General features: G+C 33.5%; 3 protein-coding genes and 2 long non-coding RNA genes across 7 annotated transcripts; 2 read left to right on the plus strand and 3 right to left on the minus strand.

The window, feature by feature from the left end:
* Positions 1-10,754: 10,754 nt before the first annotated feature.
* On the minus strand, positions 10,755-21,511 carry LOC130053158 (hemagglutinin/amebocyte aggregation factor-like). The gene is made up of 5 exons (XM_056159819.1): positions 21,438-21,511; positions 20,960-21,203; positions 19,825-19,962; positions 11,816-11,939; positions 10,755-10,874 (listed from the first exon to the last, which is right to left on the minus strand). Exons 2-5 carry the CDS (start codon positions 21,201-21,203, stop codon positions 10,829-10,831), a joined length of 552 nt encoding a protein of 183 aa, XP_056015794.1. The 5' UTR covers positions 21,438-21,511; the 3' UTR covers positions 10,755-10,828.
* LOC130053159 (hemagglutinin/amebocyte aggregation factor-like) lies at positions 21,122-28,974 on the plus strand. 3 transcript variants are annotated; one of them, XM_056159820.1, is made up of 7 exons: positions 21,122-21,276; positions 23,639-23,708; positions 25,749-25,839; positions 26,224-26,453; positions 27,725-27,859; positions 28,026-28,149; positions 28,863-28,974. In XM_056159820.1, the coding sequence occupies exons 4-7, from the start codon at positions 26,234-26,236 to the stop codon at positions 28,906-28,908; spliced, it is 525 nt and encodes a 174-aa protein (XP_056015795.1). In that variant the 5' UTR covers positions 21,122-21,276; positions 23,639-23,708; positions 25,749-25,839; positions 26,224-26,233; the 3' UTR covers positions 28,909-28,974. The 3 variants fall into 3 exon arrangements, with proteins under 3 accessions (XP_056015795.1, XP_056015796.1, XP_056015797.1); XM_056159821.1 differs by lacking the exon at positions 21,122-21,276 and adding an exon at positions 22,579-22,686; XM_056159822.1 differs by lacking the exons at positions 21,122-21,276; positions 23,639-23,708 and having other exon boundaries at positions 25,731-25,839.
* A 5,361-nt stretch (positions 28,975-34,335) lies between these two features.
* Positions 34,336-36,384, minus strand: LOC130053160 (uncharacterized). Its single transcript, XR_008801651.1, has 2 exons — positions 35,973-36,384; positions 34,336-34,499 (listed from the first exon to the last, which is right to left on the minus strand). It is a non-coding gene; the product is annotated as an uncharacterized LOC130053160 (long non-coding RNA).
* Positions 36,385-42,940: 6,556 nt separating this feature from the next.
* On the minus strand, positions 42,941-45,894 carry LOC125677379 (uncharacterized). Its single transcript, XR_007371096.2, has 2 exons — positions 44,911-45,894; positions 42,941-43,212 (listed from the first exon to the last, which is right to left on the minus strand). It is a non-coding gene; the product is annotated as an uncharacterized LOC125677379 (long non-coding RNA).
* Positions 45,895-50,394: 4,500 nt separating this feature from the next.
* LOC125673351 (hemagglutinin/amebocyte aggregation factor-like) lies at positions 50,395-57,265 on the plus strand. Its single transcript, XM_048909904.2, has 5 exons — positions 50,395-50,597; positions 51,003-51,235; positions 52,970-53,104; positions 53,255-53,378; positions 57,121-57,265. The coding sequence occupies exons 2-5, from the start codon at positions 51,013-51,015 to the stop codon at positions 57,164-57,166; spliced, it is 528 nt and encodes a 175-aa protein (XP_048765861.2). The 5' UTR covers positions 50,395-50,597; positions 51,003-51,012; the 3' UTR covers positions 57,167-57,265.
* The last annotated feature ends 2,608 nt before the right edge of the window (positions 57,266-59,873 follow it).

A 59,873-nucleotide genomic window follows, 5' to 3' on the forward strand; every position in this document is an offset into this window, starting at 1 on the left:
ATTAACATTGTCATCGATACCTACAGGTAATCCTCACAGGTAATGCTCACAGATAATACTAATTATCATGGTCATCAATACCTACAGGTAATACTAATTATCATGGTCATCAATATCTACAGGTAATACTAATTATCATTGTCATCAATATCTACAGGTAATACTAATTATCATTGTCATCAATATCTACAGGTAATACTAATTATCATTGTCATCAATATATACAGGTAATACTAATTATCATTGTCATCAATATCTACAGGTAATACTAATTATCATTGTCATCAATATCTACAGGTAATACTAATTATCATTGTCATCAATATCTACAGGTAATACTAATTATCATTGTCATCAATATCTACAGGTAATACTAATTATCATTGTCATCAATACCTACAGGTAATACTAATTATCATTGTCATCAATATCTACAGGTAATACTAATTATCATTGTCATCAATATCTACAGGTAATACTAATTATCATTGTCATCAATATCTACAGGTAATATTAATTATCATTGTCATCAATATCTACAGGTAATACTAATTATCATTGTCATCAATATCTACAGGTAATACTAATTATCATTGTCATCAATATCTACAGGTAATACTCATTAACAGTAACATTAATACTGTATACAGGTAATACTCGTTATCATTATCATTAATACTGTATACAGGTAATACTCATTATCATTAATACTGTATACAGGTAATACTCATTATCATCAATACTGTATACAGGTAATACTCATTATCATTAATACTGTATACAGGTAATACTCATTATCATTGTCATTAATACTGTATACAGGTAATACTCATTATCATTAATACTGTATACAGGTAATACTCATTATCATTAATACTGTATACAGGTAATACTCATTATCATTGTCATTAATACTGTATACAGGTAATACTAATTATCATTAATACTGTATACAGGTAATACTCATTATCATTAATACTGTATACAGGTAATACTCATTATCATTAATACTTTATACAGGTAATACTCATTATCATTAACATTAATACTGTATACAGGTAATACTCATTATCATTAATACTGTATGCAGGTAATACTCATTATCATTATCATTAATACTGTATACAGGTAATACTTATTAAAAGAATTCAACTCTGCTATTTCTTTATTTACCCTCGACTCGAGATCGAAGACTGTCGGAAGGGCATATTGATTTTGGCCTACGTGTATATGTTGCTTTTTTAAACTACACACTGTCAAGAAGGAAATATCAGTCTTCGAGAACTCAAAGGTCAAGGTCATGATTGTTATATGATTACTAAAGATTATGATCAAGGTTGGATTTGGAAAAAAATTAAAAGTGACAACGCTCGGGGTAAATGTGTTTCACAAACATACCATGCTCATATCATAAAATTTAATAACTAAGCCCACACCGTGGTATCATGATGACGTATATCGCTTTGTTTGTCTTAGGGAGTGCCGATATATGTAGTCCATCGAACATTATGCCTATACCCCACCTTCAGAGCAGGAGACCAAACAACAAATACGGTTCAGCTGGTACTGTATGTGACCTGTATCTGACCCCCGGGTGGTACTCTACACCTAATTATACAATACCAACGGAGGCACAGACTCCCTCCTCATGCGGGGCACTCTTTCCTGTTTGGATGAAGGGTAATTTACACATGTACCTTAATTTGCAATAAAACCAAACGTATGTATATATATATATATATATATATATATATATATATATATATATATATATATATATATTACAGGCGTTTTTAGTATTGGACGCCACCCCCTCCTTTTCAAGGGTTGTTCGACTTTTTGGGGGTTGATTTTTCTATAGTGTCTTTGTAAGGAGTTTGTCTAAAACGCATTGAACAATGAGATGTAAATTTAATGTGGGTATGAGAATAATGGTCTAATAATTAATATAATGTAGACTCAGATTTGTCAAACATGCAGTACAGGTTCAATGTACAGTCTAACGTTCAATGTACAATCTAAAGTTCAATGTACAGTCTAACGTTGTCTAACGTTCAATGTACAGTCTAACGTTCAATGTACAGTCTAACGTTCAATGTACAGTCTAACGTTCAATGTACAGTCTTACGTTCAATGTACAGTCTAACGTTCAATGTACAGTCTAACGTTCAATGTACAGTCTAACGTTCAATGTACAGTCTAACGTTCAATGTACTACCTAAAGTTCAATGTACAGTCTAACGTTGTCTAACGTTCAATGTACAGTCTAACATTCAATGTACAGTCTAACGTTCAATGTACAATCTAAAGTTCAATGTACAGTCTAACGTTGTCTTACGTTCAATGTACAGTCTAACGTTGTATGTACAGTCTAACATTCAATGTACAGTCTAACGTTCAATGTACAGTCTAACATTCAATGTACAGTCTAACGTTCAATGTACAGTCTAACGTTGTATGTACAGTCTAACATTCAATGTACAGTCTTACGTTCAATGTACAGTCTTACGTTCAATGTACAGTCTAACGTTGTATGTATAGTCTAACATTCAATGTACAGTCTAACGTTCAATGTACAGTCTTACGTTCAATGTACAGTCTTACGTTCAATGTACAGTCTTACGTTCAATGTACAGTCTAACGTTGTATGTACAGTCTAACATTCAATGTACAGTCTAACGTTCAATGTACAGTCTAACGTTCAATGCACAGTCTAACGTTCAATGTACAGTCTAACGTTGTATGTACAGTCTAACATTCAATGTACAGTCTAACATTCAATGTACAGTCTAACGTTGTATGTACAGTCTAACATTCAATGTACAGTCTAACGTTCAATGTACAGTCTAACTTTCAATGTACAGTCTAACGTTCAATGTACAGTCTAACGTTCAATGTACAGTCTAACGTTCAATGTACAGTCTAACGTTCAATGCACAGTCTAACGTTCAATGCACGTTACTACCTTCTACAGTGAAGCTTTTGAGATAACGACTTGTAAGATACTGATACATATATTAGTACATTGTATATGTATCTCACAAGTGGTCATCTCAAAAGCTTACACAAGGTAGAAACTGACTATTCAGAACGACGTATGAGGGTAATCGGAGGGGAAATAACGTAGTTTAGATACATTATTGGTTCTGTATAAAAATAATTTCATTCCAGAAGGAGGGGTATGTACATAAGACATATACAAGCTATCCATAATTCAGGTGCCCGTGACTTAGTGTTGTACTTAGAATACACAACATGCAAGTATTGTGACGTCATTTTCATTGTTTGGTACCTGGGTGGGGGTCAAAATAGGTATTTACATTCGCTCTTAATATAACACTTCTTATAAAGTTTGATGAATATAATGCATGTCTCATCGTGTAGTGTCAATTCTACATACATGTACGCACGCGTAATATAGCGGTTCCTGGAAACACTTCATTTTCATGTCATGCAGATCCTATTCCCATCGTCGGTGAGGAGACTGACGCTTTGATGTGCACGGTTGGATTTGCAAGCAGTTGTTCTGAAAGCTTTCATGTTCGTGTGAAGAATTGTGGAACGCAGATTGTCTACTTTTTGAAGACGCTTACCAAATGTCACGCAGCGTATTGCTTTGGTAAGTTGAAATTTGTTAGATTGATTGTATATTGTTTAACATCCTTCTCGAGAATTTTTCACTCATATGGAGACGTCATTAATTGAAGAAAAAACTCTGAAAAGTTACATACAAATATATCATAAAAATCAATATTGCAGTAGATATTTATCAACAAAAAAAAAAAAAAAGATGAAAAAGTGACAGGGAGCACAATATGAAAATCTGATCAATAGGCAAACAAGCAGATTTAGACATGCGAAGGGGTTTTATAGATTATGTTTTAAATCGAGTTTATATATATGATCCATGCAATACGACAGCCGTTGTTTCAAAATAGTTGCAATAAACGTGGCATGGTCCTCCAAGCCAGTATACTCACATTTATTGACAGTATGATTAAAAGATATGTGTATAACATCTTGTATATGAACTGCAACACTTCACGCCGGTGTAGCCGGCAAATTGTTCACGAAGCGTCGCACCACGTGCAATGACTAAAACGACCCTAATTAATCCAGTGTCATCATATCGCAACGGATTTTCATTCTGTTTCAAACAAAATGGACGTTGTAGACTCTGATTGACTAAAACATTGATTTTATAAACCAGGATGCATGTGACTGCATACCAAATCATGTATGGAGAGCTAAATGAACGTAAACTAAAATAAATGAAGACATTTTCAATTATTTGCAATTGAAGATGCCACCAATCATCTAATGCTTGTACTAATCCAATTAAAGAGTTCTTCAGATAATCAATGATATAATTTAATTCTGAAGTTTTGCGTGTATTAATTGAATTGTTGATAACATTAATTATTCTCCTGAATTGATGCGTAAAATAATTAAACTGTTCCTCTCTTTGTATGAATCAATGATATCAATTGAATTGATATGCACTATATGATTCAATTAAAAAGAGTTCAATTAATGCGCGCAGTTATTGCTCTCTTCAATTGATATAATGTTGAAATTAATTCAATTGATGCGCGCAATATTCCTTTTGGAGAAATCAACTCTTAATTAGAGATATGGTAATCTTCGATTCAACATATCCACAACTGAATCAAATATCTCCTTACTTAAATTATTGCCTCTCCCAAAGAATTGGTGCGCGCATTAATTCCTTACACAAAACTGTTGTAAATAATCAAAGATATATTCAATTGAATCTAAGAGATCGTCAAATTATTTATATCGAACTTTAAAGTAATTTTTGCAGGCAATAAATCCTCCACATTGAATTAACGAGAGAATAATTGATTACATGCACGCATGAATTCGTTCAATTTCTCACCATAATCCCTAGGGCTAAATTGGACTGGATGGTTGGGGAATCCTTAATTTTAAAGTTTTAAATCTTTTCAAATAGCGACAAAGTAATCTCTCTCTCTCTCTCTCTCTCTCTCTCTCTCTCTCTCTCTCTCTCTCTCTCTGTGTGTGTGTGTGTGTGTGTGTGTGTTTGTGCGCGCTCACGAAGATGGTTGTTTTTTGTCTGATGCTTGACAACTAATTCAGTAATCTGAGCTGTATTTGTCGTTCGCTGGGTTTCAGAGCACTATGTCAGACATATTTGTGTTGTGTGAGGTGTGTAAACCGTTCATTTGGAATATAGTAACACATGTACGTTAACATATTCCTTCTAAGTCACTGTAAACTGTTACTCGGTAAAATAGAGGTCGCATTCGGCCAATCTTTTTTTTTTTTTTTTCGCGAATATTGATTTGTTTCTATGTAAAATACATGTACATTGTACGAAACAACACACATTTCAGCTAGTACATGTATATGTAAATACATGTATTATTCATTCAACGCATGGGTGGTTCTATTATCAAATTTGAAAATATCTTTTTATTGAAAATAACTCTAATTATTTGAAAAATTTCCAACATATTTTAAAAATATATGTTAATCTGGAGTCAAGTTACTGGAACAGTGTTTTATCAACCATATTATAAGCTAATCGTGTTGAATTATATAAATACAGACTGTGAAATGGGTTATCACGAAGAGAAGGAGGTTGATACGAATTTGACCGCTGAGGAACAGAGGACATTGCAGTACTTAAAGGATCTCATAGGACCAGGAACCAGACAAAATCACCTGATGAGTGATAGTTAGTTTTACACCTACTCAAAACAGTATAGGATCTCATAGGACGGGAACCAGACAAAATCACCTGATGAGTGATAGTTAGTTTTACACCTACTCAAAACAGTATAGGATCTCATAGGACGGGAACCAGATAAAATCACCTGATGAGTGATAATATGTTAGTTCTACACATATTTCATTGGTGTACTTGTAATCTGAGGATGACCTAAATTTCAAAACGCAGATATTTGATTAGTAAGTGCATATATATGGTAAAATCTCTGTATTCGATGATATATTAGATTGACGGGTTAACCAGACTATGAGATATTACAGTGACGAGGTACCCATACTATGAGATATTAGAGTGACGAGGTAACCAGACTATGAGATATTATAGTGATGAGGTAACCAGACTATGAGATATTAGAGTGACGAGGTACCCATACTATGAGATATTAGAGTGACAAGGTAACCAGACTATGAGATATTAGAGTGATGAGGTAACCGGACTATGAGATATTAGAGTGACGAGGTACCCATACTATGAGATATTAGAGTGACAAGGTAACCAGACTATGAGATATTATAGTGATGAGGTAACCGGACTATGAGATATTAGAGTGACGAGGTAACCAGACTATGAGATATTAGAGTGACGAGGTAACCAGACTATGAGATATTAGAGTGATGAGGTAACCAGACTATGAGATATTAGAGTGACGAGGTAACCAGACTATGAGATATTAGAGTGATGAGGTAACCAGACTATGAGATATTAGACTATGAGATATTAGAGTGACGGGGTAACAAGACTATGAGATATTAGAGTGACGAGGTAACCAGACTATGAGATATTACAGTGACGAGGTACCCATACTATGAGATATTAGAGTGACGAGGTAACCAGACTATGAGATATTAGAGTGACGGGGTACCCATACTATGAGATATTAGAGTGACGAGGTAACCAGACTATGAGATATTAGAGTGATGAGTTAACCAGACTATGAGATATTAGAGTGACGAGGTAACCAGACTATGATATATTAGAGTGACGAGGTAACCAGACTATGATATATTAGAGTGATGAGGTAACCAGACTATGATATATTAGATTATGAGATATTAGAGTGATGAGGTAACCAGACTATGAGATATTAGAGTGTGAGGTAACCAGACTATGAGATATTAGAGTGATGAGGTAACCAGACTATGAGATATTAGAGTGATGAGGTAACCAGACTATGAGATATTAGAGTGATGAGGTAACCAGACTATGAGATATTAGACTATGAGATATTAGAGTGACGGGGTAACAAGACTATGAGATATTAGAGTGACGAGGTAACCAGACTATGATATATATTAGAGTGACGAGGTAACCAGACTATGAGATATTAGAGTGATGAGGTAACCAGACTATGAGATATTAGAGTGATGAGGTAACCAGACTATGAGATATTAGATTATGAGATATTAGAGTGATGAGGTAACCAGACTATGATATATTAGAGTGACGAGGTGACCAGACTATGAGATATTAGAGTGATGAGGTAATCAGACTATGAGATATTAGAGTGACGAGGTAACCAGGCTATGAGATATTATAGTGATGGGGTAAACATACTATGAGATATTAGAGTGATGAGGTAACCAGACTATGAGATATTAGAGTGATGAGGTAACCAGACTATGAGATATTAGAGTGACGGGGTAACAAGACTATGAGATATTAGAGTGACGAGGTAACCAGACTATGAGATATTAGAGTGACGAGGTAACCAGACTATGAGATCAAACCTCAGTTTCCTATCACTGGTGTTCGGTTTTTGTATTACAGTATACAAGTATACATATGAGGGAACATTTACTCTTCCGATTCTGTTTTTGCAGACGATGATGAATATGAAGAGGAGATAAACGAGGACTATTTTGGCGAGTAAAACGTTGCTATATTCGATAATCTTGTGATGTCAAAGTCAGATCCAGGAATTTGTGAGGGGGGGGGGGGTCTATAGCACTTGATCTCTAAAATACTTTTCACAACCTTTGGTTGTATACTTAACATCTTAGGGGGATCAGGAGACAGTTTATACATGGAGATGTATATTGAGCATACATCACAAGATTATCGAATATAGCAACTATTTACACGTCATAGATTAGCGTGAAGATGGCCATAACAAACAGTGATGAAAATGTAACGGTCACCCAGCCAAGTGCTGATCACGCTCGCCGTTGCTTAACCTGTGTGATCAAGAGAGAGATTACCACATTACTAGAAACGCTAGCTCTCTAGCGAGGCAGTATGTTATTAAGTTCCCCTTTATACTGTCCGCTACACCCCCCCCCCCCTGCTCAAGGAAGCTTCGTCCCGAAGCTTAGCGTGAGTTCTCTCTGAATGGTCGGCTCTTCTTCACCAACTGCACCCGCTGTTACCAAAGATAACCACCCGCCGTCTCCGGACGAAACCATGTCCGTACATGGACACGAAGTCCCCGAGCTCCGAAGAGACTCTACCTGAAGAGGTCCACCAAACACCGGAGTCACTACGCTGCCACCAATTTGTAACGTGTAGCGATCACCCAGTCGAGTGCTGATCACGCTCGTCGTTGCTTAACTTGATCAAGAGAGAGACTCTACCACATCACTAGAAAATCTAGCTCTCCAGCGAGGCAGTATAAGTTCCCTCTTATACTGTCCGCCACAAAAATATATACGGGTAGTATGGCATGTCCACCGTTGCAATATATGGTGTTTTCCATTTGTTTTGATAATTTTGCATTTGTATTGTATAATTTCCATTTAAACTGTGTAGTTTTCCATTCGTATTGTATATTTTCCGTTTGTGTTGTATAGTGTTCCATTTGTATTGCATGTGTATATTTATATTTGTATAAATGTATAATTTTTCGTTTTTGTTGTATATTTTCCATTTGTATTGTAAAATATTTCATTTGTATTATATAATCTTCATTTTGTATTGTATCCGTGGGGTTGATTAATTATATTTGTTATCAAGGATTTCATTGGTCAAGTTTTAACCTGCATCGTGTTGAAAACGAGCGAGATATCTTCTTCTCCAAAATATAAATGGCTTCATCCGGAGCGGGGCACAATCGTACATGGGTAAAAGGTTAAAATCTTGCAGTGATTGGTTCACGAGATCAAAACTGGATAAAAACCATTTTTTTCAATTTATGGTGTCATTTGTTCGCCGATTCGGACTTTGAAGGTCTCAAGTGAATCGACATCCACGATGTACTGTAGCAAGGAGTGCTTACATGTAATCTCCAGATAAACTGCATGGTTTCCCATTTCCATGCAGGACTAGCTTAAAACAAGAGTTGATAAGCGAGAAATTTACAAGCTCAGTAGAATCTCTAGAAATATATTGAAAGATATAGTCTTGTCAAATTCATTGTGATAAAAAAGTGTTTTTTTTCACAGAGTGTGCATTAAGATATACGCGTACTCATTAATTTCAGCCTTAAGTCTGCGTCAAAGTGAGCGGACGTTCATTTCCTACAAATGGCATTTTTTTTTGGATACAATTTTTAATTATTCATCCTCGCTTTTACAATAGCATTTCACCGAGTATACCCCAACATGCGGAGCGTAGGCTAGGTTGTGACCGGGGTGAAGGCTACCGAAGCAGCAATGGGGATTGTCGAGTTTCGTTTTTGCGTAACATCTCAATTTATAGATACTTGTATATATCACAGGAAAGTATATGATTACGGAAGAAAGCATCAATTCAGGAATATATGGAAACAAATATATCCACTGTACACTTTCTAGTTTTATCAAACACCTCAACACAATTCCGACGGCCGGGGCAAGTTTGGCACTACGTGTCTATGATCAAATATCAGGGCAACACTTTGTTTTATCCTCACTTTTACATAACCAATAATTACGTATTAACTGTATAGGTTTATGCATATACTATCAGTGAATAAAACCAATTGTATTCAAAGATATCGACGAAAAATTGATGTGCACAGGAAGTATGTGCTATCGTATTTCTTTTACAGATAATTAGTGATTAATTCCCTTATTGTAGTGGTACTTCTGTTTGTTATTTTATATAAGAGTACATTATACATGCATAAGTACTACATGACGCCTAGTTCATTGAATAAAACTCTAAAAGCAAGGCTAACGTTACACACATGTATACAAGCCATATGTCCTAAATGTTATTTATATGTGTCACATTTTTATCCACTGTTGCTAAATGAATTGTCTAAAATTGTGAGAGAAACGCAAATTAAATGTTCATATGCAACTATAATTATAATCATGTTGTCTAACACCTCTTCATCCTAACTATAATTATAATCATGTTGTCTAACACCTCTTCATCCTAACTATAATTATAATCATGTTGTCTAACACCTCTTCATCCTAACTATAATTATAATCATGTTGTCTAACACCTCTTCATCCTAACTATAATTATAATCATGTTGTCTAACACCTCTTCATCCTAACTATAATTATAATCATGTTGTCTAACACCTCTTCATCCTAACTATAATTATAATCATGTTGTCTAACACCTCTTCATCCTAACTATAATTATAATCATGTTGTCTAACACCTCTTCATCCTAACTATAATTATAATCATGTTGTCTAACACCTCTTCATCCTAACTATAATGAAAATTTATTAAAGGCATATATATATAACAAAGGTGTGTTTATTATTATTATTTTTTTTTTTATGAAGGAGTCATAATTTATGCCAAACAGAGCACCACTTTATCAACCATACATACAGTATATTTTGTATACGATTTCTGCCATACTTTAGTGTGATGACAATCCGTGTTAAAGACGATCTCTGTATTTTTACAGTCCACGTAAAATTAATGAAAAAAAAACCTCCCATGTCTATTCAGGTTACATTGAGGAGGTACATTGTTTCGCAAAGTCGATACATAGAAGACCATAGAAAACAATACAAGAAGGCCGTTAAGGTCTTCGTAGACCCCCCCCCCCCCCCCCCGCCCCACTGCTTATATACACTATTTCATAATTCAGATACTGTTACTAGAACGATGGCGTTCTTCTTTATTGATAGTTTCCATCACATTCAGCATTTTCTCCTGTGGTGTATTACTTCTTAACCAATCGACATACTTCGAACTGGAATCGCCGATCCCTGGAAAAAAACACCACAGCATGGTGTGATAATGTAAATATTAATATTTTTATATACATTTCATGAAAAAAGCACTTTTATTTTTAGTTTTGAATCAAATAAAGAGCCAGTTCGTCTCTAAGTACTTTGAAATACTTAAGATATGAATAAAAACACAAACTTGAATGTTCTAGATTTTAAGAAATGATATGATAAATAATGACAATGGAAACTGATTAATAAACATTACCATTAAATTTTCAATTTTCTCTACAATCCTTTAAACGAATAAACAAAGTCTTCGAGCGTGATGGATTTTGAATTAATGAATATAGAAGCAGGGCGTGATTGCCAATAATTAAATGTAATCAGGGTCCCGCCATATGGATAGCGCCTTATAGTAAACACTCTGTCTGTCCGTCCGTCTGTCCGTCCATCCGTCAGAACTTTCTATGACATGCGATGAATTAAGTTTCCTTGGAAAGACTTTCATATTACGTGGATAAAGCAGAGGATCTTATGGAGCTTAGAATTTTCAGAATATTGATAAGATAATCACACCACTTTTTATAATCCTGGATGGCTCTAAAATACTGTATTCATGGCAGGACCCTTTCTGATTTGTCTAGTTGGCTACCGCATCATACAAAATACCCACGTTATAATCGATTCATATCTCAATGATATCAACAAACCAGACACATGGTCATTTCAAATGTGTCTATCTGGATTTCCAATGAGCTCACGACGGGTGTGACCGGTCGATATTGGATGCTTACTTCTGATAGGCAACTGACCCCACCTCTGGTACATGTATATACAGGGGTACGTGTTTGCCCAATTCTCTATTTTGTATTAATGATAGGAGTTATGATATTGATCACTGTGCGTTATCTTCACATTTCTTGAAAAACCTCCGATGGCTTATTGTATTGATACGATTACAATGATTGTGTGCTTACTCAAAACGATTGTTATGGATGCTGTTGACCCCTCGCAGGACATATCCTCTCGGTACGAAATATACGACGGGATGGTCATAGTGATTCAGCCATCCCGTCCAGCGACAGTTCTTGTAATGATAATCTGTAAATGTGTGATAAAAGAACAAACGTGAAGTTTTTCCAATACCGATACATTTCAGTTATATTGCATTGACAATTAATACGAAAAAAAAAAGACTGGTTACGAATTGTGACACCCCCCCTCCCCCTTAAAGTGGTCATCTTCCTCGAAACATTTTGTTTGGAATGGTGACTGGGTCTAACTTTGCCATTCAATCACTGTTTAGTACTCACTCAGTTTACTGAATGACAAAGAATCATCCTGTGCATTGGACTGTTTAATCTACGCTTGTTTATTATCAGCTTCGCGGAATTTGAAGCGTAAAATGACCTAAACCAGGTTAATCGCATTGATATGACCCCAAATTCAATTCATTACTTAAATATAAATCAGATATCCACTACATATGGCTACCTACGTCCTCCCCTACCCAGGATTAAACTCACGAATTGCAGAACCAAACCCCCTTAAATTGCAGCTTGTATTCAGCGCGCTAGACCGCTCAACCGTCTAGGCAAGCCACAAAACTTGTTTTCGAGGATGAGCGGAGCGAAATCCCGCCATGCTGTCACATACTACACTGTACGGAAATGAGATAAAGTTATTGAACGTGACTTGAAGAGGATCACAACATTTGAAATATATATGTTAGGCCGTTTCTGGTTCACTGATTTTGACCACGGATTACTCCGTTTACCTGATCAAGACATATGACTCACGGCGGGTGTGATCAGTCGACAGGGGATGCTTATCATCCTAGACACCGGATCCCACCTCTGGTATGTCCAGAGATCCGTGTTTGCCCAACTCTTTTTTTTAATATTCCTTATAGGAGTTATGAGATTGATTACTGTTCATTATCTTCACCTTTAACGATAATGGTTGTATGCATAATAAGATGTATAAGGATTTAATCAGCTAGCATTACTGTTGCATGTGTCTTCCTACATTCTCATAAAGTATGTTCATATAATTATTACATATTAAATTTATGCAATTTCTCTAAAAAATAAAATAAAATAGTGCATGTTTGTAGAGAGATATACATACTATATAATAAAATAAAATAGTGCATGTTTGTAGAGAGATATACGTACTATATAATAAAATAAAATAGTGCATGTTTGTAGAGAGATATACGTACTATATAATAAAATAAAATAGTGCATATTTGTAGAGATACGTACTATATAATAAAATAAAATAGTGCATGTTTGTAGAGATACGTACTATATAATAAAATAAAATAGTGCATGTTTGTAGAGAGATATACGTACTATATAATAAAATAAAATAGTGCATGTTTGTAGAGATACGTACTATATAATAAAATAAAATAGTGCATGTTTGTAGAGAGATATACGTACTATATAATAAAATAAAATAGTGCATGTTTGTAGAGAGATATACGTACTATATAATAAAATAAAATAGTGCATGTTTGTAGAGAGATATACGTACTATATAATAAAATAAAATAGTGCATGTTTGTAGAGAGATATACGTACTATATAATAAAATAAAATAGTGCATGTTTGTAGAGATACGTACTATATAATAAAATAAAATAGTGCATGTTTGTAGAGAGATATACGTACTATATAATAAAATAAAATAGTGCATGTTTGTAGAGAGATATACGTACTATATAATAAAATAAAATAGTGCATGTTTGTAGAGAGATATACGTACTATATAATAAAATAAAATAGTGCATGTTTGTAGAGATACGTACTATACAATAAAATAAAATAGTGCATGTTTGTAGAGAGATATACGTACTATATAATAAAATAAAATAGTGCATGTTTGTAGAGAGATATACCTACTATATAATAAAATAAAATAGTGCATGTTTGTAGAGATACGTACTATATAATAAAATAAAATAGTGCATGTTTGTAAAGAGATATACGTACTATATAATAAAATAAAATAGTGCATGTTTGTAGAGATACGTACTATATAATAAAATAAAATAGTGCATGTTTGTAGAGAGATATACGTACTATATAATAAAATAAAATAGTGCATGTTTGTAGAGAGATATGCGTACTATATAATAAAATAAAATAGTGCATGTTTGTAGAGATATACGTACTATATAATAAAATAAAATAGTGCATGTTTGTAGAGAGATATACGTACTATATAATAAAATAAAATAGTGCATGTTTGTAGAGATATACGTACTATATAATAAAATAAAATAGTGCATGTTTGTAGAGATACGTACTATATAATAAAATAAAATAGTGCATGTTTGTAGAGATACGTACTATATAATAAAATAAAATAGTGCATGTTTGTAGAGATACGTACTATATAATAAAATAAAATAGTGCATGTTTGTAGAGATACGTACTATATAATAAAATAAAATAGTGCATGTTTGTAGAGAGATATATGTACTATATAATAAAATAAAATAGTGCATGTTTGTAGAGATACGTACTATATAATAAAATAAAATAGTGCATGTTTGTAGAGATACGTACTATATAATAAAATAAAATAGTGCATGTTTGTAGAGAGATATACGTACTATATAATAAAATAAAATAGTGCATGTTTGTAGAGAGATATACGTACTATATAATAAAATAAAATAGTGCATGTTTGTAGAGAGATATACGTACTATATAATAAAATAAAATAGTGCATGTTTGTAGAGAGATATACGTACTATATAATAAAATAAAATAGTGCATGTTTGTAGAGAGATATACGTACTATATAATAAAATAAAATAGTGCATGTTTGTAGAGATACGTACTATATAATAAAATAAAATAGTGCATGTTTGTAGAGATACGTACTATATAATAAAATAGTGCATGTTTGTAGAGAGATATACGTACTATATAATAAAATAAAATAGTGCATGTTTGTAGAGAGATATACCTACTATATAATAAAATAAAATAGTGCATGTTTGTAGAGAGATATACGTACTATATAATAAAATAAAATAGTGCATGTTTGTAGAGAGATATACGTACTATATAATAAAATAAAATAGTGCATGTTTGTAGAGATACGTACTATATAATAAAATAAAATAGTGCATGTTTGTAGAGAGATATACGTACTATATAATAAAATAAAATAGTGCATGTTTGTAGAGAGATATACGTACTATATAATAAAATAAAATAGTGCATGTTTGTAGAGATATACGTACTATATAATAAAATAAAATAGTGCATGTTTGTAGAGAGATATACGTACTATATAATAAAATAAAATAGTGCATGTTTGTAGAGAGATATACGTACTATATAATAAAATAAAATAGTGCATGTTTGTAGAGAGAAATACGTACTATATAATAAAATAAAATAGTGCATGTTTGTAGAGAGATATACGTACTATATAATAAAATAAAATAGTGCATGTTTGTAGAGATACGTACTATATAATAAAATAAAATAGTGCATGTTTGTAGAGAGATATACGTACTATATAATAAAATAAAATAGTGCATGTTTGTAGAGATACGTACTATATAATAAAATAAAATAGTGCATGTTTGTAGAGAGATATACGTACTATATAATAAAATAAAATAGTGCATGTTTGTAGAGAGAAATACGTACTATATAATAAAATAAAATAGTGCATGTTTGTAGAGATATACGTACTATATAATAAAATAAAATAGTGCATGTTTGTAGAGAAATATACGTATTATATAATAAAATAAAATAGTGCATGTTTGTAGAGATATACGTACTATATAATAAAATAAAATAGTGCATGTTTGTAGAGATACGTACTATATAATAAAATAAAATAGTGCATGTTTGTAGAGATACGTACTATATAATAAAATAAAATAGTGCATGTTTGTAGAGATACGTACTATATAATAAAATAAAATAGTGCATGTTTGTAGAGATACGTACTATATAATAAAATAAAATAGTGCATGTTTGTAGAGAGATATACGTACTATATAATAAAATAAAATAGTGCATGTTTGTAGAGAGATATACGTACTATATAATAAAATAAAATAGTGCATGTTTGTAGAGATACGTACTATATAATAAAATAAAATAGTGCATGTTTGTAGAGATACGTACTATATAATAAAATAAAATAGTGCATGTTTGTAGAGACATACGTACTATATAATAAAATAAAATAGTGCATGTTTGTAGAGAGATATACGTACTATATAATAAAATAAAATAGTGCATGTTTGTAGAGATACGTACTATATAATAAAATAAAATAGTGCATGTTTGTAGAGATACGTACTATATAATAAAATAAAATAGTGCATGTTTGTAGAGAGATATACGTACTATATAATAAAATAAAATAGTGCATGTTTGTAGAGAGATATACGTACTATATAATAAAATAAAATAGTGCATGTTTGTAGATATACGTACTATATAATAAAATAAAATAGTGCATGTTGGTAGAGAGATATACGTACTATATAATAAAATAAAATAGTACATGTTTGTAGAGAGATATACGTACTATATAATAAAATAAAATAGTGCATGTTTGTAGAGATACGTACTATATAATAAAATAAAATAGTGCATGTTTGTAGAGATACGTACTATATAATAAAATAAAATAGTGCATGTTTGTAGAGAGATATACGTACTATATAATAAAATAAAATAGTGCATGTTTGTAGAGAGATATACGTACTATATAATAAAATAAAATAGTGCATGTTTGTAGAGATACGTACTATATAATAAAATAAAATAGTGCATGTTTGTAGAGAGATATACCTACTATATAATAAAATAAAATAGTGCATGTTTGTAGAGATACGTACTATATAATAAAATAAAATAGTGCATGTTTGTAGAGATACGTACTATATAATAAAATAAAATAGTGCATGTTTGTAGAGATACGTACTATATAATAAAATAAAATAGTGCATGTTTGTAGAGAGATATACGTACTATATAATAAAATAAAATAGTGCATGTTTGTAGAGATACGTACTATATAATAAAATAAAATAGTGCATGTTTGTAGAGATACGTACTATATAATAAAATAAAATAGTGCATGTTTGTAGAGAGATATACCTACTATATAATAAAATAAAATAGTGCATGTTTGTAGAGATACGTACTATATAATAAAATAAAATAGTGCATGTTTGTAGAGATACGTACTATATAATAAAATAAAATAGTGCATGTTTGTAGAGATACGTACTATATAATAAAATAAAATAGTGCATGTTTGTAGAGATACGTACTATATAATAAAATAAAATAGTGCATGTTTGTAGAGAGATATACCTACTATATAATAAAATAAAATAGTGCATGTTTGTAGAGATACGTACTATATAATAAAATAAAATAGTGCATGTTTGTAGAGAGATATACGTACTATATAATAAAATAAAATAGTGCATGTTTGTAGAGATACGTACTATATAATAAAATAAAATAGTGCATGTTTGTAGAGAGATATACGTACTATATAATAAAATAAAATAGTGCATGTTTGTAGAGATACGTACTATATAATAAAATAAAATAGTGCATGTTTGTAGAGATACGTACTATATAATAAAATAAAATAGTGCATGTTTGTAGAGAGATATACGTACTATATAATAAAATAAAATAGTGCATGTTTGTAGAGAGATATACGTACTATATAATAAAATAAAATAGTGCATGTTTGTAGAGAGATATACGTACTATATAATAAAATAAAATAGTGCATGTTTGTAGAGATATACGTACTATATAATAAAATAAAATAGTGCATGTTTGTAGAGAGATATACGTACTATATAATAAAATAAAATAGTGCATGTTTGTAGAGATACGTACTATATAATAAAATAAAATAGTGCATGTTTGTAGAGATACGTACTATATAATAAAATAAAATAGTGCATGTTTGTAGAGATACGTACTATATAATAAAATAAAATAGTGCATGTTTGTAGAGATATACGTACTATATAATAAAATAAAATAGTGCATGTTTGTAGAGAGATATACGTACTATATAATAAAATAAAATAGTGCATGTTTGTAGAGATACGTACTATATAATAAAATAAAATAGTGCATGTTTGTAGAGATACGTACTATATAATAAAATAAAATAGTGCATGTTTGTAGAGATACGTACTATATAATAAAATAAAATAGTGCATGTTTGTAGAGAGATATACGTACTATATAATAAAATAAAATAGTGCATGTTTGTAGAGAGATATACGTACTATATAATAAAATAAAATAGTGCATGTTTGTAGAGATACGTACTATATAATAAAATAAAATAGTGCATGTTTGTAGATATACGTACTATATAATAAAATAAAATAGTGCATGTTTGTAGAGATACGTACTATATAATAAAATAAAATAGTGCATGTTTGTAGAGATACGTGGTATAGGTGAGTTTACTACATTTGGAAGGTAAACTCTTTTAAGATCATGAATTGATATCTCACCAAACTTCTTGTGCATTTGCATAATCATTAGAACAAAAGAATTTTGTAAACAGTTCTAATTTGCGATTGAAATGTTTTATGACAGCTGAGACAACTTTTTGCAATTTATGTTAACTAAATTCTTATAAATTTTGAACATTCTAAAGATATCTGTCATATTCCATCATAATTCAAATGATTTCCACACTGTTCTGTCTCTAAGTATAACGGATTTTTAAAATGAGACCCTTGTTTTGTTGGGCTTACATGTAGTATTTGACTAAGTACAGCCATATCAAATTTCAAGTGCATAAAGTTTGAAAGAAAGTATTGATTTTGTTTTTCTTATAAATCCCTTTATTGCCAACAGATCAGTTGTTAACAATATGTTGTTCGATGCCAGAGTTGTTTTATACGTTTTTAGTTTTTCTCTTCAGCTTTATACTGAAATATTCCATTATCACCTGCATAAGATATTTATGTCTATCAACTGATTCGATACGGAAGAGCTTGTTCTGCGTATGACCAGTTTTTAAATCGAGGCAGCCTACTGGCAAATAGTTTAATTTTACAGGGGATTCAACAGTCTCGTTTAAAGTCAGTGTTTCGGTATATAAAGATCTAATTCACATATATTGCTTGCCATTAGGTTGGATGCCGTCCGGCATGTTTCATATATACATATTGTTAGTCCGTTCTTTACATATCAATTTTGATGACGGATCTAGAGGGTTTCGTTGATCATACAGCTAGCGTTTTAGGAAGGGTGGGAACTCCCGAACTCAGAAGTCTCGTTAGACTTAAGATTCAAAGCACAAGATTCGATTTTTGAGATTCGATTTTCAAAATTTGATATTTCAATTAGGCAAAAGGCAACACAATGAACTAATGTGCCCTTACTTCAAATCTGATAGTGTATTATAAAACATAGTATCCTACATTTTGCTTCCTTAATTTAAATATTGAATATTTAATCATTTCGAATCTCGAATGGATTTTCATATAATATTACTATAACGAACAGTGATCAATTGCATAACTCCTATAAGAAATACAGAATAGTGGGTTGGGCAAACACAGACAGCTGAATGTACATGTAAAACTGTACCAGAGACGGGGTCAGTTGCCTAGGAGGAGTAAGCATCCCCTGTCGACCGGTCACACCCGCCATGAACCCTATATCTTGATCAGGAACACGGAGTAATTCGTAATAGTCATAACTAGTGTGTCAATGATAGGTTGTATTGACTAGTGTGTCAATGATAGGTTGTATTGACTAGTGTGTCAATGATAGGTTGTATTGACTAGTGTGTCAATGATAGGTTGTATTGGCAACCTAGATCATTACATGTATAACGACCTGATAATTTGCGAAATGCTGACTTTGAATGAGACTGTTGAAACCCCTGTAACATCTATTTGTTTGTCATTAGCCTCTATTTTGATTACACTCACTTGAACGTCGCGGTCCACAGCAACGGAATCTGTGACGTCTGTCTTCTGCGCCGTTGTGGTGAACACTAGCCATGCCGTTTATATAACCCGCCCCAGGACACTGGTAATGAACGGCGTGGTCATATCCGTTGACATAACCTTAAACATTGATTTGATAGCAATGTCTTTTATCAAGAAGAAAGGCAGAATGACATGTTTATGATCACATATAGCTACTACAAAGAAAGCAATCCTTCATTTGTTTTTGGACTAAATTGTTGAAATGCATTGTAAAATCTGAAGATTTATTGTCGAGCATATATATTGCATTTTGTAAAATCTTATGTTCCCATCCTCCTACAAATACTATTGATGAGTGGGTTTACTGTGCGTACATTTAAGGCCCTGACTCTGCTACAATGCCTACGTGTATTTACGATATCAATAGAACTTGTAAGGGGGGAATTCGCACTAGAGAAATTTGATATGGATGGAGGGTAGAGAATATGTACAATAATATTTTGAAATTAAAAACTATAAAAAATTTAAAACGAAAATGCAGTTTTAGTAGAAATTAATCTAAAAATTAGAAAATGAAAGGCCCTGCTGGATGATCTACAGATCAACAGTCGACACGTTCACCTACTGAGCTACCCAATTAGATTTAACAGGAATATAAAAAAATATTGCTGATATTTATGTTTTCATTCAAGTTTTAAAAGGAAGTCAGCGTGGCCATATACATAAGGATTGTGGTACACAGTGATTTGATTGTGTTTTAGATTCATGGAGTTACTTTTGAGCTATCCTGTTCGTGTCTTGTGATTTGCGTATATTTGATGGTGTGGTTGTATTTGTGTTATCCCCTATAGAGCTTTGATATTACAATGAGTGTGAGAGTTCAGTGAGTTCACTGGTCAGTTAATTGTTACTTTATCAAGAGGTGTTGCCATTTAATCACAATTTAACTCATATCATTACTAGTTTTGTTTGTCATTTCCTATAATCAATAATGTAAATATCTATTGATGCAATTGTTTATTTCAGGGTTGCAATGCAATGCACGATTAACTGCAGAACCTCCAAAAGCCTTGTTTTTTTAATATCGCAACAATCAGAACCGTTACAGTATACACATCCCTAAATAAAGATTTACCTGTCCATTGACAACGAATATCCCTGCCTCGTCTACCGGTTTCACCACAGTGGAGTTCATATCGACGGTCTTCACGAGAATTGTCATGAAACGAAACAACTGCATCGATATACTGAGAGGGGGACCTGCAGTGGAAATTGAGCGGCCCATCCCACTTGTTTTTCCAGCTGATTACCCCATGACAGTTCAGGAGAATGCATAAAGCAAACAGAATCTTTCCCATGGCTATTCTGATCTCACTCATCTGATTGGTATTTGGATTGTGAAATGTTTTAAACAAACTGAATACATTTTAAAGGTTCGATATGTCGATCAAAGTAAGTGCTGATTTGAAACTCTACTTGTATTACACATTTACAAAATCATTTACGTAATGTATTGTCCATTGTATTTAAAAAAGAAAAACATGAACAAACCACTCGTCAATGCGTTTCCTAAGATTGACCTGAACATACAAGTACAATATGATAAAACTCACCTCAAATGGCCAGCAATACCAATGTTTTAGCTGTGTTCAATCAGGAACATCGGCATATATATATACATGTTTTGCGACACATATGTTGGAGATAATAAATAAAAAGGTTTAAGCAAATACACTTTTATGGTTACAAATTTGTCGTAATTACCACCTATTGTTTAACTAATTTAATGATTGAAGAACCAGTACACAATGAAGGGTAACAGGTGAAACTAAAGTGTGGTATGATATTGTAGTGACGGAGGTAATTTATGGTCCAATATTCCATCACCTGTTGTTCTACCTATTATAAAGTTTCAGTATTTCAACATTCAGTATTTACAAATGGAAATCAAAGTAATGGAAAATGTCTGAAGTGAATGGATTATGTACAGTGCACGTGAACCATCAAAGTACTTTATTAGAATTAAAATTACATTCCAAATTAAATCAAAGTCCCCCCCTCCTTTGGACACAAAATCACTTACAAATACTTCACAAAGGAAATTATGTCAATTATAAATTATACTGTTACATAGCCACGCGGCAAAGTTTCTCGTTAAGACTGCAGACGAAGTGAATAGATACAATGTGGCACTATAAGACAAAACTTCTAATCTGGCAAGAGAACCGACAGCAGATCTTCATTTGGAAATTTCTTATACTTCAAGATGCAATACCAAGGTTCAATGATACAAGATCGGAAAATGGAGTTTGAATTAACTTTTCTATTTGCAAATTTGTAAATCCCAGTAAAAACAAAATTGAAAAATAAATTAAAAGGCTGTCTATTTTCATTGTTTATTAACACATATGTTTCTAAACATGTATGTGTTAAATGATTAATTTAGTTTCATATTATAAGAAAGAAAGAAAAAATATGTAACTATCTACCAAAATGTTTGTATGGAAATATGATTTCTTTTACAAACATTTGAATACATTATGCTTTCCCATAGACTTGATCAATGTCAAATTCTAGGTGAATTAAATAAAGCAGTAAACAAAATTTTGAAAATTCTTCTAGAGGATTGTTTTATGAACTCTTCAATATGATACCACGATCACAAAACCCCCAATGCCTTAAGGAAAATTTGTTATTTTCTAAACACAGATGCATTTGTTGTTTACCCAGGAAGAACATATTATATGTTAAATCCTACATTGTGAAATGACTGGTGATCGCACGTCTGTTGTTAGGACGTTTGGTTTATGACCAATAGGACGTGGTGTTAGAACGTTTGATTTATGACCAGTAGGTGGTGCGGTAAGGACGTTTAATTTATGATCAGTAGGTGGTGCGATTGGAACGTTAGATTTATGACCAGTAGGTTGTGCGTACGAGTCCCGTTGTTAGGACGTTTGATTTATGGCCAATAAGTGGTGCGATTAGGACGTTTGATTTATTACCAGTAGGTGGTGCGGTTAGGATGTTTGATTGATGACCAGTAGGTGGTGCGGTTAGGATGTTTGATGACCAGTAGGTGGTGCAGTTAGGATTTTTTATTTATGACTAGTAGGTGGTGCGGTTAGGACGTTTGATTGATGACTAGTAGGTGGTGCGGTTAGGACGTTTAATTGATGAGTAGTAGGTCGTGGGGTTAGGATGTTTGATCTATGACCAGTAGGTAGTCCGAATATGACGTTTGATTTATGATCAGTAAGTGCTGCGTACGAGTTCCGTTGTTAGGACGTTTATGACCAGTAGGTAATGAGGGTAGAACTTTTGATTTGTGACCAATAGGTGGTGCGCACGAGTCCCAATGCTAGGATGTTTGATTGATGATATGTAGGTGGTGCAGTTAGGATGATTGGTTTATGACCAGTGGGTGGTGCGATTACGAATTGTTGTTTATGACCAGTAGGTGGTGCGTACGAATCCTATTGTTAGGACGTTTGATTTATGACCAGTAGGTAGTGCGATTAGGATGAATTGTTTATGACCAGTAGGTGGTGCGTACGAGTTCTATTGTTAGGACGTTTGATTTATGACCATTACAGGTGGTGCAATTAGGATGTTTGATTGATGACCAGTAGGTGGTGTGGTTAAGATGTTTGATTTATGACCAGTAGGTGGTGCGTTCGAGTCCCGATGTTAGGACATTTAATTTATGAGTAGTAGGTGGTGCGTTCAAGTCCCGCTTGCGTCATATTGCTGCGCCAAATCTGGTATGAAACACATCACTTTTTTGCTAAGCGTTCAACCCTTAAAATTTTAGGTATGGCTTTTAAAACGGAGATGAAGTGGCATGACCAGCGTTCTCATCTTAACGAACTACGGCCCTGAGAGTAAGTATTGTATTCCGGTACTTCACCTACTATCAAACACATTTCATTGTGAGTAAAGAGTTCTATGAGGAGGAAGAAGTGATTCAAGGGAAATAAAGCTTCGGTTTCGGAAAGTCAGGAAGTGAGAAACAAGTGTTGAGGTCACCATACTGCGATAAGAGAATGGTATTTTAGCTTCTTTGATGACTGTTTGCACTTGCCTATATGGTGTCATTTAACAACAGTTTGAAAGAATAACATTACAATCATTAGACTAATGCTGAAAGCTATCTCAACCTGTCGAGTCAAAATGCATTTCTAAATAGCTGTGATATATTGAATGCCTACTTAGTATACGATATTGTTTGGATCAATTGTTCAATCTCAAATCCTATCACTATATGTATTTAAGAATTGAGTATTGTTACATGTACATTTAATACACCCCTGCTAAATCTAAATTTCAGCGAAACGTAATCTAAATAATTCAAGTTTTACTCCAGATACCCAATTCAGGCAAAGACTTGACCCATTCTCCGTTTTCGATCGAAAGAGTTAATTTGAATATGTTAGAAAATATTTCTCAGTTTTTAAATGTCTATACAAATTTTTTCAGATTGACCGGTCAACAGAGGGTCCTTACCCTCCAGGCAAATGATCCAACCTCTGGTGTGTCCATGGGCCCGTGTTTCCTTATCTTTAAATCTGTATTCGTTATGGAATCTATGAGATTGATCACTGTTCGTTATCTTCACCTTTTCATTTTGAGGTATTCTTTGTATATCAAATTGATATTCATCCGATTCCCTATACTGCATATAATTACATGCAGTGTGCGTTCTGTGTCACTTCCTACCCTATTGACAATATATGGCTTGTGAACTAAGGGGTGAAAAATATCACGATTGATTATGATAAATATTAGTGATAAGTACATCTATGTAAATCCATGGAACATGATGTTAATAGGAAACCGATCCATATAACTATTTAATGAACTTGAACTTTAAACTAAATCTGGTGTACCTAAACTAAAATACACGTCAACAAAATATCAATATTGCAGGGTTATCATGGCCAAGTATGTAGAACAATTTTTGTATACAGTTTCATATAACATTGACGATCTCCCATTTCATTCAAATGAAAAGGTGAAGATAACGATCAGTGATCAGTCTCGTAACTCCGGTAAGGAATACAAATTTAATTAAGATTAAATGCACTTATCAAATTGATAAAATTATAATTGAAACAAGAGAGCCAACAATGGTAAATATATATGTGCTGATTTTACATGGGATTTGTTTAAATCACAGGACATTACTTTAGTTTAGTATTTCTATTCCAACAAATCATAACATTGCATTTATCATGTTTTGTACTGAACACATGGATTTTGTATTGCTTGTAGAAGTTATGAGATTGATCACTGTTCGTTATCTTCACCTTTCACGGATACATTTCATAATATAAAATCATAGCTTTTCTATCGTTAACGAAGACCGGAGTTTTATATTTTATATCCAACAATGTTAAGATACAAACACCCGTATGAGAAAAATTTGATATTCCGCAGCTCAGTTTTTGCTATTAAATATTGATTAAATGATCTAATAAAATAAAATAGGTCAGTGCCAGATGGCAAAAGGATACCTACTACATATATTTGCAAGGTACTAATGCATGCGCACATTAAAAATATGAAAATTCCTAAAGAAACCATTAAAAGGGGCGAGCAAGGGAATGTGAGTGTCAATGCTTCTTTTCAATAAAATGGCGAAATATTCCAGTGATGGTATGGCTGCTTTCTGATTGCCTGAAAAAATTAGAGCACCTCTGGGGAAAATGGTAACACAATTGATAGAAAGAAATGCTGATTATGGTACAAAATTCAATATACAAAGCAATCTAATGTTTCATTAAATATTCATTTTTCCAAACGCGATTTGAAGTATCCTTCTATATGGGTGATTCTACGGCGTTTACACTAAAAACTAAAACCAATCAAAGACTGGTATTACACACAATATGTTAATTACATACACCCACTTTTTCTTCAAGTATATAAGCCGATGTTTTGAGCTTGTGCAAGCATTCGTTACCGGAGGAAAAGAGGAATCCAAGTGCTTGTTTTGCGGAAAATATAATAAAAGTAAGTATCGAAATTGAAAATATATGAACAAAAAGTAGTCGTTGATTTTTTTATAACTGTACCTAATTTACATTGCAGAAAAAGTGTGTTTCACTATTACGATCTGATAATAGAAAAAAAATTCATTAAACTAGAGATTGAAATTACTAGATACAAAACTACTGTGTTTTAAAGAACAAGAAGTAAATAAATAAAATGATGAAATTATTGATATTATTAACCTTATGATATTCTAGATTTTAAAATATACATGTAAATACATTTAAATGATATTAAAGATATATCTGCTTAAGATATCACACCAGTTTGAATGAATAAAAGAATTATTAACTTTAAAACAAATCTAATTAACAATTGAGGACGTCATTAAATATTTCTGTTCAGAATCAAAACAATGAGGGCCCTGACATTTGCACTTTTTACACTGATGTATATGGAAGCATCAGCTCAGTGGCAAAACGACTGGGACAGGCCGCTTAACTTCCAATGCTCTTCCAATAACGCCATTTCATACATTACATCTGTGCATGACAACAGGAAGGAGGACAGACGATTTAACTTCCACTGTAGACCTGTTCACACAGGCTCTGGATCTGTTTCTTGCCACTTATCAGGTATTTTACTTCACATTTTCAAGATAGTTTGATTAAAGTATACATTGTTATTCCCCCTTATATAACAGTTATGAGTTATGAGATTCATCATTGTTCGTTATCTTCGTCTTTCATGTAACTCCATACGAAAACAAAAGTCCAAGGTTTTGACTGCTGTTCCAGCGACTTGTTGAAATCGACTGTTGAACGACGTGACGTTATATTGCGCTGAAACGAGTTATCCTTTATGTCGTTTGGTTAATAAATAATGTTGTTATACACTTTAATGTTTTTTCTATATAAACTAATACGATTTAGAACCAACATTTTAACTGTTGAGTCCACTCTCACTCTCGTGGACTCTTGACCGGTCAACTATTGACCCGGTAATAATCTGTCCAATTTCTATTGGCTACGCAAGTCACGTGATTCTTACTCTGTTGCGTTCTTTACTTACTTTGCGTAATGGCGAGGTTCACTAATTTCGATGATAATGCTATACAGAATGCATTAGATAGAAAGCAAACCAGTAATCTGAAAAATATAATTTTCAATTAGGATATAATGGGTAATGTTTTCTTTTAAACTAAAGTACATGGAGACAAACATACGCAACCACATTGTCCTGTTCAAAGTTCAAAATCAACAAACATGTGCATTGGGGAAAAAAAAACATAAAAGAAAGAAAGTGTATAACAAAACAGTTATAGACTGTCCTCGGACAACAGCTGTTTTGTTTGACCCGAGGACGGATCTCTTGCCAGAAGCCGTAGGCTGAGGACAACAGATCCGTCCTCGGGTCAAACAAAACAGCTGTTGTCCTCGAACAAAGTTGATAACTGTATACCGATACATGACACTTTGGCATTGCAGCTGAAGAGGGAATTCAGGCAATCCTCGAAAGCAGAGACAGCGAAAATACAAAACATGTGAAAACAGCAGAAACACCCTTAACGATTATTTTTTTAATTGCTTCCTTTATGGATATAACAAAGAAGTTGTTGAAAGGAGTCTTCGACAACAGTTGATCTGTCGGCCTTGGCCAACAGTTTGCAAACCGGCCTGACAGATCAACTGTTGCCCTCAACCCCAGTCGACAACTCTGTACTGTTTTCATAAAAGCATTATATATATATATATATATATATATATATATATATATATATGTATGTGGCAGGAACGATTGGTTTGTTTATTGGCGCGTGATGTACACGTTGATATAAAGAAATAATTCGTTTTTTTACAAACCTATTCATTGTTATATGAAATAATTTTAATAATTATATCCACAGGTTACGTGAACAATTATGATCAGCCAGTCCTTTATACGTGTCCAAATGGTGGTTATCTGAATGGTGTGTCTAGTATCCATAACAACAGGAAGGAAGACAGGCAGTATAGATTTAGATGCTGTGCTCCAAGTTCAGGTATGTATGACCACAAAACCTCGTGGTAGCGTAAATCATAATTGCATATAAAAACAAATAAGAGGTTAGACATTGGAAACTGTGTAAATGAAATATGTGATAATGATGGTGATAATACTAATGATAATACTGATAATAATAAAAATTACAATGAAACGATTTAAAGGCTATTACCATACGGACTGCACATGGACTGGTTGGGTTAACAACTGGGATGAATATTTTTCGTATTCCGTTCCTCGTAATTACGTCATCAGAGGAATCAACAGCATTCACAATAATAGGAAAGAGTGAGTATATAGTATTTACACCCTGTGATTAAGATTGTACTGTCATCAGTGGGTATTCACCTTACTATCACCACTGGTAGGTAAACACCTGATAAACATTTACATTAATATAAGTCGGTACACACGGTCTTGTATTACGATAATTAAGTTGACATTATACGTTGTCTGACATTATCATTACAAAGTAGGTATCATATGTATAATACGCGGTCCGACATCATTACAAAGTAGGTATTATACACGGTCTGACTTCACAATTAGTAAGTGCGGTTATTACATTCATATACAGTCTGACATTTTTTAAAGTTTATGATGTCTGATATTATCATTAGTGAGTGGACAGTAGCTACTGAAGAATGTTGAATTCGATATATGCAAGTAATTTAATATTCTGTTCATCATAAATAATTTCCTCATCTGTTCCATTCGTCATGCTGTGTATAAACATGCACCGTGAGATAGATTGGCATTGTCCGTGAGTATACACTATGAGATGTATGCGTATACTGTACTTATAAACAATATATGCTGTTATTATTCTTACAGAAGAATGCTCTTATTCATGTTTTGTTATTGAACATAATAATCAGTATTTGTTGTTGTATAAATCATCAATAGGAATCTATTTACAATATATTGATATCGCATTACTTTTATTATCATTATGCTAGCATCTGTTTAGTGTACATTTACGATTACTTGTTTATTGCCAGGGACAGAAGATTTCAATTTGAAATCTGCCGGATCACCTCACAATGAAGAGGACGTTCTTGATTTATAACATGTAGAATACTGAAGTAAATGATTAAAAAACGTGTAGACCAATGTTGTTTGTTTTCTCTAAATCTTGGTATATATTTCTTTTTTAAAGGTCATGTTAAACGGTGATTTGAACCTATTTTATTTTAGAAGTGAATATTATACAAACATTTTGAACGCAAGTTCTTTCAACTTACGGGGTTCTCACGTTACATGTTATCTACAGAGTTTGTGTTTTCTGGTTGGAATACTTCACAAACATAATGAAATGATATGTTGGGTCATAAATTGTATTTTTCAAACAATAGAATTGGCATCAACTTTCTACCTGTACTGTGCACAATTAAACTATTAACACGTACACTATCCCTCTTTGATAATCTTACGTTAACAGAGACAGTCGGAGAGACGCAGACAAAGGAAACGTGTTTTTGAGTTTGTTAATCTACGGTAATGGTGCAGTGTGCTGTTTTGAATAGCACTATGAAGTTGGGTTAAGGAATAAAGATGTATTCATACTTAAAGGACCTTAAGTTTTTGACAATTTTCAAATTAGACGGCTTTGAATCATCCAATGCATGACATGGTATTTTGATAAAGAACAGTTCGGTATTAATAGAAATCCGAAATGTGTTTTTGATATTGAATTAAATGATTTAAGTTGCTATAATTGAAAACAAGATATGAAACAGGAATGCAGCATTGTCTTTAAAACGTGTGGGGTGGGTGGGGTGGGGTGGCAATGTTCACAGTTAAGCATTTTAACTCGGAGTTCCACCGGACTATATGAAGATACCATACAAATTTACTGGTCTGTCCGTCTTCCTGGTGAAGCGCAGGAAGAGAAGACCAAGGTGCTGACAACACTAGAGTCTCGTCTGGACTGGGTTGCTCAAAACCTTGGTTAAGCTTAACCAGTGGTTAAATCCCTTGTCCACCTGTTAACTTTTAGCCATTGGTTAAATTATGTTGCTCAAAAGTTAACCAGTGGTTAAATTCCCTAACCAATGGTTAAATATTGACCAATGTTAACCAATCTGCAGAGGTGGGATAAGTCATTTAACCAGTGGTTAAACATGACTGCCTACTTAATTGTTTATGCAAACATGATAAAATAACACAAGAAACGGGGAGGAGTTTGTACACATTTTAATCATGATTTCACTGAAATAGAGTAAAATAGAAAGTTGAAAAGAACATGACCCACGAACCATGAAAAATGGCCTAGCCTAGGATATTGATAATTTCCGTATATAATAAGCTTCGGGATATAGGCTTTCTAGAAATGTTTTTCTTTTTTTCATATATTCTATACTTTTTTGTTAATATGACGTTGAATATTGTGGTATTTAATGTTAAAAAATTTACATTTCGGGATACACGTCACAACAATAAACCTCCAATGACCATGTACAATGTACATGAACCTATAAATCTCTGAATATATCAAGTTATATGCACTCAAATAGCTAGAATGGCTTATTCAATGATCATAATAAGCATTTTTGACCAAATTTGGGGAATAGAAATAAGAAATATTTTGAAAAGGATGTTCAAAGCCGTGATTGTTCAACTTTACTTTTAAATTATTTTTACTTGAATTTTAAAATACTGAAATAAGAAGAATAAATATAGTATGTAGTTTGTTTACATGGTGAAAGAAGTGAATCATTGGAACAATTCTGTTTCATATCATATTCCATAGTTTTGGGGTTTTTTTGTTTTCTTTCTTTCTTTTTTTTTTTTTTTAGTATTAAAACGACCGAGTATCGAAAGCAATGGTAACGAAATAAGTTGACACCGCGTCTCGTCAAAACATGTTCAATTCGAATTTACTCGGAATTACACGTTCAACGAGCATTTGCTGTGAAACCTGATTAAAGGAAAATTACTGTAGACACCTAATAGTAGGTATCAAATGATCTTTTTGTTACATGTACATGTAGATTTCATAGCGTGAATAATAACAACACCACACCGATATAGGGGATCAGAGTCAGTATATTATTGACTCTGAAAATACGATTTGAGAAATGATACTGTATAAATTTTACTGTATTTATCTTGATCAATAATTGTATATTCCTATACGTATTAATCATGTAAAGATACTGAGGTCTTTTAACCAACAATTTTTTTAAATGTTTGTGCAATACATTATTGACTGACAGAACGTAATTCATGAGCTGTGATCTAAAAATCTTCCAGGCATTAATATAGATTTGAATAGAATTACATCTAGATACATAATTGAAATAGAATATATCTTAAGGCACTGTAGTTTTAAATTGTTTGGATTATATTGCATTTAGTACATGTAATGTATACATGCTTGTAAATGCCACAGAATGAGAAATAATCTAAATTGGCCTATTTTCATAATGTTCCCAAAATAGAAGTATCATGTAGATCTATACAGGAAATAACATTTACAAATTATGTTTGTTGTTTGTTATTTGCCAGTTAAGTATCATAATGATAATACTACTTGTTCATAATAAGTAATTATTCTGCTAAAATCAAATACCCTTTTTATTGTCAACAAATACATCACTGGTAGAAAGGTTATAAAGCTTTTATCTAGCACAAGTTTCCATATTCTACAGGTTTACATATGTCAGCAAGTCCTCAAAAGCAGCTTTAGGGGTTCCCAGGAGATTCTGATGCTCACTGTTAGACTTTCACTGTTGTCAAAATCCAACCTTATTTTCTCTTTTCTCAAAACTTCAGCTCTCAAAAACTTGTTTGATTAATTATGTCACTCCTGTTTTGTTGAACATGGTGTTGTCAGCAATAGGTTCAAGTTCTTCTATGTCTTGTTGTAGGTGATTTGTACAGAAGCGAGCCCCGGCAGGAATGATGGCCTCTTTTGAAATGAAGATTTCATGCCTTACTCCTACTGGGACTACAACTAACTTTGGACCTGGTCACTCGCAGATACAACATGAAGTGTGCCCTCTTGATGTATATGGGGATGGGAGTGATACAGAAGGGGGACTAATTGGAAGAACTGCTGCTGCTGCTGGTGGTGCTGGACTGTCTTGAATCTGTTGCCTAACCGACTTGATATTCTTCTGTTTAATATGGGAGCAACACACACACTCTGGCATATATTGCACAGAAAATCATGATCAGATGGTGCCCTCCCTATCAGAGTGGTGATCACTGACCTATATTTCTTTGAAATCCTGGATCTGTGTTTTGGTTTTACTCTCCATGGACAGTTGAAACAGAGAAATAATTAGGGACCACTCCTTGGCATATCTGAAATATTTATGTCATATACATGTAATTAAAATATACAATTTGGGTTGGATGAAAATCTTATCTTCATGTTAAAACCCATTAGCCTAGGTTATTTTTCCTAAAATCTAATTATAAATCAATTAACTTGTTAATTAATGCTTGGTGAATCAATTAATAAATTGTATTCAAAAACTTGGAATTATTTTTTTTCCACTAATAAACTGAAAATGTGTATCTTCAAATGTTTTGTTGATTAATGTCAGTGTGACATATAGAGGGGGTATGGGGTTTACAACAATGTATATTACATGGTTAATTTATTTCTATTATGTAGTCCATGTAAATTTCTGTGGAAATGAGGAAGTTATTTATATTCGGTCTTTCCTATCCCGGGGTAGGAAAGACCGAATATAAATAACCCCCTCGTTTCCACGGAAATTAAGTCCATGAGAGCCTGAAATCTCCCAACCTGGGTCTGTTTAATGGACCCTTCCAAAGTCCTTTTTTAAGGAAAAAGTAAACCATTTTCCTAATCCAAAAAGAAAACTGGTGCAAAAACCATGCACATCTCCATACATGAAATGATATAAATAATAGAAAAATTATCAGTAGTATTGTAATACATTTTCGGGGGGTGGGGGTTTGCCGTTTCACCTTTATAGATTGTTTTTTTTTTTCTTTCTTCCTAACATTTAAAACATATCTTTTCAATATCAATTTTGTCTATAGCACAAAATAAATATTCTAAAATCAATTAAAGCGTTTGATTTTCGTGTGTATATATAAAACAAAACGAAAGAGAAAAAAACTAGGATCCTCCACTAGTAAACTATGTTTTCCATTTAGAGTTATTGCCCTTCAATCGAAAAAAAGTAAATATAATTAAGAGAATACTCTTATTACATTTCAACACAAGTTGTGTCAAATATTATTTAACAAGATATATTTTGATACGTATTTAAATTGACCTACTTCATTAACAACAAACTTTCTGTGTGTTTTTGTAGGTTTCTTTCCACGTATATACAAGGGACTTATGAATTTACGAACTTAAATAGTAGAAGTTGAAAACAAAACAACAATATTGTTTGATCTCCGTTTGAGCGTTCAAATTCTCAAGTACAAATGTAAAATAGATAGAGCTTACAGCCGTGTTTGACATTGCCGTAATATTCGGACATTTGTTAATGTAACATGTTGCTACAACTTTACAGTTATAATTGACAGACTTCATATTTTATAAGAAAATTTGAACTGTAGCCTATATTAATTAAACGTACATAATTTGTAAAAATTATGAGAACCAATGGACAAATTCATACGATAGATCATACTGTCTGAATATATATCGCACATCTCCATGCGTAATACATGCGTACATGCTGGGTCTGTATAATTGAAATGTTTACTGGGGTATTTCTAGAGAGAATGTTCTATCGTTAAAATGATAATGTCCTACGGCTATACGGCACCGATTGTGGTGAGGGCCTGTCCTTTTTGACGTTTGTCTAACTTTAGATTATTCTAACTAGGGTATTCCGTATGGCCGAGTAAGTTTGTACTGTACGTTTGATTCGAACATTCATTCTGTTTCGAACAATATCATTTTTAAAGTAACAAAAGGTAGGGAAATCGGTACTTTTAAAGCCATCGGAACGGACTTCGGAATCAAACATACACGATAGGTTACCCCCCCCCCCCCCTCCCCTGTACCTTTTTACCATAGGCCATGACTCTCATATTTACTCGTTTAGATATTGATTTTTTAGTTTAAAAAATATATAAGAACATAAAAACTCACCTCTTTGCTGTTTCTTTTTGAGTCGTATCAACTGTGTTAGGTGTATGTATTGACTTCCTTGGAATCTGACGTTTCCAGACGATACTTTTGTTATCATTATTTTTTTTTTCGACATGGCCGCATTGCTTACGAGTTAATTTTTTTGATGGAAAGTGTTAATCGAACTTTGCATTTTAATTTTAGTTTACAAAATTGAATCGTGAGTAATGCGGCCCATGTGAATTTATAGACTGAAGTTGGCAAATTTATGCGATTTTCCCGGAAAACGTGAAACTGCGGTAGGTTTGGGCATTTACTTGAGTGCTTTAAACATCTGGTGTGAGGAAACGATTGCGCAATACAACTTGGCTCATGTTATGGATAAAAAATATAATCTTAGATTTATTCTAAAGTGTTCTTTAATTTTTCCAAATTTGGTAGGCCAAAAATGGCATATTGTGGGTCATGTTCTTTGCTAAAGAATCAGTCAGGTACATCACAGATCTCGTAGAGCCCCAGCTGTGCCGTCTCACCATGTTTTCATTGTAAGATATCGTTTGGTTTCCTACAACATTAAGAAAACTTATAATTATCATGTAATTCAATGCATCTCTTTCTTTAACAACATGAATTAAATTTAAAGATTTGACAAATTCATAACCAGGATACATAGGTGCAGTCACCGGGGTAGGGGAGTAAGGGGGGTCATGGGGAAGGGGGGAATAAATTGAGCCCCTTTATCCCTAAGTTTACTGCCGTAGTAAACCAATTCCTAACCATGCCTTTATGTTTGCCCCCCCCCCCCCACCCCCTTACGCTAAAGTCAGCTGTTTATTTATATACCTATTTCATTCAGCTTATTGAACCAATCAAATCACAACATTATTTGTTTATTTTTAAACAAACAAATACAACTTTAAAAACTACACAATTTTTGCTAAATTGATCATTAAATTGATTTAAGCTAAATGGAGTTATTAATCATGTACACACATACTTTGTATTGTACATAAATATTTATTTATTTTATCAGTTCCATTTGTTTATCTTTGATATTTCAAAAAGAAACTTAAACATTAATGTTAGGATTTTATTTATGCGTTTCAATTAACTGAAAGCAAACAAGTAGTCTTAGTAGATTAAAGACAGGTTGCGCACGTGTGATCATTTAATTAGGTGTAAAAACACAATGTGGACAGGTGGAGTTGAGAACTTAAGAATTTCATGCCGTTGTCTAAGTTAAGTAAACCGTAAAGAAATAATACATGAAAGAATGTAATAATCATCAATCCTGTCACAATTTAATCCTAAGGGATAATTTTTACTTCTGTGAAAAAAAAACCTCCTAAAAACCACCACCACCACCACCCCCCAAAAACACCCCAGGTACTTGATATAAAATAACACACATATTAGATAAGATACTTACATGTGGATGATCAAAGAGGTAGGGGTACAGTACACTAGTGTTTTTAATTTATCATGCTAATGCGTACAAAATTAACTATGGGGTCGAAAGTGGTGAAGACAATAGTTTCTCTGAAGAATATCTATTGCATATATGTGATGTCAAGTAGAAATAATCAAATGGGATTGAAGTTTTAAAACATCGAATTCAGTCTATTAAGATTTATATATGCAAAATATTTTTCAACTTTCGAGATTGAATCAATTGTATGAGGACCCAAATACTACTGGAGCTAACTGTTAGATTACAGTGACCTTCACATTGTGGGTTGGTCTAAGAATAGATCGACTTGTTTTAGCTATTCCAACATTATCATGTACGTGTGCAGATTATTTTAATTATGCCTACTTTATGTGATGCTTTCACTGAAAATTTATCTTGTTGGATTAAAAGTTACAACTTCGTGTTAGGTGTACCAGAGGAAAAACAATTTAGAAGCCGGTTTGCAAAGGAAATACTCAACTTGCAAATTTCCTCTGACTAAAATGTATTTCAATTCTCAGTATTTGTATTAGGAAAAGTGCAGTTTTGCTTTACTTGAGTTTAAATAATACAATAATGTAGGCCTACCGTAAATACCGAGACCTCCATCCTCAACTCCTCCTGAAATCTCGATGAATAAAGTCACTGATACCCGGTGGATCTAAATCATTTTCTATGAGACAGGGTCGAGTAGCAAAGGAGGTGGACACCCTCCAGTTTATATTCAGTGAGTTGTCTACATACAGTTTCTTTTTCTTTTCCTTTCAAACAAGTCTTCCTGTACATCTCTTTTACATTCTCAACTGTTTACCCCTCCCCTTTTTTTTCTTTTCGAGTTAACAGCATCGGTTGACTTCAGAATATATAACTTGTACAATTAAGAATAGTGTCTCATTTGGTGAAAAGTTCGCTGTCCGCTTCAGTAACATTTGCAGCAGCCATTATTGTTTACATGTTCAGACAACCATTGTTGAATTATGGGATACTAACCACTGGTTAAATTCGCTTAATCGTTGGCTTTAAGCCCTAGGGCTAAACTAACTTTGAGCAACATAATTTTGACCAGTGGTTGATTACCCAGTGGATAGTAAATCTAACCAGTGGTTAGCTTAACCACTGGTTAAATTTAACCAAGGTTTTGAGCAACCCAGTCCTGATAGATAAGGGCATATTAAGTATCTGACATCTTAATGCAGGTATTGTTTAAATTTTGTGTCGTACCCAATATATTTTCTTACTTTAATGAGAACCATGAAACAGATATTTTCCTTGCAAAATCTATCATGTGATTTATCTTCAAATTTCGTACAATGTCTTCGTCTGCAATGTTAAGAAAGTATTTCAACAATCTGTCTCCTCCTCGTCATAATTAAATCCATCAGTTACAAAAAGTACCACGTACACTTCAATAACCTTGTGAATAAGAACACAGCGTAACAAAATACTATCAGATAAAAACATCGCCCATCTGTTGCTATTTCAAATTGTGAAATTTACTTCAACTGAATAATAATCAAAGGTTAGCTATGGTGAAAAGTTTGATATCTCAACTCCATTGTTAATTACAGTCCATGCGTTTCTGTGGTTTACTACGGTGAAACGTTTTACTACCGTAGCTGAAGAGACACTGTATTTATATATTGTACATTGTAAACTGTCATCATAGACATCATAATTATCTGTTGTACATTGTAAACTATCGTCATATACACTGTAATTATCTGTTGTATTTTGCAAACTATCGTCATATACACTGTAGTTATCTATTGTACATTGTAAACTATAGAAGTAGACACGGTAATTATCTGTTGTATTTTGTAAACTATAGACGTAGACACTGTAATTATCTATTGTACATTGTAAACTATAGAAGTAGACACGGTAATTATCTGTTGTATTTTGTAAACTATATACGTAGACACTGTAATTATCTATTGTACAGTGTAAACTATAGACGTAGACACTGTAATTATCTATTGTACATTGTAAACTATAGACGTAGACACTGTAATTATCTATTGTACATTGTAAACTATCGACATAGACACTATAATTATCTATTGTACATTGTAAACTATAGACACAGACACTGTAATTATCTATTGTACAGTGTAAACTATAGACACAGACACTGTAATTATCTATTGTACAGTGTAAACTATAGACGTAGACACGGTAATTATCTATTGTACATTGTAAACTATCGACATAGACACTGTATTTATCTATTGTACATTGTAAACTATCGACATAGACACTGTAATTATCTATTGTACAGTGTAAACTATAGACATAGACACTGTAATTATCTGTTGTATTTTGTAAACTATATACGTAGACACTGTAATTATCTATTGTACAGTGTAAACTATAGACGTAGACACGGTAATTATCTATTGTACAGTGTAAACTATAGACATAGACACTGTAATTATCTATTGTACAGTGTAAACTATCGACATAGACACTGTAATTATCTATTGTACATTGTAAACTATAGACGTAGACACTGTAATTATCTATTGTACAGTGTAAACTATAGACATAGACACTGTAATTATCTGTTGTACATTGTAAACTATCGACGTAGACACTGTAATTATCTGTTGTACAGTGTAAACTATAGACATAGACACTGTAATTATCTATTGTACAGTGTAAACTATCGACATAGACACTGTAATTATCTATTGTACAGTGTAAACTATAGACATATACACTGTAATTATCTATTGTACAGTGTAAACTATAGACATAGACACTGTAATTATCTATTGTACATTGTAAACTATCGACGTAGACACTGTAATTATCTATTGTACAGTGTAAACTATCGACATAGACACTGTAATTATCTATTGTACAGTGTAAACTATAGACATAGACACTGTAATTATCTATTGTACAGTGTAAACTATCGACATAGACACTGTAATTATCTATTGTACATTGTAAACTATCGACATAGACACTATAATTATCTATTGTACAGTGTAAACTATAGACATAGACACTGTAATTATCTATTGTACAGTGTAAACTATAGACATAGACACTGTAATTATCTATTGTACATTGTAAACTATCGACGTAGACACTGTAATTATCTATTGTACAGTGTAAACTATCGACATAGACACTGTAATTATCTATTGTACAGTGTAAACTATAGACATAGACACTGTAATTATCTATTGTACATTGTAAACTATCGACATAGACACTGCAATTATCTATTGTACAGTGTAAACTATAGACATAGACACTGTAATTATCTGTTGTATTTTGTAAACTATCGACATGTACACTGTATTTATCTATTGTACATTGTAAACTATCGACATAGACACTGTAATTATCTTTTGTACATTGTAAACTATCATCATAGACACGGTAATTATCTGTTGTATTTTGTAAACTATATACGTAGACACTGTAATTATCTATTGTACAGTGTAAACTATAGACGTAGACACTGTAATTATCTATTGTACAGTGTAAACTATAGACATAGACACTATAATTATCTATTGTACATTGTAAACTATAGACGTAGACACTGTAATTATCTATTGTACAGTGTAAACTATAGACATAGACACTGTAATTATCTATTGTACATTGTAAACTATAGACGTAGACACTGTAATTATCTATTGTACAGTGTAAACTATAGACATAGACACTGTAATTATCTATTGTACATTGTAAACTATAGACGTAGACATTGTAATTATCTATTGTACATTGTAAACTATCGACATAGACACTGTAATTATCTATTGTACATTGTAAACTATCGTCATATACACTGTAATTATCTATTGTACATTGTAAACTATAGACGTAAACACTGTAATCATCTATTGTACAGTGTAAACTATAGACGTAGACACTGTAATTATCTATTGTACAGTGTAAACTATAGACGTAAACACTGTAATCATCTATTGTACAGTGTAAACTATAGACGTAAACACTGTAATCATCTATTGTACAGTGTAAACTATAGACGTAGACACTGTAATTATCTATTGTACATTGTAAACTATCGTCATATACACTGTAATTATCTATTGTACATTGTAAACTATAGACGTAAACACTGTAATTATCTATTGTACATTGTAAACTATCGTCAATCACTGTAATTATATGTTGTATTTTGTAAACAATCATCAGGTACTTTTGGTCATTTGCGATTATTCAATATTTACAATTTTTCACGAGGTCATGAAAAATTGTAAATACTGAATAACCGTGTCCATAATACTTCTCATTACCAGCTCGTTAGAGTTATCGCACTTTGATGACTCTTGTGCGTCATTGGTAAGAAAATGGACAAGTCTCGGGAGCAAGTGCAATATTACTGGGACATAAACAAAACGTTCATAGCAGCCTCCCCCTCCTCTTTAAGAGTTGAAATACATGTTGTATTTTTAAAGAACGTAACCATTGATCAAACTGCATTTTTCAAATATTCGAACACCATTTTATTAAAGATGGTACTTGTTTTTTAAAACTCCACCACACCTATTTTAAAAATTTCAAACAACGATGATCTCTGTCCCAAGTACATCAATATTTTATAATTTTCAAAATAGCTTCGATGCAGTTGGGAAACGCATTAGCTGTGTTAATTAGTGTTATAAACGTCTAAAAAATTCAGTTTGGCATATATATAACTTGTTCTAAATTATGGGAATTGAGGGGGGTGTACGTGTACGATTACCAAGTCCATGTCATATGAACCTGTCCTAATTGTATGATAAAATAGAATGTCTTCATAGTCTGACAGAATAACTTTAAAAACATATCAATCCAGGGCCGTAAATTAACCTTCAATTTGGAGGAGGCAGGGAATTAGGCGGGGGTCTGGGGGCCGCCCAGGCACCCAGACGCTCAGCACATTTTGTGCACACTGAACACGTTTCGTGCAAAATCCTTGATTCTAGGGCCTTCTAAGATGTTACTTGACTAACTCATTCTAAAAGAAAGATTTGGAATGCTTTTTAAGGGAGGTATCATGTTCTTAGTTATTGGAAACAACATAAATTCTAATGAACTTTAAATTTTAATTTTTTTTGGCTCAAAAGTTGGAGGAGGCAGCTGCCTCCTCCGCCTCCATGTAATTTACGGCCCTGCAATCCCATTAATTACAAGAAAAGTTCTTGTGATGGATGTGCATATAGGTTTTTCCCTTCACAGTTCTCCTTGCGATTGATGCTTTGTATCGGTCAGATTTGGCAAATTTAGTACCTTCTCTCCCTCACATAGTTAAATACGTTCGTCTGTTTTCTTGTAAAAATAATCAATTCCTAAATTTGACTTTAGAATTTTAATCAGTGTTGTGGTTTACAGTCGGTTATAATATGTATTCGATACCATAATTTATATTACGTGTGCCTAAGTAATGTGTTTACATTATGTTGTCCCGGCAGCACGACTTTACGCGCCTTTAATTTGAAGAGTTCCAATAATGGAAATGATAAGTTTTACTGAGTATATATTGCAAAAAATACATACATTGCAAATTAATTTATCGACAGGGGATTCTTACTCCTCCTAGGTACATGATCCCATCTCTGGTGTGTCCAGGGGTCCGTGTTTGCCCAAGTATCTATTTTGTATTGTTTATGGGAGTTATAAGATTGATCACTGTTCGTGATCTTCACCTTTCACGAATTAAAAAGTATTTGCTATCAACATTTACAATAGACTTTGCTTTAGACACATAATTACTGCATAGACTAAAGAGGGGGAAGTATATGTACATGCAAATATTTAGTTATCGTTTTCAACACAACGTTTAAGCATCGATGTGTAATCGTGTGAATGGCTGGCTCTGATGAAGATTGAAATACTCCATATCAATGATTATTGCATTTCATCAATGTCAAATATTACATTGACCACGTGATCTGTGTAAAACGAAATGAATTGCATGTACCACGTTATACATGTAGCTAACCCTTGATACTTAATGCTTCTGGGTGTTCTATCAGATATCATTAAACTGCGTGGAAGTTTACGTCAAGCTGGTTGAATCATTGTAAGATCCTCAAAGGTAATTTCAACGTGGCATCTTCGTCATCCAAAAGTGACGCTCCAGTGTCTGAGAATCAGTGTGGAGCATCAACCTTGGCAAACGAAGATATCAATATGGAATCGATTATTTCGATATATACCGAATATAATAAAGGCATCAGTTCTCGTCTCTTTTGGTACAACTCTGAGGGCGGATTTACAGTTACAGAACGCACATTTGATGGTAGATTGAATAGCAAATACAAATGGACAGAAACATACAATTGATTTGCCTTTGTTTTTGTATCGAAGTGTAAGTTCAATGTGCCTGTTAGACAGTCTGCACTTGTTGCATATTTGGCTTTTGTCATGATCTTTTCATGTAAGTACTTGAGCATTGTTGAAAATTTTCTCTGTAAGTTTAAGTTGTTGTTTACATAAACACCGTCCACAATTCATAGGAAGCCCCGTACTTGTTTACGTTTATTCACTAGCTGCATGTTGGAATCAATTACTTGCGATCGTTATTAAGACTGCATACTAGGAGTAATACTTAGCATAAAATATCAGAGACAAATAATCATGGAAAGTCTAATAATTGATAAGAAAAAGCAATAGGAAGGAGCAATTGGCAATCTAATTAAAATTAGATCCTATGATCCGCTCATCTACTATCGCTACACTAGGTGTCAAACTCTGTTGAGATTGCTTCATTTTGGCTAGTTAATAGACTTGTACTACTATAAAAAAGGATTCCAAAGTTTTAAGTATACCACATGCACAATTATATTATACTTCAGTTATATATTAATACATTTTAGCAGAGTGTCTTGATTCTATCCATTATGTGGAAATGTTTCATTCATAATCTGCAAACAAGACCAAAGACTTAGACAGACAAAACATCTGCTCTGGGAAGTTCAGATTGCGATGTCTGGATAATTATTGATGCATGTGCTCTGGGCATTGGATTGGACATTCAGGGACTTCATTCGCTTGTATGGAGCTCCACAAATGACAGGAGACATCCGACAAGGAATAGTCTTTTTGGAAGGGGTGGCATTCCATCAAGAGCAATATCATTATTGCAACACAATTCATACAATGTACGCGATATTGATTTTGATGTAAAATTGAAAAGTGTCATTCGTGATACCAGATGCAGAGTACTTTCCATCATAAAGTCATTGTTGATATACTCTGAACTAGATAAAATTCATAGCAAATGTATTGTTGATTAGTTGTTTGTTTTACAAACAAAATAAATGTGGTAATTGCCCGCTGGTACCGTTAGAAAAACTTTGAAAATTGAATCCGAACATAGAGATGAACTAGAGTCAGATTCTGATGCAAAACATTTTGGAGAGTTCGAATCCAATAAATTTGGAAGCGACTTTCCCGTGTACTGTCTCAAAGATTTAGATAAAATTGATAAGAACTACCCCTGTACTCATCCATGTTATCTAGTAAACCTACATACAGACGATTCCTTATTTTCTCTTTTTAAATATCTATTGAATAAAAAGGTATAACATTTTAAGATATATTTTATGAGATATAAACATCATAACATACAGTTATTATGTGTATATGAAAAGAATTTTATTGACATGGTTGATTGTCAGAGCAGTACTTGATCTCAAAGAATGTAGATACTGTAGACATAAACATGACGAGGATCTGTAGAGTTACCCACATGTCTCTTTACACATCTCGCATTCAAAAGGATTCTGTAGTAATACATGGTGCAAGGATCACATCCTCTTTCTGTGTCATAGGTCAGTTTGTGGACCGCGTCAGCCTAAAATACAAAGAAAATTGTCCTCATTGTTTTGTTTTTACAGTAGAGGTATTTAATATATTATACACTTGAATACAGTTTTGCCCTTAACAAATTTCCTTTGATGTATTCCAAGTTTGATATTTCTATTAGGCACCTAAATACCTAAAGTTCATCTGTCACCATTATGAAATGGAAATGTCCTTGAACAATGAAAGAATAAAAGAAGAATCTAAGAAAAATATTAAATCAAAAGACTTTTGACCAACTGTAAAACCATTTTTAACAAACAAAGGATTCACCACACAGAAATACTTAATTCTCTCGGAAAATAACACGCTTGTAAACAGCCAGAAAGAGGTATGTGAAATTTTTGATGACTTTTTCATAAATGTTGCTAAACATATTGGGGATGTAGAACAATTTGATGAAAATCACCGAAGTATACAGGCAATAAAAGCAAATAAAACAGAATTACCACAACAACATCCATTTTCTTTTAAAGCTGTCACTGGAGACTTTGTAACAAAAAGTATAAAGAAAATAAATATTAAAAAAGCCACTGGTATTGATGGAATTTCTACAAAACTCTTACACATCTCTTTACCAGTTATCAGTAAACTAATTAACATGTCCCTATCAATATCAACTTTCCCTAACCAGCTTAAGATAGCACAAAGTGACACCATTATACAAGAAGAATAGTTCATTAGATAAAGGCAACTATAGACCTGTTGGTGTTCTTCCTGCAATCTCAAAAGGTTTTGAAAGAGCAATTGAAAATCAGTTAACAATGTTTTTTAAAAATGTTTTCAATCCTTTTTTGGCAGCTTTTCGGTCAAGTTTTGGATGTCAGTCAACTTTATTAAGAGTAATTGAAGATTGAAAACAGAAATTGGATAAAAACGAGTACACAGCAGCAATTTTAATGGACCTACCTAAAGCCTTTGACTGCCCTCCTTATGAACTACTTCTTCTTAAACTAAAAGCATATGGTCTCTCAAAGCAGCACAAGAGATGTTAAGTAGCTATCTCTCATGTAGAAAACAGTGTGTTAAAGTGGGGGAGCACACCAGTATCATGTCATAATTCTTAATCTCAATATGATATAAATATCTCCAAATTATTTCCTTTACTTCGTAAATATAGTTTCAAGAATCAAGATACAGTCAATTGAATTTAATTTCATTGAAAATGGGAAATACCTGCCCGCTCCTCATCATTTAAGGATGAAATGAGTTTACTATGACCGAAAAATTTATTATTGTACTTACATCCATGAAAACACGCATCTGTAACCTTGACATCAAATGCATGTGATTAACTTAATTTATTAAAGGCTTGCGAATGGTTAGTTGTATATTGTTTAGTGCCCTTCTTAAGAATTTCACTCGTGAAGACGTCACCATTGCCGGTGAAGGATTGCAAAATTTAAACAGCTGTTTAACCACAGGAGTTTGAAATTGATCATGCTTACGCATATCTCATGGCTTGGTCAATCAAGTGCATTTTATTGACTTTATTGATAAAATTTCAAACTCCTGTGGTTTAACACTGTTTATTTACATGTACTTACCATAACTTGATGATTAAGCTATACAATATTTAGTTTACAGAATTTATAACATAGACATATAGGTGTTATTTAAAGGCTTTATTGTTTAATTCCATTGTTCAATCTGTCTAAACAAGATTATTAATGACCAAATGATAACTAACCTCTAGTGATTGCAGACTCGCAGTTGTCGTTTTTTCCTTGAAGCTGCATGAAGTTGATCCTGGTGTTTAGAACTTGAATCTCCTTCTGCTTTCTTCACACTGTGATATGTCATTTATTTTCCTTCTATATTATTTTATTTTTTCTTACAGAAACATTTCACAAACACGTGTATTGCTGATTCGTCTGTCATTTTCATTCTGACCAATTTCTCTATCAGAACATTACCCTCACCATCCGCCTCTTTCACAAAACAAGAAAACCCACAAAAACAGCATACATTAATCAGAGTGCACCCTCGAAATCCAGATCTATGTGGTGCTATCAGCGAAATTGATGGCGCGGCCATATTGTTTATTATTTATGCTGATTTATCGGGATGCTTTAGAAAGGGTATGTTGTTCCGAGAGATCGAGCGACACTCTGATTGGATAGCATCATAGGTCATCCTGAGGTGACCCCTAACACGGAGTTGTTAGATCCTATGTGTAGCGATAATAGATGAGTCGATCATAGGATTTAATTTTAATTAGATTGGAACAATTGGTATTTGAACCAAAAATATGCAATATGTGCCTATCCAAAACTTCAATGAGACTGTCGCTATACAACCTCGGCTATCCATCCAATGAATACTGTTCGAATTTCTAGCTATTTAAAGTCACCCGATGTGGACATAAACACTTTCTTAATAATACGACAAACGTTATATACAAGAAGTAATTTTTTTCATAGAGTCGGTCAAGTCTCCATACTTTTATTTACAAAATATTTTACACCTGACATGTACTAAAATATCTTACTCAGTTCACAATGGAGACTTGGCCCACTCCCTATGAAAATCTGCTTGAAAAAGTCAACTTTTGTGCGTTTTTTTCTTCTCGTATACGTGATTTTAAATAGGATTTTTCAATGTTCCTTTGAAATAGGCACATCGAAAAAGTATTTTTGGAAACTATTGATTGATTATTTTAACCAGAATTCAAATTTTCCTTTTTCTGGAGACTTTCAATTTTAACTTTGATATTTGTCCTTCTGTGGGTTCTCGGCTCAAAAAAGTCACCCATCTTTGTCAATCCCAGTAAAACAAAATTGAAAAAATAGATTAAAAGCCTATCTATTTTCATTGTTAATTAACACATTGTTAATTAACACATGGATGTGGGTATAGTGTTATCGTACGTCATTCTTTGTTGTTGCTAATGGTTTATTAGTCTTAAGCATTTCATTTGGAAGAAAACTTAATATTCATTAATGTTTTAGGAGTTTACCACATACTTGTTTCAAGGTATTAAATGTATAACGAAAAACTATTGAATGATTTTGAAGGATTTATATCAACATAAATGTTTATTGTTAAATAACGATGAAAGTGAAGTAGATAAAATTCATATAACCTTTAAAAGATAAGAAGCCGACCTTTATGCACTTGAGTTATCTGCCCTTTGTAATAATAACAAAAAGCTATTTGTAGTAAATGATTAATTTCATTTCATATTATAAGATAGCAAAAAATGTATGTAACTTTCTACCAATAGATTTGTATGAAAATATAATTTCTTTGAAAAATATTTGAATAAAACATGCTCCTCCCATAGACTTCAATGTTAAATTTTAGGTGAATTAAATCAAGCAGTAAACAAAATTTTGAAAGTTTCTATGGTGGATTATTTTTGATGAACCCTTCAAAATGATATAATGATTTCAAAAACCTCAATACCCTAATCAACATTAGTTACTTTCTATACAGAGATACATTTGTTGTCTACCCAGGAAGAACATTTTGTACGTTAGATCCTACATTGTGAAATGGCTTGTGATGGTACGCCTGTTGTTAGGACGTTTGATTTATGACCACTAGGTGGTGCGGTTAAGACGTTTGATGGATAACCAGTAGATGGTGCGGTTAGGACGTTTGATTTATAAACAGTAGATGGTGCGGTTAGGACGTTTGATTTATAACCACTAGGTGGTGCGGTTAGGACGTTTGATTTATAACCAGTAGGTGGTGCGATTACGAATTTTTATTTATGACCAGTAAGTGGTGCGTATGAGTCCTATTGTTAGGACGTTTGATTTATGACCAATAGGTGGTGCGATTAGGATGTTTGATTGGTGACCAATAGGTGGTGTGGTTAGGATGTTTGATTTATGACCAGTAGGTGGTACGTTCGAGTCCCGATGCTAAGACGTTTGATTTATGACTAGTAGTTGGTGCGTATCAGTCCCGCTTCCGTCATATAGCTGCGCCAAACCTGGTATGAAGCAGATAACTTTTTCGCTAAGCATTCAACATTTAAGCTTTTCATGTATGACTTTTAAAACAGAGATGAAGTGGCATGACCAGCGTTCTCATTTTAATGAACTACGGCCCTGAGAGTCAAGTAAGTATTGATTTCCGGTACGTCACCTACTATTAAACACATTTAATTGTGAGTAAACAGTTCTACAAGGAGGCAGAAGCACAGCAATTCAATGGAAATAAAGTTTCGGTTTGGGAAAGTGAGGAAGTAAGAAACAAGTGTTGACATCACCATACTGCGATAAGAGAATGGTGTTTTAGCTTCTTTGATGACTATTTGCACTTGCCTATGCGGTGTCATTTAGTTTGAAAGAATAACATTACAATCATCAGACCAATGCTGAGAGCGATTTTAACCTGTCGAGTCAAAATACATTTCTAAATAGCTGTGATATATGGACTGTCTCTACAATATCATTTTGATCTATTGTTCAATCCCAAATCCTATCGCTATATGTATTTAAGAATTGAGTATTGTTACATGCAATACACTCCCGCTAAATCTACATTTCAGCAGAACGTAATCTAAATATTTCATGTTTTACTCCAGATACTCAATTCAGGGAAGGACCCGACCCATTCTCTGTTGTAGATCGAAATAGATCATTTGAATCTATCAGAATATATTTCTCAGTTTTTCAATTCTATAAAACAATTTTTCAGATTGACCGGTCAACAGGGGACCCCTAGCCCCTAGACACCTGATACCACCTCTGGTGTGTCTCGGGGTCTATGTTTCCTGATCTTTAATTCTGTATTCGTTATGGAATCTATGTCAATTTGATATATCCCTGTGAGCTCGAAATAAAGAACACCACAGAGCCGTCCACTTCTGCTTCATACTTGCATATTGTATTGCTCACGGCGGGTGTGACCGGTCGGCAGGTGATGATTACTCCTCCTAGGTACCTGATCCCACCTCCGATGTGTCCAGGGGTCCGTGTTTGTCCAACTATCTATTTTGTGTGGCTTATAGGAGTTATGAGATTGATCACGGTTCGTTATCTTCACCTTGCATTAAAAGTAGACATTAACGGCAAACTGACAACTCAAGTGTATGACATACGGGATGATTTCAGCTTCTCCATCGTCAACTTTCCATATTTAAGTAGCAATATTCCATTATCACCTGCATATGGTGTTTATATATCTCAACTGATTCGATATACAAGAGCTTGTTCTGCGTATAGTCAGTTTTTAAATCGAGGTAAGCTACTGACACACAAGTTGATGGTACAGGGATTTCAACAGTCTCGATTGAAGTCAGCATTTCGCAAATTCTATGGTCGTTATAACGATCTAGTTCGTCAATACAACCTCGCATTGGGTCAAATGCTGTCTGACGTGTTTCATACAGTTTGTTAAGCCGTTCTTGGTACACTGATTTTGACTGCGTATAAATCCGTTTATCTGATCAGGATATGGGGCTCACAGCGGATGTGACTGGTGTACAGGGGATGCTTACTCCTCCTAGGCACCTGATCCCACCTCTGATGTGTCCAGGGGTCCGTGTTTGCCCAACTATCTATTTTGTATTCCTTATAGGAGTTATGAGATTGATGACTGTTCGTTATCTTCACCTTTTCATTTTGAGGTATTATTTGTAAATCGATTTGATATCCACCCGATTTCCTGAAAGGCATATACTTACATGCTTTCCTTCCTACCCTATTGACAATATATGGCTTGTTAACTAAGGGGGAAAATATCAGGAATGATTATGACAAACATTAGTGACAAATCCATACATGTAAATCCATGAAAAATGATGTTGATAGTAACCCGATCCATATCTTTTTTTAATGAACCTAAACTCACAACTAACACTGGTGTACCTAAACTAAAAAACACGTCAACAAAGTATCAATATTGTAAGATTATCACGGCCAAGTTTTTAGAACAAGTTTTTTATTCAATCAGTGATCAGGCTCGTAACTCCGGTAAGGAATACAAAATTAATTAAAATTAAATACACTTATAAAATTCATCAAATGATAATTGAAACAAGAGATCCCACAATGATACATATGTATGTGCTGATTTTACATGGGATTTGTTTAAATCACAGGACATTACTTTAGTTTAGCATTTCTATTCCAACATATCATAAATTTGAACTTAAAACTAAATCTGGTGTACCTAAACTAAAATGCACGTCAACAAATTATCAATATTGCAGGGTTATCATGGCTAAATATGTAGAACAAGTTTTGTATTCAATTTTATATAACATTGACCATCTCCCATTTCATTCAAATGAAAAGGTGAAGATAACGATAAGTGATCAGGCTCGTAACTCCGGTAAGGAATACAAAATTAAATAAAATTAAATACACTTTTAAAATTCAGCAAATTATAATTGAAAGAGAGCGCATAATGATAAATATGCATGTGTTAATTTTACATGGGATTTGTTTAAATCATAGGATATTACTTTAGTTTAGCATTTCTATTCCAGTAAACTATAACACATTGCATATTTTATCATGTTTTGTACTGACACACATGTATACATTTCATAATATATATCAAAAGAGATCTTTTCTATCGATAACGGAGGCCGGATTTTTATATTTTATATCCAACAATGTTGGGATAGAAACCTCGGCATTAGAAAAAACTGGTATTCCAAAGCTTAGTTTTTGCTATTGAATATTGATTGAATGATTTAATCAAACAGATGACGTAATAACCTAGATATAACATGGGATGCTTACTCCTCCTAGGCACCTGATCCCACCTCTGGTGTGTCCAGGGGTCCGTGTTCGCCCAACTATATATTTTGTATGCTTGTAGGAGTTATGAGATTGGTCACTGTTTGTTATCTTCACCTGGCATATATATATATATATATATATATATATATATATATATATATATGGTCAGAATACAAAATGATACATACTACAATGTATTTTCAAGGTACTAATGCATGTGGAAATTAAAGATATGAAAATTCTTAAAGAAACCAATAAGAGGGACGGCGGAGGGAATGTGGGGGGGGGGGGCAATAAAATGGCAAAATATTCCAGTGATGGTATGGCTGCTTACTGATTGGCTGAAAATTTGGGGGCACCTCTGGGAAAAAATGGTAACACGATTGATATTGAGGCGGATGAAGGAAATAATGATTATGATACAAAATTCGATATACGAAAGAATCTAAAATTCATTTTTCCAAACGAGGTTTGAAACATCCTTCTATATGGGTGATTCCATGACGTTGATACTAAAAACACTCAAAGACTGGTATTACGCACATTATGTTAATTACATGCACCCACTTTTTCTTCAAGTACATAAGCCGATGTTTTGAGCTTGTGCAAGCATTCGTTACTAGAGGAGTAGAGAAATCGAAGTGTTTGTTTTGCGGAATATATAATAAAAGTAAGTATCAAAATTGAAAATATTTGAACAAAAAGTAGTTGTTATTTTTTTTTAATTGTACCTAATTTACATTGCAGTAAAAGTATGTTTGACTCTTACGATCTGATTATAGGGGGGAAAATTGACATGAAACTAGAAATTGAAATCACTATATCCAAAACTACTGTGTCTTAAAGAACAAAAAAGTAAATAGATAAAAAACATAAAATCAATGATATTATCAACCTGATGATATTCTACATTTTGAAATATACAAACATCTAGATAATATTTAATCTTACTTGTAGTTATGTAAACGAGCATACATCTGCATAAGATATTACACCATTTTCATTGGATAAAAGAATTATTAACTTGAAATAATGACATTAACAATTGTGGACGTCATAAAATATTTCTGTTCAGAATTAAAGCAATGAGGGCCCTGACATTGGCACTTTTTACTCTGATGTATATGGAAACATCAGCTCAGCGGCAAACCGACTGGGACAGGCCGCTTAACTTTCAATGCTCTTCCACTGCTAACGGCATCTCATATGTTATATCTGTGCATGACAAGAGAAAGAAGGAGAGACGATTTCTCTTCGTATGTAGACCTGTTCATGCAGTCTCTGGATCTGTTTCTTGCCACTTATCAGGTATTTTACTTCACATTCTCAACATAGTTTGATTGGAAATTATACATTGTTATACCCCCTTATATAACAGTTCCTATGTAAAAGTCCAAGATTTTGACAGTTCCGGCGACTTGTGGACCAGAACTGTTAAGAGTCGACTGTTGACCGACGTGACATTATACTGCGCTGAAACGAGTTATCTTTCATGTCGTTTGGTAAATGAATAATGTCAATACACGACGCTTCAACAGTGCATCTGAAGAGGACATTCAGGCAATACTCAAGAAGAGACACAGCCAAAAACAAGAAAAATGTTGTAAAACAGCAGAAAACATCCGAAACGATTATACTTTTAATTGTTTCCTATATGGGCACAACACAACAGATGTTGACAGGGTTCTCCGGCAACAGTGAATCTCTCAACCTTGGCCAATGGTTTGCACATCGATCCGGCAGATCAACTGTTGTCCTCAACCCAAGTCAACAACTTGTACTATTTTCATACAACATATATATATACAAACACTTCTACATGAGAAGAAAAATACCTTGCTGTTGCCTTCAATTCGACATTTAGATATATCGACGACGTTTTATCTATTAACAATAATAACTTCCGTTCATATGTCGGTGCGATATATGTCTATGAGCCCAAAATAAAAGACAGCACCGAGTCGTCCACGTCTGCTTCATACTTGGATATTTTTTGAAAGTAGATATTAATGGCAAACTAGCAACTGAACTTTATGACAAACGGGATGATTTCAACTTCTCCATCGTCAACGTCCCATATTTATGCAGCAATATTCCATTATCACCTACATATGATGCTTATATCTCTAAACAGATTCGATACGCATGAAGTTGTTCTGTGTTTGGTCAATGGTCAGTTTCTAAATTGAGGCAAGCTACCGAGAAACAAGTTGATGGTACTGGGGTTCATCAGTCTCGCTTAAATAAGCATTTCGCAAATTCTATGGTCGTTATAACGATCTAGTTGGCCAATACAACCTATCATTGGGTGAAAGGTAAAATAGCGAAGAGTGATCAATCTCATAACTCCTATCAGCAATACAAAATAGATAGGTGAGCAAACACGGACCCCTGGATACACCAGAGTTGGAATCAGGTATCAAGGAGGAGTAAGTATCCCCTGTCGACCGGTCATACCCGCCGTGAGTCGTATATCTTGATTAGGTAAACGGAGTTATCCGCAGTCAAAATTTAATCCGGCGGGTTTGACCGGTCGACAGGGGATGCTTACTCCTCCTAGGCACCTGATCCCACCTCTGGTGCATTCAGGGGTCCGTGTTTGCCCAACTATCTATTTTGAATTACTTATAGGAGTTATGAGATTGATCACTGTCCGTTATCTTTACCTTTCATCTACACATTGATATGAAAAAATAATTCGTTTATTTACAAACCTATTGATTGTTATATGAATTATTTTAAGTTTAATTTCCGTGGGGATCCGGGTAAGAATAGGTCTTCAGTACCCATGCGTGTCGTAATAAGCGACTAAATGGGGCGGTCGTTCGGATGAGACCGCAAAAACCGAGGTCCCGTGTCACAGCAGGTGTGGCATGATCAAGATCCCTCCCTGCTCAATGGCCATAAGTACCGAGCATAGACCTTAATGTTGTAGCCCTTCAACGGCAGTGGTGACGTCTCCTTATTAATGACAAATTCTCGAGAGGGACGTAAAACAATATTCAATCAATTCAATTTTATGTTTGATAATTATATCCACAGGTTACGTGAATAGTTATGATCAGCCATTCCTTTTTACGTGTCCAAATGGGGGTTATCTGAATAGTGTCTCTGATGTCCACAACAACAGCGAGAAAGACAGGCTGTATAGATTTAGATGTTGTACTCCGAGTTCAGGTATGCATGACCACAAAACCTCGTGGTAGCGTAAATCATAATTGCATACAAAGACAAGTTAGACATTGGAATATGTAAATGAAAATTTGATAATGATAATAATAGTGATTATAACAGTAATAATAAGAATTACAATGAAACAATTTAAAGGCTACTACCATACGGACTGCACATGGACTGGTTGGGTTAACAATTGGAGTGAATATTTTACGTACTTCACTCCTCGCAATTATATCATCAAAGGAGTCCACAGCATTCACAACAAGAGGAAAAAGTGAGTATATACTATTCACACCTTGTGTTTAACATTGTACAACACATACATGTACTGTCATCTGTGAGTATATACTATAGGCACCCTGTGTTTAACATTGTACAACACATACATGTACTGTCATCTGTGAGTATATACTATTGGCACCCTGTGATTAACATTGTACAACACATACATGTACTGTCATCAGTGGGTATCTACTATTGACGCCCTGTGTTTAACATTGTACAACACATATATGTACTGTATTAAGTGAATATATACTATTGACACCCTGTGATTGACATTGTACAACACATTGTTAGCTGACCTGTTTTTATATTCATATGAAGCAGAATTTATTCAAAAACTTCTACGTGAGAAGAAAAAATATCTCGTTGTGACCTTCAATTCGACTTTTAGATATATCGATGACGTTTTGTCTATTAACAATGATAGCTTTCATTCATATGTCGATTTGATATATCCCTGTGAGCTCGAAATAAATGACACCACAGCGTCGTCCACTTCTGCTTCATACTTAGATATTTTATTGAAAGTAGGCATTAACGGCAAACTGACAACTCAACTGTATGACAAACGGGATGATTTCAGCTTCTCCATCTTCAACTTCCCACATTTATGTAGCAATATTCCATTATCACCTGCATATGGTGTTTATATATCTCAACTAATTCGATATGCAAAAGCTTGTTCTGGGTATAGTCGGCTTCTAAATCGAGGTAAGTTACTGACAAACAAGTTGATGGTACAGGGATTTCAACAGTCTCGATTGAAGTCAGCATTTTGCAAATTCTATGGTCGTTATAACGATCTAGTTCATCAATACGACCTCGCATTGGGTCAAATGTTGTCTGACGTGTTTCATACCGATTGTTAAGCCGTTCTTGGCACACTGATTTTGACTGCGTATAACTCCGTTTACCTGATCAGGATATGGGGCTCACGGCGGGTGTGACCGGTCAACAGGGGATGCTCACTCCTCCTAGGCACCTGATCCCACCTCTGGTGTGTCCAGGGGTCCATGTTTGCCCAACTATTTATTTTGTATTGCTTGTAGGAGTTATGAGATTGATCTCTGTTCGTTATCTTCACCTTGCATACATGTACTGTAATAAGTGGATATTCACTTTGCTATCACCACTGGTAGTTAAACACAGATACCTGATAATCAAATACATTAATCTAAGTCAGTACACACGGTCTTGTATTACGATAACTAAGTTGACATGAAACTTTAAGCATTATACGCAGTCTGACATTATCATTGTGAAGTAGTTATTATAAGTGGTCTGTAGTTGTCATTATTAAGTGTGCAGTTATTACAAGCATATACAGTCTGACATTTGTTTTAATTTTATACAGTCTGATATTATCATTAGTGAGTGGACATTAGTTACTGTAGAATGTTGAATTCGATATATGCTAGTAATTTAAGTTAATTCCCCATACCACATCTTAGTATCGATAAACCTACAGATTTCTATCAAAATTTGCATGTATTTTGTCGAGGATGTATATTGACCAAATTCCCGAAGAAAGATTTGTTTAGCGGCCTTTTCCAGAGTAAAGCCACTTCTAAAAATAGAACATATAACTTTAAAACAAGCAGTGTTAATATACATACATCTTAAGGCACTGTCTTTATTTAAACGATAGAAATATGTTTCTTTAATATGAATTAATGAAAATGTATTGCATTTGACTGTTTCCAATAATTTTTCATCTACTGAACCATGTTCTTGGTTTCAAGGTGATGAAAATGCAGGTATAGTAGTCAAATTATGACTAATCATAGCCTACCATATCCGGAAAATAGTGTTTTCAAAAAACCTTCAGGCTTTTTAAACATTTCAATATGATTTACCTTTACACCCCAGCAATCATTTGACATAAGAAGTAGATAGGGTATCAGATAATTTGAGAGCCCAATGACCCCCTCTAGGTTAAAAACCTTTACAAAACGCATATTGAAAAATGGTGTCTAAACTCCCTATCTCTGCAAACATGTTTCATTCATCATTTACATTACTAAATGACCATTTCAAGAAATATTACTGGGTGGGTTTTGAAAAACAGTTTAAAACATCAAAGCTTCAAATAGCTGAAAACCACTTTCATTGATTGGTGTAAGCTATGGAGATCGGGCTTGAAGTTAAAAAAATCCTAACTTTACTATGGATCTTACTAAATCCTTAGCCTACGTCACATGTACACTGACATGACGTCACAATAAATGAAAAAATAAAATTATGTCGCCAAATCTAGTTGGAACAAAGTGATGTAGATCAGAATGATTTTTACATTTTTAACGCCCCTTAAGAGAATGATAACCTATGCTCAAATTACAAATTTTGGGAAATTTGAATATTTTAAAAGATGAACCCGAATTCTGCATTCCTCACCCACTTGGTAATGTTTAGTTCCTGCCACTTTTTAACAATACGATACAGCCATGTGATGTGAGTGTTAACAACATGTAACTATCGCGTACATTCCGGGTCGTTTGAATCAAAACATCACTAAAGGTCATGTCCGGCCAGAAAAGTGTTTTAGATCAAAGAAAATTACATTACAACACCCATACTGTACGTAGAAGAACACAAACGTACGACACCTAGGCCTAGATATAGGGCCTAGATATGTGACAAATCTGTCAGCGTGTGATCTAAATTGAAATCATTAGACACAACAGAGATATGCACATACACTGTACATGTATATGTATATGCACATTTATTATGGATTCGGAGGGCCTCGAAAGCGATTATTGTCGTGTAAATAAATATTTTAAAAAAATCCGAGGGGGTTTACAATGTTAGCATAGCTTTATATTATTGATATATTTTATTTAGATCATGACAACATCGATCGTATTCTTTAAGGTTTAAATAAATTACAAGGAACACATAACAACAATATGTCACTGTCAGTACATGTAGCACATAAAAATCTGCATAGTGTACATGTTGAATAGGAGATTCTATATTTCTACCCATCATTAATGATCGGAAATCGCACAAAAGAAATCGCCTACAATCGATACATTGAAAATAGGCAACACGATTTAACATCATAGTCTGTAATATTTGCAGAAATCTCACGGGAATTACTGAACGATTGTGTGTCATAACACAATGTGTATGGAGAAGTTGCGACTTCGCGATGTACATGTATATAACTATAAGCACTTTTTCCCCCAGAGCGCTGTCTTGTATAGAACCGGCTTATTTCTATTATTGCGATTCGTATGTTGTTTTTTAATTCTAAAGTTTTGTTGTTTGCTTTCACATAATCAGTCCTAATACGGTCTGCAAAATTCACCAAAATGCCATCGGGTTCGTTGAATGTGTGATAACGTTCGTGATTCGTGAATAACGTTTCTAACGTTATTTGACGTGATCTGGGGAATTACCTTAAGATTCTGTTCACCATATATAATTTCCTCATCTGTTCCATTTGTCATGCTGTGTATAAACATGCACCGTGAGATAGATTGGCATTGTCCGTGAGTATACATTACGAGATGTATGAATATACTGTATTTATAAACAATATATGCTGTTATTATTCTTACAGAAGAATGCTCTTATTCATGTTTTGTTAATGAGCACATAACAATCAGGACCTGTATAAATCATCAATATAAATATATTTAGAATATATTGATATCGCATTACTCTTATCGTTATTATGCTATCATCTATTTAGTGTTTATTTACGATTACTTGTTTATTGCCAGGGACAGAAGATTTCAATTTGAAATCTGCCGGATCACCCCACACTGAAGGTTTGAATTTGGAATCAGCCAGATCATCACACACTGAAGAGGATGTTCTTGATTTATAGCATGTAGAATACTACAATAAATGATTAAAAAACGTGTAGACCAATGTTGTTTGTTTTCTGTAAGTCTTAGTATATATTTCTTTTTAAAGGCCATGTTAAACGTTGATTTAAAAATGTATTTATTGTATAAAGGCAGACATGTATGAACGGTTTGAACACAAGTTCTTTCAACTTACGGGGTTCGCCCCTTAAACGTTGTCTAAAGAGTTTGTGTTTTCTGGTTAGAATACTTCACAAACATAATGAAATGATGTGTTGGGTCATAAATGTAATTTTCAAACAATGGATCAACGTTCCTACCTGTACTGCGCATAATTAAACTATTTTGTCAACGTAGTGTGTGCTTAATTTGATTGGTCTGAATGACAATATCTCATTGATGTGAAAAATGTTATTTATTAAGTAAATGATTGATACCTGATCAGGGTATTGAGCTCACTGCGGCTGTGGTCGGTCAACGGGGGATGTTTACTCCTCCTAGACACCTGATTCCACCTCTGGTGTGTCCAGGGGTCCGTGTTTGCCCAACTATCTATTTGGTATTGCTTATATGAGTTTTGAGATTGGTCACTGTTCGTTATCTTCACCTTTATAGGAGTTATGAGATTGGTCACTGGTCGTTATCTTCACCTTTATAGGAGTTATGAGATTGATCACTGTTCGTTATCTTCATCTTTATAGGAGTTATGAGATTGGCCACTGGTCGTTATCTTCACCTTTATAGGAGTATTGAGATTGATCACTGTTCGTTATCTTCACGTTTCATATAGATAGGTTAATCCTGACGGGAATGTTCTACAGTATTGTCAGCACCTTAGTCTTCTCTTCCAGTGCTTCACCAGACGGACAGACCAGTATTTGTATGCTCTCTTCATGTACTCCGGTGGAATTCCGAGTTAAAATGCTTAACTGCGAAAATTGCCAACCACAACCCTTATTTAAAAGACAATGTTACGTTCCTGTTTCATATCTTGTTTTTAATTACAGCAAATTAAATCGGTTGATTCAATATCAAAAAGAAATTTCTGATTTCATATTAATAGCGAACTGGTCTTTATCAAAATACCATTCACATAGTTTAGTTCTATGCATTGGTTGGTTCAATACAAAATAGATAGGTGGGTAAACACGGACCCCTGGACACACTTGAGGTGGAATCAGGTGCCTAGGAGGAGTAAGTATCCCTGTCGACCGGTCACATCCGTCTTGATGCTTATATCCTGATCATGTAAACGCAGTTATCCGTAGTCAAAATCAGTGAGCCAAGAACGGCCTAAAATTGGTATGAAACATGTCAGACAGCATTCGATCCAATGATACATGCACGTTGTATTGACGAACTAGATCGTTATGATGACCATATAATTTACGAATTATACATTGTGCCTAGAGTCTTGTCTTATGGTTAAGGGCATATATATCTGCCATCTTGATACAGGTAATACTTAAAGTTTGTGTCGTACCCAATATATTCTGATACTTTGATGAGAACCATGAAACAGATATTTTTCCCTTGCAAAATCTATCATGTGATTTATTTTCAAATTTCGTACAATGTCTTTGTCTGCAATGTTAAGAAAGTCATTCAACAGTCTGTCGCCACGTCATAATCAAATCCATCCGTTACAAAAAGCACCACGCACACTTAAATAACCTTGTGAATATGCACACAGCGTAACAAAATACTATCAGATAAAAACCTCGCACATATGTTGCTATTTCAAATTGTGAAATATACTTCAACTGAATAATAATCAAGATTAACTAGAGTGAAAAGTTTAATATTTAAACTCCATTGGTAATCACAGTCCATGCGTTTCTATGGTTTACTACGGTGAAATATTTTACTACGGTAGTCGAAGAGACACTGTATGTATCTATTGTACATTGTAAATTATCGACATAGACATTGTAATTATCTGTTGTATTTTGTTAACAATCGTCATAGACACTAATTATAAATTGTCATCATAGACCCTAATTATTCATTATCTGTTGTACATTCTAAGCTATCTTCAAGTGCTCTTTTTCGGTTATTCAATATTTACAATTTTTCACGAGGTCAAGAAAAATTGTAAATACTGAATAATCGTGTCCATAATTACTGAACATGTATTGGAAAAAGTACATGAATTGGAAATTAATTTATCGACAGGGGATGCTTACTCCTAGGTACACGACCCCAACTCATTTGTGCCCAGGGCTCAGTGTTTGCCCAACTATCTATTTTGTATTGTTTATGGGAGTTATGAGATTGATCACTGTTTGTTATCTTCACCTTTCATGAATTAAAACGTATTTGCTATCATGAAAGATTTAAATCAACATTTACAATAGACTTTGCTTTAGACACAGAATTATTGCATAGACTAAAGAGGGGAAAGTATATGTGCATGCTAATATTTAGTTATCGTTTTCAACACAAAGTTTAAGCATCGATGTGTAATCGTGTGAATGTCTGGCTATGATGGGGATTCCAATATTCCATATCAATGCATCGCTTTGTCCTAGTGAAATGATAAATGTATTTTATCAATGTCAAATATTGCATTGACCACGTGATCTGTGTAAAACGATAGGAGTTACATGTACCACGATATAGCTAATCCTTGATACTTAATGATTCTGAGTGTTCTATCATATATC

Source organism: Ostrea edulis, chromosome 3 (genome assembly GCF_947568905.1).
Source record: "Ostrea edulis chromosome 3, xbOstEdul1.1, whole genome shotgun sequence".
NCBI classification, from domain to species: Eukaryota; Metazoa; Mollusca; class Bivalvia; order Ostreida; family Ostreidae; genus Ostrea; species Ostrea edulis.

Excerpts from the sequence above, each read along its gene's own strand:
- LOC130053158 (XM_056159819.1), bottom strand. The coding sequence starts at position 21,203 with ATGAGTGAGATCAGAATAGCCATGGGAAAGATTCTGTTTGCTTTATGC. Across the intron at positions 11,940-19,824 it reads CTGTGGACCGCGACGTTCAA|ATTATCATTACAAGAACTGT; the intron begins GTGAGTGTAATC and ends ACACATTTACAG. Across the intron at positions 10,875-11,815 it reads ATCCATAACAATCGTTTTGA|GGATCGGCGATTCCAGTTCG; the intron begins GTAAGCACACAA and ends GTTTTTTTCCAG.
- LOC125673351 (XM_048909904.2), top strand. The coding sequence starts at position 51,013 with ATGAGGGCCCTGACATTGGCACTTTTTACTCTGATGTATATGGAAACA. Across the intron at positions 53,105-53,254 it reads ATGTTGTACTCCGAGTTCAG|GCTACTACCATACGGACTGC; the intron begins GTATGCATGACC and ends AACAATTTAAAG. Across the intron at positions 53,379-57,120 it reads ATTCACAACAAGAGGAAAAA|GGACAGAAGATTTCAATTTG; the intron begins GTGAGTATATAC and ends GTTTATTGCCAG.
- LOC130053159 (XM_056159820.1), top strand. The coding sequence starts at position 26,234 with ATGAGGGCCCTGACATTTGCACTTTTTACACTGATGTATATGGAAGCA. Across the intron at positions 26,454-27,724 it reads TGTTTCTTGCCACTTATCAG|GTTACGTGAACAATTATGAT; the intron begins GTATTTTACTTC and ends TTATATCCACAG. Across the intron at positions 28,150-28,862 it reads ATTCACAATAATAGGAAAGA|GGACAGAAGATTTCAATTTG; the intron begins GTGAGTATATAG and ends GTTTATTGCCAG.